Source organism: Mesoplodon densirostris, chromosome 14 (assembly GCF_025265405.1).
Source record: "Mesoplodon densirostris isolate mMesDen1 chromosome 14, mMesDen1 primary haplotype, whole genome shotgun sequence".
Lineage (NCBI taxonomy): Eukaryota > Metazoa > Chordata > Mammalia > Artiodactyla > Ziphiidae > Mesoplodon > Mesoplodon densirostris.
Window position 1 is genome coordinate 73,180,854 of NC_082674.1, and position 67,725 is coordinate 73,248,578.

General features: G+C 44.2%; 3 protein-coding genes and 1 pseudogene across 3 annotated transcripts; 3 read left to right on the top strand and 1 right to left on the bottom strand.

The window, feature by feature from the left end:
- Positions 1-15,573: 15,573 nt before the first annotated feature.
- Positions 15,574-23,671, top strand: LOC132501392 (protein FAM170A-like; annotated as a pseudogene).
- Positions 23,672-25,870: 2,199 nt separating this feature from the next.
- LOC132502194 (zinc finger protein 226-like) lies at positions 25,871-36,815 on the bottom strand. The gene is given in 8 exon segments (XM_060118031.1): positions 25,871-26,135; positions 26,137-27,283; positions 27,285-27,719; positions 27,721-27,895; positions 31,173-31,299; positions 33,181-33,226; positions 35,325-35,375; positions 35,850-36,815. Coding segments are annotated over 8 exon segments (2,199 nt in total). The 5' UTR covers positions 35,885-36,815; the 3' UTR covers positions 25,871-25,952.
- Positions 36,816-48,628: 11,813 nt separating this feature from the next.
- On the top strand, positions 48,629-52,644 carry LOC132501448 (protein FAM170A-like; the record flags this gene model as incomplete). The annotated part of the gene is made up of 3 exons (XM_060117004.1): positions 48,629-48,698; positions 51,038-51,178; positions 51,965-52,644. Coding segments are annotated over exons 1-3 (891 nt in total), but the record flags the coding sequence as incomplete, so codon positions are not given.
- An 8,058-nt stretch (positions 52,645-60,702) lies between these two features.
- LOC132501528 (protein FAM170A-like) lies at positions 60,703-64,711 on the top strand (the record flags this gene model as incomplete). Its single annotated transcript, XM_060117138.1, has 3 exons — positions 60,703-60,772; positions 63,102-63,242; positions 64,029-64,711. Coding segments are annotated over exons 1-3 (894 nt in total), but the record flags the coding sequence as incomplete, so codon positions are not given.
- Positions 64,712-67,725: the final 3,014 nt, after the last annotated feature.

Sequence of the window (67,725 nt, forward strand, 5' to 3'; positions counted from 1 at the left end):
ATGAGAAAACTAAACGCCTTTAGTGAATACTCACCCCTACATCTTCCTTCACTACACAAACTTCATCATGCATTTTCAAGGCAAGCACCTTATCTGAGCTCCCCCTGACTCTCCACAATGAGGGAAGGGGACTGTCCAAAATTTCCCATCAGAATGAAGTTGGATGCAAACAAAGAGCCATCCGAACTTTAAGGCTAGAATAGGTTGTTCTGAATTTCACTCTTTGAGGAAAAGCATTTCTTTAAATGATGGTCCTTTAAAATGTTCATCTATTGCCCATGTGCTTCAGCATCACTTTAGGGAAAATCAAATGACACTGTTTCCTATAGACACTTTACAGTCTACAAGCTGAGTTGATTAACGCTTGATATTCAGTACAACATGGTGGCCCAAAAGCTAATAAGAAACTTATTATGAATGACTTCACAGCCTAAGACAGTAGCCTACAATTCCTTCCCATTACTGGTTCTGTCCTCCAAGTCTAATGAGTATTCCTGCACATAACTTTACACTTGGATTTTTTATCGTTACCAAGCCATCAGACATGGATTAGGAGCAAAGTCAAAGTAATAGGAAGTTATATCCCAATATTATTTTTGAGCAACTAACAGTTCTCACTTGAATGAAATGAATTTTATTTTACACCAAACTCAATGATATAGCTGTCGTCTGGAACTTCAGTGCTATACTCTACTTACTGGAAGTTTAGCTCATTGGATTCCTGGATTTCAGCACAGAAACCCTGAGTTCCACTCTTCAGGCCTGCCATTGAGTTACTATGTAATCATGCCTAAGTCATTTTTTGATTTGTTTGCTTTTTCTCCATTGGTAAAATGGCAATAATCCAAATTCTCCAAGCCAGGGACCTCATTTTAGGATTTATTTTTAAGCTATGTTTCTAGAAGCCCTAAAATTCTGCATAGTTGTTTCAGGTGTTACATACAAATAATTTAGTCCAAATTTTTTATTTTTAATGTCTATTTTAACACTGTGGGAATATTCTAGGAGTCACTGACTCACAAGTGATATACATTAGGTTTTAACACATTTTGGTGAACCCCCTTGCAAGGCATGTCTGGTTAACTCATTCTTGTCTGCAAATCTCAGTGTAAGACTCCTACCAAATTTGTGTATATAAATGACCTTACTTTAAATATGTTATTTATTAGTAAGTGTGTCGATTGGCCCTGGTCATTTTTTTAAAACAGCAGTACCTGGTTTGCTCTCATTTCTAAAGATGTGTAATCAAGTCCTCATGTCTGTGAAAGCCTTTGTCAAAGCCTACATGCTAAACCAGTCCATACTGGGCATGTGCAGTACCTAGTCTTATCATGCAACCTTTGGGCAATGAGGCAAGATGGTGCTAGTGGTATAGTGAGAAACTGCTAGAGCCAGGTTACAAGCGCTGCTTGATTAATGGCAGATTTTGCAATCATGTTGGGGAATCATGCTGGATTTTCAGGGTGACAAACAGTTTTCAGGATCATAAAGGGTTAGATGAGACACCATTCTGGGTTTCATGCAACTGGATAGGACCTCAGAGAATGGAAAATCCATGTTCCTTGAACATCGCACAGACTGGCCTATTGGTACAACTGGCTAAGTACATATCATTTAAGTTTATCACGGTAAACTGTCCCTTCTCTAAGATTTATATAATAAGAGAATTCCGTTTTCCCATATCAGTAACCCACTTCTACAATAACATGCCCCTCCAATTTCCATACCATGTAAAATTCAGACTCATCTACCTGGAACCCAGTCTTATCACATCATAGTCAATTACTCAATAACTAATTTCTAACAGATAATGTTTTAATATTACTTAGTTATAAATCTTTTAGTACTTATTAGAAGTTTTGTGTGCTTCTTCCCTGACTTTGACGCTTATGATAAGAAATACAAGGGCTTCCCTGGTGGCGCAGTGGTTGAGAGTCCACCTGCCGATGCAGGGGATGCGCATTTGTGCCCCGGTCTGGGAAGATCCCACGTGCCGCAGAGCGGCTAGGCCCGTGAGCCGTGGCCACTGAGCCTGCGCGTCCGGAGCCTGTGCTCCGCAAAGGGAGAGGCCACAGCAGTGAGAGGCCCGCGTACCGCAAAATATAAAAATTAAAAAAAAAAAACAAGCAGTAGTTAGGCATTGTTGGTGATGCAATTTTGAAATGGGATTTCTTACTATACCTCCCATGGGTTTCTGGGTAAATAATAACTGCAGAGTGTCCTGAGAGCACACAGCAGTCCATTACCATTTTCAGCGACCTGCCTGTCAGATCAGTATATTCATAATATAGTTTATACTTCGGAGTTCTACAGAAAATTATATTTGTAAAAGGAATCAATCACTGGGGGGAAAAAAGTTTGAAAGCTGCTCTTTTGACGATACAACCGCTGGCATCATTTGTAAATCAACCTGATAGATAAAACCAAAACATCCAATGTGTATTCCATGCTGTATTTTGTCTGAGTTATGAGTAGGCATACCCACTGAGAGGGAGACTGCTTACTTCAGCCCAACTCAAAACACAGATGGAACAGCTCTCCAAAATCAATTATGCAGTTAATGCATGAAAATAGAAAAAGTAAGTTTTGTGGGGAGACAGAAAATTTGGGTTTCATCTGAATCAGAAAGAATACACAGAGGTCTCATGATGATACTATCATGTCACTGATATTTATTATAAATATTGGATGCCTCTGGCCTGGTTGTATATTTATGATAAGGAATTAAACCAGTTGTTAAATGCCGAGCTGTGATTACACACGGGTCCTGGTCAGATTCAATCTTTTCTTTTCTTTTCTTTTTTAACATCTTTATTGGGTTATACTTACTTTAAAATGGTGTGTTAGTTCATGCTTTATTAAAAAGTGAATCAGCTATATATATACATATATCACCGTATCTCCTCCCTCTTGTGTCTCCCTCCCACCCTCCCTATCCCACCCCTCTAGGTGGTAACAAAGCACCGAGCTGATCTCCCTCTGCTATGTGGCCACTTCCCACTAGCTATCTATTTCACATTTGGTAGTGTATATATGTCCATGCCACTCTCTCACTTCGTCCCAGCTTACCCTTCCCACTCCCCGTGTCCTCAAGTCCATTCTCTACATCTGTGTCTTTATTCCTATCCTGCCCCTAGGTTCTTCAGAACCTTTTTTTTTTTTTAGATACCATATATACGTGTTAGCATAGGGCATTTATTTTTCTCTTTCAGACTTACTTCACTCTGTATGACAGACTCTAGCTCCATTCACCTCACTACAAATAACTCAATTTTGTTTCTTTTTATGGCTGAGTAATATTCCATTGTATGTATGTGCCCCATCTTCTTTATCCATTCATCTATCGATGGACACATAGGTTGCTTCCATACCCTGGCTGTTGTAAATACAGCTGCAATGAACATTGTGGCACATGACTCTTTTTGAATGATGGTTTTCTCAGGGTATATGCCCAGTAGTGGGATTGCTGAGTCGTATGGTAGCTCTATTTTTAGTTTTTTAAGGAACCTCCATACTGACCTCCATAGTGGCTGTATCCATTTACATTCCCAACAACAGTGCAAGAGGCTTCCCTTTTCTCCACAGCCTCTGCAGCATTCACGGTTTGTAGATTTTTTGATGATGGCCATTCTGACTGGTGTGAGGTGATACCTCATTGTAGCTTTGATTTGCATTTCTCTAATGATTAGTGATGTTGAGCATTCTTTCATGTGTTTGTTGGCAATCTCTATATCTTCTTTGGAGAAATATCTATTTAGGCCTTCTGCCCGTTTTTGGATTGGGTTCTTTGTTTTTTTGATATCGAGTTGCATGAGATGTTTGTGAATTTTGGAGATTGATCCTTTGTCAGTTGCTTCGTTTGCAAATATTTTCTCCCATTCTGAGGGTGGTCTTTTCATCTTGTTTAGGGTTTCTTTTGATGTGCAAAAGCTTTTACGTTTCATTAGGTCCCATTTGTTTATTTTTATTTCCATTTCTCTAGGAGGTGGGTCAAAAAGGATCTTGCTGTGATTTATGTCATAGACTGTTCTGCCTATGTTTTCCTTGAAAAGTTTTATAGTGTCTGGCTGTATATTTAGGTCATTAATCCATTTTGACTTTATTTCTCGCATGGTGTTAGGGAGTGTTCTAATTTCATTCTTTAACATGTAGCTGTCCAGTTTTCTCAGCACCACTTATAGAAGAGGCTCTCTTTTTTCCATTGTGTATTCTTGCCTCCTTTATCAAAAATAAGGTGACCATATGTGTGTGGCTTTATCTCCGGGCTTTCTGTCCTGTTCCACTGATCTATATTTCTGTTTTTGTGCCAGTACCATACTGTCTTGATTACTGTAGCTTTGTAGTATAGTATGAAGTCTGGGAGCCTGATTCCTCCAGCTCGTTTTTCTTTCTCAACATTGCTTTGGTTATTCAGGGTCTTTTGTGTTTCCGTACAAATTGTGAAAATTTTTGTTCTAGTTCTGTGAAAAATGCCATTGCTAGTTTGATGGGAATTGCACTGAATCTGTAGATTGCTTTGGGTCGTATAGTCATTTTCACAATGTTGATTCTTCCAATCCAAGAACATGGTATTCCTCTCCATCTGTTTGAATCATCTTTAATTTCTTTCACCAGTGTCTTACACTTTTCTGCATACAGGTCTTTTGTCTCCTTAGGTAGGTTTATTCCTAGGTATTTTATTCTTTTTGTTGCAATGGTAAATGGGAGTGTTTCCTTCATTTCTCTTTCAGATTTTTCATCATTAGTGTACAGGAATGCAAGAGGTTTCTGTCCATTTTGTATCCTGCTACTTTACCAAATTCATTGATTAGCTCTAGTAGTTTTCTGGTAGCATCTTTAGGATTCTCTATGTAAAGTAGCATGTCATCTGCAAACAGTGACAGCTTTACTTCTTTTCCAATTTGGATTCCTTTTATTTCTTTTTCTCCTCTGATTGCTGCGGCTAAAACTTCCAAAACTATGTTGAACAACAGTGGTGAGAGTGGACAACCTCGTCTTGTTCCTCATCTTAGAGGAAAGGGTTTCAGTTTCTCACCACTGAGAACGATGTTAGCTATGGGTTTGTCATACATGGCCTTTATTATATTGAGGTAAGTTCCCTCTATGCCTAGTTTCTGGATGCTTTTTTATCATAAATGGGTGTTGAATTTTGTCAAAAGCTTTTTCTGCATCTATTGAGATGATCATATTGTTTTACTCCTTCAATTTGTTAATATGGTTTATCACAATGATTGATTTGCGTATATTGAAGAATCCTTGCATCCTGGGATAAACCCCACTTGATCGTGGTGTATGATCCTTTTAATGTGCTGCTGGATTCTGTTTGCTAGTATTTTGTTGAGGATTTTTTCATCTCTGTTCATCAATGATATTGGCCTGTAGTTTTCTATCAATGTGACATATTTGTCTGGTTTTGGTATCACGGTGATGGTGGCCTTGTAGAATGAGTTTGGAAGTGTTGCTCCTTCTGCTACATTTTGGGAGAGCTTGAGAAGGAGACGTGTTAGCTCTTCTCTAAACGTTTGATAGAATTTGCCTGTGAAGCCATCTGGTCCTGGGCTTTTGTTTCTTGGAAGATTTTTCATCACAGTCTCAATTTCAGCACTTGTGATTGGTCTGTTTATATTTTCTATTCCTTCCTGGTTCGGTCTCGGAAGGTTATGCTTTTCTAATAATTTGTCCATTTCTTCCAGGTTGTCCATTTTATTGGCATAGAGTTGCTTGTAGTCATCTCTCATGATCCTTTGTATTTCTGCAGTGTCAGTTGTTACTTCTCCTTCTTCATTTCTAACTGTTGATTTGCATCTTCTCCCTTTTTTTCCTGATGAGTCTGACTAATGGTTTATCAATTTTGCTTCTCTTCTCAAAGAACCAGCTTTTAGTTTTATTGATCTTTGCTACTATTTCCTTCATTTCTTTTTTGTTTATTTCTGATGTGATCTTAATGATTTCTTTCCTTTTGCTAACTTTGGGTCTTTTTTGTTTTTCTTTCTCTAATTGCTTTAGGTGTAAGGTTAGGTTGTTTATTTGAGATTTTTCCTGTTTCTTGAGGTAGGATTGTATTGCTCTAAACTTCCCTCTTAGAACTGCAGTTGCTGCATCCCATAGGTTTTGGGTCATCATGTTTTCATTTCACATAACTGATGTGTCTTAGATGCTTAACATGAAAACAAATATTCTAAAATCAGCAGTGTCCTTTTGCTTTTTGAATCACTTCTATATTATATCATTATTTAAACAATACTGTAGCCAATTAATGTGCATAGGGAAAAATGAATCGACCATAAAGAAAGCTTACGTTTTTCTATTATTTAATATCTTTTCATAGAAGGCAACTTGACAACTGTTTTCTCTCAAGAAAATGACTTCCTATGGGTTCTCCCAGAATCAAACCCAGTCATAAACATTCCAGTTCAAATAGTTAATATGAGAAATGGAAGAAACTCCAATAGGAAAGTGAGATAGGGAAGAGAAGGCAAGCATTAAATACTGTGTTATAGCCAGGTAACAGTGTGGAAAAGTGGAGGTAATCCACAGAGAAACTCTGGGAAACACAAGCTTCCAACTTGAAGGGCCAGGGAGCTGGGGCATTTAGATACCCACTCCCATCAGTCCTTGGTTGAGGACTGCTGCTGGGAAGCTATTAATTCCCCTCACTTCCTTCCTGCCATCTACACAGGCAGAGCAGACTTCAACAGCTTCAGAAGTTCCTGGGCTGGAAAATGCCAAATAATGGCAATTGAAAGTTTGCCACATGCACAAAATGGTAGGGTCTAAGAAATATAAGAGGGACATTGAACAAATTGCCAATAGCAGGCAACTGGCAAATGCAAATTCAGAGGGCTTCACAAGTCATCTTAGCAATTAGAATAGATAATAAGAAACCTCTCTCAACAAGAGCCTGAGATGCACTATTCTTATCATTTGAATAATGAGTGCTGGTTTCCACTTATTAAACAGTTCTTATGTGCCAGGTACTGTACCAATGGCCCAACGTCCATGATCTCATTTAATGCCCACAACAATCTTATTAGTACATCACCAGTTTATAGATGAGGAAGCTGGACTCAGAGGCATTAAGTAATTTACTGAAGTAACAGACACCAGCCCAGGTCTCTCAGTTGCCAAAATATTTTCTCTTTCTGCCTCCCACTGTTTTCAGTGTCCCTAGATGGACAGATATATTTTCTTTAGCTTGAGTATGTCATTAGCTCTGGAAATTCTATCTAAAAAATGTCAACAGTCCGCCCCTTTCAGAGAAAGACCTGTGTCTTCATATCTTTGAAATTCCAGCCTGTGTACCAAACATGGAGAGACTTCCCACCTGGTGCCCCATCATCTCTGCCGCGTGGACTTTTACGAGAGGCTCTCATTTGGTGCTCTGCACCTGCCCCATGGTGGTTAGCACTTTCAAAGAGCTGCAGGCTCCAGGAATCACAAAACCACCTCTGCTTCTATGTCCTTTCCCACCTGATTTCCATTTGCTCTGCCTGGTCATGATGGGAAGTTTCTTTTTTTGTAGCATCATTCCAGTCTGACTTTTCTTTCACCTCTTCACATTCCACATTCCATCAAGTGGCAATTTTATTCTACGATCACCAGTTAGAACTTTAAAATAGATTTTCAAAGAATATCTGACTGTTAGAACTTCAAATAGCTCAAATATAACCATTTTCTTCAATAAACCTAAATTCTAATCTCTTTTAAATAGTATTTTGAGCAAAATAATAATTCATACTCACTTGTATTAGTCCCTTTTCACTCCTGAGTCTCCAAGTCATTCTTTTTTTTTTTTTTTCTTTTTGCGGTATGCGGGCCTCTCACTGTCGTGGCCTCTCCCGTTGCGGAGCACAGGCTCCGGACGCGCAGGCCCAGCGGCCATGGCTCACGGGCCCAGCCGCTCCGCGGCATATGGGATCCTCCCAGATCGGGGCACGAACCCGTATCCCCTGCATCGGCAGGCGGACTCTCAACCACTGCGCCACCAGGGAGGCCCTCCAAGTCATTCTTAAAACCTTCAAACTTTAAGTCCTCTAATGCTATCACAGCACACTTTTAATTACTGGTATCAAAAGAAAGGGACTATCATAGGGGAAAAGCCTTCTATGTTATTTTACCAGCTTAATTTCTACACAAAAGCTTTCAAGTAATCAACAAAAAGAAGAAATGCGAATCCAAATAAGCCACAAAGTAGGAAGACAGTCCAAGAATGAACAATGAAGGTCAAATCCAAGTACAACAAACCCCATGGAGAATACGGATGTTTTGCTGCAGTGACATTTCATGGTTAATTGGTGGTTTGTTAAAGATTACATTTCCAAGATCAAAAAGAATAATGATAAAACACACTCAGAAATGGAAAGCAAGGGCTCTATAAACAGTAGCTGTTTGGAAATTATAAATGGTACTAAAGGACTAATGAGGAAGATAGAGAGCTTACCAATTCTCAGGGAATTTTGTAACTTTCAAACCACAGACTGTTGTGGGCAGGATTTGATCAAAGGTCTCTAGAGTACACTTTCATCCTCATGAGGTTGGGGTCAGGAAGAGGAGAAGGTAAAGAGGACCAGGAGCTATAAGGCTGTGACTTGGAAAGGCCTTTTGCGGTCATCTACTTCCAGCATCCTGCCCCAGAATTCCTCAAATTCCATGTTTTCCCATAAGCTGTTATTTCCATCCAGGTGTTACATGTACCAGGCCCCTTTTCTACAGCAATGGCCCTTTCAGGTCTTGGGGGAATTTAAAATAATACAAAGAAAAATCTGCCTTGCAGAATCTTAGGAGATTTCACTGATTTCACATTGCTCTTAATGGAACGAAGGCATGGCATCATCTGCCTAGCCTCATATAAAAAAGGAGGAAAAAACCAAAAAACATTCATTGCCCCATTGAATCTGGTGCCCTACATAGTCCCATGTGTGACACTGGTCCCACACAGAAAAATTTGAGCTTACTGTCCACGCTGATGCTCAGTTAAACCCACCCTATACACAGTCACCTAAGTGGCTTTTCTAGGACACAGTCTGATGGAGGCACTCCTCTGCCTTTACCTTCAATGAATCCCCATTGATTACAGAACAAAGTCTAAATGACAGAGCCATGGCTCTCGTTCCAGCCATATCTCCTATCAACCCCCTTTCCCAGAGTTCATGCCCCAGCCATGCTGAAGAACATACAATATTCTCTTTAGCTTAAGGATTTTGTACAGAGTGGTCCCTCTGCCTGAAACTTCCTTCCTTCCTTCCATCTTTGCCTGGGAAGGTCCTGGAAAATTGCTACTCACCCTGCTCATCTCCACTATCACTTTGTTCAAGAAGTCCCTCTGGGTCTCCCATTCCCTACCTCCACAACTGGACTTAGTTAAATTTACCCTCCTGTTTACACCCACAAACACCTACTTCCTCTATCAAATGACTTATTTCCTATGTTGTAATTACCTATTTCTTTATCAGTCTCTCTGACTCAACTATACACTCCTTAAAGACCGAGAAGTTGTTTCCTTCACTATCGTATCACAAAACCTAACAGACTAACTGACACATGATAGTAACTCAGTAAATATGTTGGATGAATGAATGAATGAATGAACGAATGAACAACACACTAACCAGCTGTATGAGCTCAATCTCTAGTCCATCCCTCTGTCTCTTACCTGCAACCTAAAACAATCCCAGTACTTGTGGTTGTCTTCCTTGGTCCTGGAGCATTTGTGAAATTGCAACATCATTCCCATCCCAGACAACTCCACTTCCAATAATTTGTTGTCCTTGTCTATAGTGACACCAGTTACCTAAATTTGGCCCATCTACTCCAACCACATCCCAAATCCTCTGAGCCCGGTGCAGCAGCTTCCTTTCACAATGCTAGGACCCGCCACAAGACAGATGATAATCCCTTTGCACATTTTAAGGAGCAGCACCAAGGGAAGAGTACCTGGGAAAGGCCATTGACAGCTCAGAATATCCAGGGCATTTCTAGAACCTCGACACTGCTCTCGGTCTAGGAATGAAGGTCCAAAAAGCATGTCAGAGAATGTTCATAATTGTAAACAAGCTCCACCTTTGAAACACAATCTAGATAGAACCAAATATACAAGCCTGCACAATGGATGAAGCCAACGTCTCCTCCATGATTGCCCTTCTGACCACCTTATTGTCTCCTCAACCATACAAGGTGAACTTCAAACTCACGACCTTGCCTTGTCACCAGAAACATCCAAGCTTGGATCAGTCTTTCCAAGACCAGATATTTGCTCTCTGAACTATTAGAGACTTGTCACATACACACAGGTAGAACAGGATTATTTCTATCTACCTGGGGACCTGGAGTCTTTCACATTGCTCCTGTTCAAACTCTCACAACAGCAAAACTTTACCTACAAAGGGTTCAAGCTATAACACTCCCAATTTTCACAAACCTCCTCAGCTCTTGTGAGTCACATGCAGCCAATTCCAGGAATTGGAGACATGGTTGTGAGGATGAAACTGACTTTGGGGCTCCCCTTGGATATGGTCTTCCAGACTTACCCAAAGGCCATTAAGAGGAAGGTTTACCCCACCTCAGGGAAACCCGAGGCAGTACTTGCAGTCAAGGGCTGGCCATGGCTTCTGAGCTACATCCAAAGGGCAGTTCATACTGTACCTGGGTCTGCTGGAGCCATTTCTGACTGTCCGAGAGCCAGCATGTACCGCTCCTCAACTGCCTCCATTGTGGCTCATCAGTAGGGCTGTCAGATTTAGTAACTAAAAGTACAGGATACCCAGTTAAACTTGAACTTCACATGAATAGTAAGTCATCACTTTTAGTATAAGTAGATCCTATGTAGTATTTGGGGCATACTTATCTTAAAAATGTACTCGTTGTTTTTCTGACATTCATATTTAACTAAACAGCCTATATTTTACCTGTCAACCCTACTCATCAGAAATGATGGAGGCTTATAGAGATCCAAGAGAAGCCTCAGAGCATCCTCAGCTTTTATTTCTATGTCCTGGAGAGTGAGCCCGAGCTTCCCACTCCCATTAATTGCCTGTAATGGCATATATTCTCCGTTTTAGAGTCTTTTCTACTTCTCACTGTAATTATCTTCCTTATTTTAAAGAGATGTATATTTTTTTCCAAACTTAATAGCTCATCCAAAAGTATTTGGAAGTTCATTCGACAAGGGAAAAACAACATGATTCTGACAAGCGAAGGAAACTGCCTGGTGCTTAGTACAGAAGTATTGGGGAGATTGAAAAAGCCAAACTTAATAAGCAAATCTCTCTAAGGGTATTTTCAGAGCTTGATACCCTCCCACACCCTGAAAATATTATTACATCAAGAATGTAGAACCTGCTAACCAAATGTAAGGCTCCCATATGATTCTATCAAACTGAGGATGCTTCTTTACTAAGCAGTGAGCACACTTGCTGCCCCAGGGACCTTGGCAGTTGCAACGTAGGGCTCTTCCCTTTGGGATGGAAACAGCAAGTTTTCCTGTGGTCTTCACACTGGACCCAAAAATACTACAGTCCCAATACTTGTCAACTTTAAGTATTTTTCTGCATATCTCCATTTTTCTGTTACTATATGGACTACATCCTAGACTTGACATTACATAAATTGCATTCAAGAAGCTATTTTTAAAAGTTGGTAGGAAATCTTATATCTATAGCTTGCAGTCCCTGGCTTACTTTCATCCAGGTGCATAAGGGTTTTCAAAAGTAGTCAGGTTAGTTACCCCGTATCACAGTCCCACGCTTGTGTCACAGATATGAAAATGGAACATGATATTTAAGGTTTTAGTTGCAAAATCATCAAGCTTCCCAGACAGAGGCAATAGAGCAAAATGATTACAGAGGCATGGATTTTGATTTGCTCCAGTGTCTTGGGCAAGTCACTTGGCTTCTGTATTTATTTGTACTTACCTGCACTTATCTGTCACTTGGGGGTCATAATTGTACCTGGTCCATGGGTACGTTGTACAAATGATCTGTAAAGTAGTTACAAGAAACCGACACAGAGTAAGCACTCCACAGACGTTGGCTATTAGCTTTTGGAACTATTCCTCCGTGAAACAGATGACTTTACCAGTGGATGACTCGGTGGGAGACAGTGAATCACAGAATCACAGCATGTTGAAAGTGACCTAGTTCACACTCTTATGTGAAAAAAAGAAAAGTGTGCATGGGTAGAAAATGTCTGAAACTTTACCTAACAAATAGTTCATCATGTTAGCATTGAGGATTAGAATAAATCAGGAAAGGAGGAAAGAAAAACTTGAGTGTACTTCAATTTCTCTATCATTTGTGTTTCTACACTGAGACTCTGAATACACTGGAAGTGCAATCTATTTTAATGTGGCGGGATAAAGGTTTTCAAGTTCTCCTGATACATCCGTATTATTATCTCAGAATTGCTGGCAGTTCTTGCCATCTTTGGATCTACACCCATCTGAGTGAGTGGGCCATTCTGGACGGAGGAGATAATAGAGCAGAAGTGAAGTGAGAGGAAAGGAGAGACAAGATTTTCTCTTTTCTCTTCAAAGAGGAAAGGTCTTTGGAATGGGAACAACTCACAACCAAACTTTGGGGAAAGGATGTGATGGAAAATGAGACAAACATCCTACCCCTGTGATGAGAAGGATTCCCTGGGCTGGATGGAGGGAGGTCACAGGTGGCTGGACAAGGAAACCAACTAGGGAGAAACACACACAAGTGGAGAGCAAACACCCCGAGGCCACTCAGCCTGACTCCATGCAAACATGTGTCCAGCAGACAGCCCTTCACCTGTGGCTCCCCAGAAAGACAGGTACCTCGGGGGTGCCAACTCATTCTGAGTCCATTATGCCTGGCCATTCATAAACCGCTGTCTAACGTGTGAGGAATAAACTCTCAATGTTTAGGAGGAAATTGGGGAAGGAGATTGAAAGGTTACTTAAACGGAAAAAAAAGAAGTTGAGGAAGGCAGGATGGTAGAGAGACAAGAAAAAGACCTTAAAAGATAGAAAGGATTTGCCAAAGAAGAGAAAGAAAAAGAAATGATTCCGAATGGGTTAACCTGCAGCTAGGAAGCTAAGGAAGATTATTGATGGGTGAAGACTATGGAATAAAGTGAATAAAATGTATCAGAAGTTGCTGAGACTATGGTAAGCAGCATGATTATCAAATTATGAATTGGCTGCACTGGCATTCTAGGGGGGCACTAGGAAGGGGAAGCAGATGTTCATGAGATGACAGTAGCAGGTGGAAAGTTGTTTCAGGGGAAGATCAGTCTTGCAGAGGGTGTATCAGAGGAGGGCAAGTGTGAGCAAGCAAGGAAATACTAAGTGTATATGGTTCCTTCACTGAGTGCACCCAGCCCCGTGGTCAGCCTTGAGAACAAGCAGGACTTCAGGTACTGGAGCTACATTTCAGTCGTCAAGACTTGAGAAGACACCCTTAACTCAGGTCTTCTCTTCAAACTCCATCTTTCCTTCTTGACCTTCATTTGGCCTCTACCCTTACCCTCAAGCTGTGGACTGAGGCCACAGAGCAAGATGGGTCACTAGTGTCCTCCATCCCCTGGCGACTGTGGTTCACATCAGTGGAGTACCAAAGGCAATAACCAAGTAACAGACACAAGAGTGTATGAAGAAGAAGAGATTCTGGTAAGGCTTTCTGTGACAGTGTGGGCCAAGTCGGCTCTATATGGCTGGTATCACGTGAATTATGAGCAGCCTTAGGGGAGAAGTTCTCAGAAGGCAGAGCCTGGCTCTCTAGAGGCTCTGCGTGCTCACAGCCCACTCCAAGACCTCAGTTGCAGCTTCGGCCCCCGATCTCTCTCCCTCTGCCTACTCACAGTTTTTGAAGTCTTCTTTCCTCCACATTTCTCTTGAGAGGTGGAGGAGGAAGATGAGGTTCAGGCCAGCCCAGACTCCCCTGGGATCCCAGCAGGATGCCTATCATTAACCTCCCACCTTCTAGGAAGCTCCTAAGATCTCCACACATGGGGGAGTTTTCATTTCATCAGTGCTTCAAATTGCTGGCTGGAGATGGCCTGTTGAAAGGTGGCTAAAAGCAAGTAGGAACCTTCGGGCAGCCTGGCCCTTCTCGACTGTCAGACATCTTCAGGGATATTCTAGGAAACATTGCTTGTTCTACAGAAGGGAGGGAAAGAATCCAATTGTCCAATAATGCTTGAATGGAAAATAAATGATGCTATACGAATGTGATGAAATAATATCAAACAGTCAAAAATAAAAGACCTAGAACTATATAGACTTATGTGAATAAATCTTGAAAACATAATATTGATTGAAAGAAAATAAGATAAAGAATCTTAGATTGTGATAACAGGTATGTAAGTATTTAAATATTTAAATCAATTCAACATATTGCTCCTATATATATAGATGCAAGAAAATAAACTTTATCCAATGAACACATTATTTACATTTAATATGTTCATTTATCTAGGAAACCCAAAAGAACCCACAGATAAACTAGCAGGAACTAATAAGACGGTTCAACAAGGCACACACATACAAGATCAATAAATTTTAAAAGTCAATCACGCTCCTCTATACTGGCGATAGCAAATTAGAAACTGTAAAAGAAAATAAGAAAAAAAGAAGATCTAAAAATTGTCACAAGAGCCATATAAATTATTTAGAACTAAGCATACGTAAAAGTAAATAAAACTGACAAACTGACTACGACCACTGAAACTCCGCCCAAGCCAAGGATTAGAAAACGACTGTTCTTACTTTATGAGAACAGGCCCTCTTCCTAAGTAGCAGATCAGTACGTGAGAGTGAATCAAAGAAACACAGCATTTGAAAAGTCAACTAGGCAAAGCCTCTCGATCGCACAGACAGAAGATGAAGCCCAGACAGGTTGAGTTACTTGGTAAAGGGCCCAATGTCCTGACTCAAAGACTAGTATTTTTCACTCATTCGTAAGACACAATCAAATTCAGTACCTTGGAAAGAGATGGGGAAAAAACGAAGAAATCAATTATATAGTTCCTCATCTTTAAGTACAGAAATAGCCGTGACAAAATTACACGTATTGAGGGAAAATTGAAGTGCAGAGTTTAAAATGTCAATAATCCAAAGGGAAACTGGAGACCATTTAAAATATTCATATTAAATCTCTATATAAAAGATATGAAAAGATCTCCAATCAAAATGTTCATTTTATAGTAGATATGGTATGATACAACTTATAATAGATATGGTATGAACCTTTCCCTTTCACGGGAAAGCTTCGGCTGGGAAACAGGAATTGTTCTTGAAAACGGGGCCTGTGCTATTGCAGAGACTGTGCTGAACTTGGTCCACGGAATGCTGTGATGTCATCATTGAGGTCACAGAATCCTGCTGTGCGCCTGGCAACCTTGTAAACTTAACAGCCCTGGTGAGCACTAGGCAGTACTACTGGTTCACTAAGTGGTACAAGTTTTTCAGCCATTTAGGAGACTTGACTATTTTTGTTTGTATTGAATCATTTCAATGGATTGCCCAAGAGCCAACAAGGGCCAACCTGTAGGGAAGAGGAGGAGTTGGACATCTCTTGAGGCATCTTCTAAGGGAGACTTCTAATTGGTACCATGAAACGGCGACAAAAGAGGAAACATCTGGAAAATGAAGAGTCCCAGGAAACTGCCGAGAACGGAGGAGGTATGTGGGGGGCAACTTGCTGGGGCACATGGGTTTCTGCCAAACTAAACCTTCTCTAGGATGGGGGGGACTGAGAACGTGTCACCTGTGAAGCAGGGAGCGAGAGACCTCCTCTCACTGATGCTGCCGTATCCATCCGGAGGGTCCCTGTGATGTGAGACACAAAACGGCCAGATGCCCCTGGGAGATGGGAGGTCAGCTCCGCTGGTCTGGGGACTCTGTCCTGAGGCTGCCGGGCCTGGAGCTTTGTCGCACTCACAGCAGGCTGCATCCTGCTTGCACAGACCTAGAGGTGCAGCTTTTCTCAGTCCCCGATTTCTCTCTTATGCTCTTGGATCTTTCCCTGGGGTCATGAGGTGGGGGATGTGAAGGATGCAAGGATGCTGAGAGAGACCCATGAGTTGCTTGGCCTCTTTTACCAAAGTGGAAAGAGAAGCCCCATGAGTTGAAGGCCCTGTTGAAAAATATCTTGACAAGTGGAATGCACTTCGAAAGAAGATTTGTTTGTCCAGGGATGGTGTCATATTGAAAGCAAGGAGGTTTTATTCCTTCAACAGGAAGAATTTCCCAAAGGAGATCAAGGGAAGGGAAGGGTTTTCCAGAGACTGAGACCGCGTGGGCAGGGGTGAGAAATGGCCTCAGGGTCCTGCGGGGAGCTCTGAGAGCCACGGGCCACGGGGTGCCTGCGTGCATTAAATGTAGGCGAGTAGCTTGCCCTGGGAGAGGGGTGGTCACCCCAGAGCTCCAGCTAGAGGCCTCTGCCCCAGATTAGAGCCCAGTAGCTCCTACCAGGCCCAGGGCCCTGTAGACTGTAGGATGGGCCCTGGGAATGGAGCTCTAGACAGCAGGCAGATTTTCAGGCAGTGGCTGGGACAGGCTGGGGAAGGCAATGACTGCCCCTGACCATTCAGAATATTTTGCTCTAAGTTCCTGTGTGTGTGTGTGTGTGTGACTGTGTGTGCGTGTGTGTTTGTGGTAGTGCAGAGATGAGCAGGATGAATGGGGGTAGAGTGCTTATCAGATATAAAGTCTGCGTGGTAAAGTTCTTGTCACCCTGCCTGGACCTGGCTGACACTCGGTGTACGTAAGAGTGTATACAGAATTCTTGTTAGGGGTGTTTTATGAGACAGTAACTCATACACCCATGTACACTCTGATACAGCAAAAATATCACACTCCCCACATATAACTTCCTTAGTAAACCACACACAGCACATGGAGGTATATACACGCATCCCTCCTGTACTACGTTCTCATACAACCCACCTGTACCACAATCCTGTCTTCCAACACCAAACACAGGAGATGAAATATGTATATAGACACACACACTATATACATAGGACACACACACACACACACACACACTATATATATATGTATCTCCTCAACTCTCGCACAAACACAGCTAACTTCAGCCATCGCTAAATACCTCTATAAGAACCAGTCACGAGTCATACACACCACACTTATAACACATTCTTGAGTAATGCCAGACCCGCTTTCTACAAACCACAGTAAACCACAGTCTCACTAACCCATGTCAGGGTTGCCAGAGAAAATATGGGCTATCCAGTTCAATTTGAATTCCAGATAAACAACAAGTAATTTTTCAGTATCAGTATGTCCCACATATTGTATGGGCCATACTCACACTAAAACTAAGTCAGGCCAAATACTGCATGGGAATACTTACACTAAAAAATTATTCTGGGTTTATCTGAAACTGAAATTTAACTGGGTGCCCTGTATTTTTCTTCCCTTAGTCTGGCAACCCTTATATACTTACCACCAGCTCAGGTTTTATATATTTATTGTATTTTTGTTTAGTCTGTGTCTTCCACTACTAGAATGTGCAGCATTACCAGAGACTAGAACAATGGAAGAGTGCCAGATACACAGGAGTAGCTGCTTACTCAATCTTGGTGAATGAATGAATGAACACACACCATAAATACAAGCCACACCATGTAATGAGGAAAAGTTACATGTCCCAGAATTCCTGACTTGTGAACAGAAACCATGCACACAAAGGCCACAGACACAGATAAGACACATCTGCACTGTTCTCCCCATGCCAACCCCACACTTACCACAGACTTAACTGATACACATCACTCACTCTTCCCACATACTCACAGTCACCAACGAGGCCTATAGTACCAACAAGACAGTGACAGAGTAAGTACTGATTGGAATTAAATACTGGAGGATCCACTGGGAACCACACTCTCATCTGTGTGTATTCACTGCACCTGACACGTGTCACACACTCAGTAAGTATTTGTGGACAGAGGACTGATGAACCCACCCTGAGCCTTTCATTCCTCCCTCAGGAATCTCGAAGTCACAAGAGGATCCCCCTCGGCTTGGATCCACTGTGGTGGCCCAAGGCTGCAGCCCAGGGGCAGGGGAGGTCTCCTCTGCCCCTAAACACTTCTCCTGTGCTTCTTCTCCGCGCAAGCTCATTCACGCCGGTAAGGGCGCGGGGCTCCTCAGGTGAGGGGGTGCTTGGCTGTGAGGCAGGAGGCACACAGATCCCAGCGAGGCTGAGAGGAAACCCAGGGTCATCAGAGGTGATGAGGGCTCTGTGGAAGAGCCTGGGCAGGATGGCTGAGCTGTTCCGAGGGCGTGGATCCCAGCTGAGTCAGGGGTGGGGGGCGGGTGTGAATCCTGGTACTACCATGGTGGGGAAGTCCAGGAGCAGGGGCCGGAAAGGTCTGGGCTTGAGGTGGAGGGAAGAGGGACCAGATTAAGCATCTTCAGAGGAAAATGTAGGGTTTCTCTTTGCCTTTGCTTCCAGAGAAGGACAGAGTTCTGCATCATATACCTCCAGCCTGAGAGCAGTACCATCCAGCTCAGGTCCACACAGCTCACACACACATGCGCCCTCCAGGCACAGCCCTTCTCAGTGCACACATGAACCCTAAGCACGTGATCCACAGTACTCTCCTCCTGCACCACAGCCCCATTCCACAAGGAATGCACCACTGATATTCCCAAACTCACACTCCTCGTCATACACGCATGCAGCCGCATCCCTCACATACCACAGTCCTCACCACTGTACTCCAGACCCGTGTATACAGACACTGCTCCAGTATCCCCCAACCCGCAGATGAAAAGCGCACAGATGACACCAGATACACCACTGCCTCCTACGGCCAACAGACACCAAGCTCACGACATAGCTACGTTATGCAAACGTCCCTCTCTCGTCTACCACACCTGCTCCCTCAGCTTCCGGCATGGCCCATGCATGTTATTATGTTTTTAATTTCCTTTTTCAGGAATCCGGAGATCACATCGAGACACTGCCCAGCCTACCGCACCCCTAGCCCAGGTTCAGGAAAAAGGGGAGACCGCTCCCCCATTACACTGTGTCTCCTCCTCACCCTCTTCACCCTGTAAGAACGATCTGCACCCAGATAAAGAGGAAAGGGGCATGAAAATATACTACATGCAGGTACAAGTGAATAAGGGTGTAGCTGTCTCCTGGAAGACAAAGAAACCCTTGGAGTTGCCTGAAAAGCAGCTGAGGATAGAAGAAGTGACCCTTCCTGAGGATGCGTGCACAGTAGGCACGTGCCCCTCTGATGTGTCCACCGAAAACCTCCTGTCTGACAGTGAGCCCGCTGGGGAGGAGAAAGAGTATGAGGAAAGGGCAGAGCCAGGCAGCCCATCAGGGTCACCTGCCGTCGAGGAGAGACCCAGGGCCAAGACACCGGACTGGATGGTGACCATGGAGACCGGCTTCAGGTGCATTGCCTGCTGCCGGGTCTTCCCCACCTTGGAGATCCTTCAGCAGCACGTGAAGGGCGGCGTCCTGGAGGGCTTCAGCTGCCGTGTCTTTCATCTCACCATGGCCCAGCTGATGGGCAATGTGGAATCCGAGATCACCCCGAGGAGGACGAGGAGGACGAGGAGGACGAGGAGGAGGAGGAGGACGAGGAGGAGGAGGTAGAAGGTCCCATCCCGAAGAGACCCCGCAGGCAGGCTCTTTTCTCTCCTTTGAGTTGCAAACAGCAACTGAGATTCATGGGACAGAAGATCCTGGAAGACGGTGTGGCCGTCCCTTGGAAGAGGTAAGGCTTGAGGCTGGCAGTCTTCTGAGCCTATGTCACGAGGGCCCAGAGGAGTCTAAGGGAAGGGGCCGCACACATGTGCTGGTTGACCTAATGGCTCTGCAGTGGCATCCGATGGGACACACCCAGCACTACCAAAGGCGTTGACCTCTGTTGACGTCAACAAGAAGGTGGAGCCTTTTCCTAGGAGTTTTCTCAGGGTCTGCACGATGGACCTCAACTCTTAGATGATGTACTGCCAGCAGCTCCTTCTCGGCAGAGAGAGCCAGGAGTGGTCTCAAGAGAGGACAGGGGCCCTTGCAGGACCAGAACTTTGAGGTCTGAGAGCCTTGGGCCTGAGCCGAGATCTCACCCGGACCACTGGACCTAGCCTTCTGTGACAAAGGGGAATATGAAAGAGAGTCACGTGGAAATGAGGTCCCCCGAGATATGGAAATGTTCCAGAACCTCCGTTGCGTGGTCGTTGATCTGGAGCCAAGCTCCCTGTGGTGTGTGTGGCTCTGAGCTTTAAGGCGACGCTGGAGGGTAACCCTGACCAGCAGAGCTTGGAGTGCTGCTTGTCTCTTCCTGTTCCACCTCATTTGCTTTATCCCTTCCAGGGAGAAGAAAGGACCCTCGGGATAGTTGGTAGTAAACCAGGGTATATCCTCCCTCAAGGGGACCCGGCCTGCCCTTCATTCAAGATGCTCTGGAAATGGGAACTGACTCATGTTATCGAATTGGCTGAGGGAGCACAACTCCCATGTTGATTCCGGTCAGACATGTTCATCAGACCTAGAGCTTTTCTCCTGATTCAAATCAAGTAGGCTATTAGTAGACTTCCCATTTATTTCAGCCCTAGAGATAGCACATGAGCAAATATAAAAAATCTCTGTGTATCAAAGCATTCTAATGAGCCCTTTCATTTTGCTGTTCATTGTGAAAAACACGCTCACTTTATCTCTGCCAATGAAGTGTTTCCACTTGACCGATGATGCCCCACGATCCCATTAGCCTCACGGAATTTAGGGAGTCCATTATGATGACATAATTTCCCTCTCATTCCTGGCCTGCAGAGAAGAGCAGCTACAGAGCATTCCAAGACTGCTAACGCTCCCCTCACCAATACGTTTCTTAAACCTCTGGCAAAGGAAGTGTCCTCTGAGCCCTCCCAGGGCACATAGGGGGTTTGGGTGAGCAGATCTTATGTGATAAATCCACTCCAGTGGTCTGGCATTCCTATGCCTTTGTAAACCTTCTACAGTGGTGGTTCTCAGCTGGGGACACTTTTGGTCCCCCCTCCCAGGAAATATGTGGCAGTGTCTTGAGACTTTTTTTTTTTTTTTTTTTTGAGGTACGCGGGCCTCTCACTCTTGTGGCCTCTCCCGTTGTGGAGCACAAGCTCCGGACGCACAGGCTCAGTGGCCGTGGCTCACGGGCCTAGCCGCTCCACGGCATGTGGGATCTTCCCGGGCCCTGGCACGAACCCATGTCCCCTGCATCGGCAGGCGGACTCTCAACCACTGCGCCACCAGGGAAGCCCCTTGAGACTTTTTTCTTTAAGGAGCTGTGTTATGAATGAGCCCCACGTGGCTGGTGCACACGGATGTATCAAGGCACTTTTTTTTTTTTTTTTTGCGGTACGCGGGCCTCTCACTGTTGTGGCCTCTCCCGTTGCTGAGCACAGGCTCCGGACGCGCAGGCTCAGCGGCCATGGCTCACGGGCCCAGCTGCCCCGTGGCATGTGGGATCTTCCCGGACCGGGGCACAAACCCGTGTCCCCTGCATCGGCAGGCGGACTCTCAATCACTGCGCCACCAGGGAAGCCCTCAAGGCACTTTTTATTGTTACAACTAGGGTGGCAGGGAAGAGTATGTGCCACTGACCCATCTTACATTGCACAGGACAGCTCCCAACAACAAAGAGCTATCCAGTTCAAAATGTCAGTCATGCCAACGTCAAGAAATTTTGCTACAACATACTTAGCAAGTCCTGGCATTTTGACTTTAGCATACGCTAACTTTGGGTACAGGTTTCAGTCATTTGAGCAAACTGTTGAAGGCATTCCCAGGTAGCCAAGCTAACACGCTGAGTCTGGAATGGGTGTTGAATGCACTCGTATCAACAAATCCAGCCTAACCCAATATTACATTACTCCCACCTGCTTCAATACCTACAAAATCCACACACATTATTTCTCAGGTTTCTATTGATATAAATTATAAAATTCCTTATTTTAGCAGATAGTGTCTCCTCATGGTCATCCTTTATACCCGGTGGGTACCCACCCCTTCCCTGCTCCCGTCCCCATTTCAAGGACTCTAGTCTGATTACTAGGTCTGGAAAAACGAGAGGTAGTGGAGGCAAGTCTTGAGGATCCACAGACCCCTGCAAGGAAACTATCTCAGAGTAGAGGCAGACTTCCTTCTAATAGCACAGCAGGCTCAACTAAGAGGTCACAGGTCAGAGGTCACAGGCCTCAGCTTTGTTGGAATCTGCCCATATATTTCCACCTCAAATTTCCAGGATTCTACTCCTTCCCACTGATGCCCTATGACATAAGACAATCTACAAGGTTGTGAATCAATGTGTTGTCATTCAGCCACTGACTGGATTTGACTTTGGATCCCCTTAAAAAAATAAATAAATAAAAAGGAAGGAAAGAAAGATAGAAATGCTGATTATAACAAGTCCCCCAAAGTGTTGCTATGTAGCCAAGCTCAAAGCTAAGACAGAAAATCCCCAACGGTAAAAATAGATTTCGAGCTCAAGCTATCAACTGGGAGTTGAAACTGAAGGCCCTACAAAGGCCAATGGAACTGGATACAAAGCTAAAGATTTAGTCTTTAGCATAGATGGGAGTCAAGGTTAGAGGAAGCCATGCACTGGGAGTGAGTTGTGAACTACTCAACACTAAGAATGGAAGAGCAGTTCTTTCATTGAATGTGAAGAAAGAAACAGGTAGTCCCTAGTTGCTACCACTGTCTTTGAACCAAACTAAAGAACGAGGTCAACCAGAAGGGCAGATATGAGAATCAAAAAGGAAACCTCTCTGGAATCCTCACTGAACCAAGTCTAAGTTCTGCTCTACTTGTGGTCTTTCACTTACAGAGACAAACCTTTTGGGCTTACCACAGGGATCAACAGACTTTTTCTCTGAAGGGCCAGAAAGTAAATATTTTAGGTTTTGTGGGCCATCAGTGCTCGTCACAACCACTGAACACTGTCAGTCAGCACAATGGAAAACACTCAAAGATGGTAAATAAATGGATGGGCCAATAAAGAGCTTTTATGTTCCAATAAAGCTTTAAAGGCAATGAGCCAGGTTGGGCTCACAGGAGGTAGTTTTCCAGCCCTTGACTTAACTCACTAAACTACAAATTACCTTGAGAGTTGGTGGTTTGATATCTACCAAACCAAACCAAACAAGAGAGCCCTAGGATTTCTGACATCTAATGCAATGCAATTTGAGGTAGCATGGACTTTACCTACACATGTGAAGGTGTGGTCTAGGAAACCAATCTTGGAAACCTGCCTCTCACATTAAATACATCTTTTGCTGAGTAAAGCCCTTTAACCAAGTAAGTGTTAAACATCAGTGAAATGACTAAGAAGTAGGAAATGGTATGCAAACCTCCTCCTTAACAACTTGTTCCCATCATTCTAGGTTTCTTCCCTATGCACATTTTTCCTTAGGGAATCGTTGATAAATTTTACCTCTAAAACTTACCTATTTCCACTCTCTATCTTCAGGATTTGCCCAATCACTGTTACTTTGTAAACAATTTTAAAAAGTTTTTTGGGGGGTAAATTCCTTTTTTCCCACAGCTAATGGTTCTCTGTGTCATAGTGTCTGGAACGACCCAGCTACTTCTCCAGTCAGACCAAGCACTTGAAAGGACAAGCCGGTACCCCGAGCTATCCATCCATTCACCCAGTAAGGAAGCCTGATGAGGAGAACTAGGATGTGTAAATTTCTACTGTTGGAATTAAAACAGAATATTCTGGGCTGCATGGATTTATCCTAAACTTCAAATGCATTAATTATAAATATACCGTTACACTGACTAATATTCTGTATCTTTGAATAACCATATACATTTTTTCTTTTTATAACTGATTTCTAGAGGTCTATTCCTTAATTTTGACCATATATATGTATACCTCATGATGATAGGATTTCTTACTGTGAGGGATTAATACGTTCTTAGTAATTTTTAATATTATATTTTACATTACTTTACTACCTATGTTACTATAAAAATAACAGTATTTTACTGGAAAATTGATGCTCAATGAAAAATTTTAAATATGGAAGTTAAATGTGGAAAAAATCCCTGAAAATCTTGCCACTGTTTACATAAGGGTGAATATCCCTTTACAGATGATAGGATGCATTAACACACACACGTACATGTTTGATTAAGGTATGTGATGTACCTACCTAAAATACATTAAACTGTTACATGCTTCTGTCATTAAGTTTAAGCCATCATTTTAACAGACCTGTTATTATATAAGTATCTTAAAATATAAAGACATTCCTATTGAATATTTCACTTTTACAAAATTTAGTAACATTGACATGCTACTCACCTTTTCTATTTGAATTTTCTAATTATAAGGTCCTATTCTGTGATTTCTATATCAAAGGGACGCACGTTCTATGCTTTGATATGTACTCAGCAACTTCACTTTGAAAATCAATTTTTCAATCCACCGCTAGGAAAAAGTGTGCAAGTCAGTCATTGAATAAATGTTTGATGAAATTACCAAATTTCAACAAATAATTTTTTTCTTTTTATCTCAGGCCAGAGAGGAGTAAGGAGATAGAGAACTTGACAAAAGTAATCTACTTCAAACAGCCTCTTTTTTCTACTTAAGAAGTCTTGATGAAAGTAATGCTAAAACCCTTGGGAGACAATCACATCAAAACCTAGACGGAAATGTGGTGAAGAAGAAACCAATGATCAGTTCATTTACTAAGAAATGTTTGTCCTCTGTCACTGTCATTAGTAACTCTTTCTGACACTTAAACCTCTGCCTTGACATTCTTGAAAAAAGGGTCAACAGTATGTTTTCTGTATTGCAAGATGAACAATCCATTTTCAGTAAGTCTATACTGTCACAAAAAATAACCAAATTTGTACTGTATAAGATTCACAGAATATTAGATAGACAAAGTCCAAGATAAGATCCAACTTGAAGCGAGGCTGGGGGGAGACAAATGGGGCTCATCATAACAGGACGATGCCACATTAATATTACAAATTGCAATACTGAGTGGTTTTCTAACACTTCAAATTTTTGTCTCCCTGAATTACTTTTAAGGCCAGATTTAAGTTAACTGCTCTGAATACAAATTTTTATGAAATTTTGGAGGGGATTGCAACATAATTTTCAAAAAGTTTTTCCTCATTCATTAACTGAACAAATATCGAGCACCTACAAAGTAGCTGACAATGTTCAGACTGTAGATTCAGAACAAACGTCGCTGCATTCGTGGAATTTACATTGTAATGGGCATAAATTTTGGTATGTTCATCATACTTTTGTACAAGGCCTGCTAAAACTCACACTAAGGCTTCTCCCCTAATATTTAATAGAGGTCAAAGTTCAAATTTACTACACCATTTACCAGAGTTCTCTGCCGTGTGGCCTCCTGACTACTGGGACATGTTGAGCTATGGCTGAAACACCGACTTTAATGAAACAAATGATTTTTTTTTCTTTTGAACTTGATGACTGGAAGAATTCACATGACACCTGAGTTGTTTTTGTTTTTGTTTTAATCATTTTATGGAACTTTTTTCGTGTGTGGGCTCTCTGATGGTCTTACCACTCCTATCACTTTTTTTTTTTTTTTTTTTTTTTTTTTTTGTGGTACGCGGGCCTCTCACTGTTGTGGCCTCTCCCATTGCGGAGCACAGGCTCCGGACGCGCAGGCTCAGCGGCCATGGCTCACGGGCCCAGCCGCTCCGCGGCACGTGGGATCTTCCCGGACCGGGGCAGGAACCCGTGTCCCCTGCATTGGCAGGCGGACTCTCAACCACTGCGCCACCAGGGAAGCCCTCCTATCACTTTTATAGGATTTATCAGCAGCATGGATTCTGTGATGAACTGTTAGATTGGAGCGCCAACTGAAGCTCTTACCACAGGTCTCACACTTGTAAGGCTTCTCCCCTGTGTGCACTCTTTGATGAGACTGTCGCTGTGAAGGCCGACTGAAGACCTTACTGCATCTGTCACATCTGTACGGCTTCTCTCCACTGAAGACTTGAGGCCTGAATGAAGTGCTTCCCATACTCCCCACACTTATATGGTTTCTCTCCTGTGTGGACCCTCTGATGCATGTCGAGGTTCAGGCTCCACTTGAAGCCCCTCCCACACTCCTCACATTTGTATGGCTTTTCTCCAGTGTGGACTTTTTTGATGGGCTTGAAGGTGTGAACTCCGACCAAAGCTCTTCCCACACTCTTCACGTTTGAATGGTTTTTCTCTGCTGTGGACTCTCTCATGGGCCAGAAGATTTGAGGCCTGCCTGAAGACTTTCCCACACTCCTCACAATTATACGGTTTCTCTCCGGTGTGGATTCTGCAATGAATTTTAAGATCTGCTCTACGACTGAATCCCTTCCCACACTCTTCACATTTGTATGGTTTCTCACCGGTATGGATCAGCTGGTGGATCTGAAGTCGTGAACTCTGACTGAAGCCCTGCCCACACTCCTCACACTTGTAAGGTTTCTCTACACTGTGGGCCTTCTGATGGATTTGAAGATATGAACTCTGACTGAAGCCCTTCCCACATACCTCACATTTATAGGGCTTCTCCCCTGTGTGGACAACCAGATGAACTTGATAATGGGAGTTCCTCCTGAAGCTCTTCCCACACTCATTACATTTGTATGGTTTCTCTCCTGTATGGACTCTTTGATGTGCCTGAAGGTTTGAACTCAGAGTAAAGCCTTTACCACACACATTACCTATGTATGATTTCTCTCCAGTGTGGACTCCCTGATGGGCCTGAAGACTTGAAGGCCGACTAAAGCCTTTCCCACATTCCTCACATTTGTAGGGTTTTTCTCCTGTGTGGACCCTCTGATGAATGTATAGATTTGAGCTACAAATGAAGCCCTTCCCACACTCCTCACAGTTGTACGGTTTCTCTCCCGTATGGACTCTCTGATGGGACTGAAGGTGTGAATTCCGACTGAAGCTCTTATCACATGTGTCACATTTGAATGGTTTCTCCCCAGTGTGGACTCTCTGATGGTCCTGAAGGTGAGAGGCCTGACTGAAGGCCCTCCCACACTCCTCACAATTATAAGGTTTCTCTCCCGTGTGGACTTTACAATGAATAGTAAGTGCTGACCTACGACTGAAGCCTTTCCCACATTCCCCACATCTGAATGGTTTCTCTACAGTGTGGACTTTCTGAGGAGTCTGCAGCTGTGAGCTCTGACTGAACTCCTTGCCACACTCATCACACTCACTGTGTTTTCCTCCCACGTGAACTCTCTGATGAATATGAAGAACCGAGCTGTAACGGAAGCCTTTTCCACACTCACTACACATGAGACTTCTCTTTTGAGTGTAATTGCTGGTGAAGATCAAAGGTGGAGAGATCGGTGAAGGTTTCTTTACATTCATTACACTGGTAAGGTTTTTGTCCTGTGTGAATCATGGTATTCTGATCCAGTGTTGAAACCCTCGTGCTATCTTTTCTATAATCACAGTAGCTGTAAGATTTTTGACCCTTGTGTACTCCATGAGCATCAAGGTGATGTGAAATCCAACTGATGGTGTCAACATCCTCTTTACACTGACACAGTTTATTTTTCATGGAAATTTGCTGGTGTCTATTCTGATAATTCTGTGACTCAGCCAAGGAAGTTTTCCTCCAAGAATCCTGGGCTCTCAAAGCTGCAAACCTTGGATTTCCAGTACTACTGGGATCACCTGCTTTATCATTTAATATATGGTTCTCATCTTCAGAAATTTGAACAGAGTCCTGCCCCAATCTGGCAGGGGGAATCACCTTGTTTGCGGAACTGACAACTATTTATCATGGAGTCTTGGCATCTGGTTAAGTCATTTGCAATTTGTTGCCAGATTTGCCAGAAGGAAAGCTCTTCACGTGATCCTCTGTCTTGAACGGCCCTCAACTCACTTTGATTGTTTTCTTCTATCGGACAGAGAATTCAGAGATGTGGACACGTGAAAGCTTTGTTCAAAGATTCAAGATTTTACACTTAAGACACAGTATGAGACTTTAATGAACCTCAGGATGGTTCAGCTTATCTTTCGCACGACAAATGAAGTTCTCTGGTTTATATACTAACAGAAACCAAGAGATGGTCTGTTAAACTCCCAAATACTTAGCATGAATGAAACCCATTTAAAACCAAATGACTACTCTGACATACTATTTAAATCATCTTTCAAAAATTACATGTCATTCCTACCATAACACAGTATCAATAAAGACAAGCATTTTGCTGTGCTCACAGCTTTAACAGTGCCTAGCAGTTAGTCAGGGCTCAAGAAATGCATGCACAGGTGAACTCAGTTTGATTTCTAGGATTCTCCACAATTCTGAATCCCAGGTTAAGTTTGAACCAAGTCAGAGAAGCGAAACAGCTTTTACAAGTCAGGTATCAGATACAGGAAAAGGACTGGAAAGTACAGTTTTGCTTAAGTTGAAAGGCTGCACCCGAGGCGGCAGCACACCAAGGGGGTTAGTGCTGAGGAGGATATGAAAGGGGCTAAAAACCGGGACTTCCCCGGTGGCACAGTGGTTAATGATCTGCCTGCCAGTGCAGGGGACACAGGTTCGAGCCCTGGTCCGGAAAGATCCCACATGCCGCAGAGCAACTAAGCCCGTGAGCCACAACTACTGAGCCCACGTGCCACAACTACTGAAGCCCGCGTTCCTAGAGACCGTGCTCTGAAACAAGAGAAGCCACTGCAATGAGAAGCCTGCGCACCACAACGAAGAGCTGCTCCCGCTCACCACAACTAGAGAAAAGCCCATATGCAGCAACGAAGACCCAATGCAACCAAAAATTAATTAATTTTAAAAAAGGGTCTAAGCATCAGTGGGGTTAAAAAAAAAGCATGAAGACCTATGCACTGGATCCTTCTGAGGCATTTGTGCTGCCTAATATGTTCCTCCACTCCCCCTGCCAAGCAGGAGTCAAAATTTAGAGGCTAGGGAAGAATGCTGTCTCTTTAAAAACAGCATGGAAAATTCTTGGACACAGATACATTGGTCTTTAACAAGAATGAGTTCCAAAGTGAAGAATGGGGTTTATGAGTGAGCTGGGAATAAATTCCATAGCCTGTGATAAGTATTGAGAAGAAACAGACTAGAAACTATTAAAGAATGATCAAAGCACTCAAGGTGACATTATCTAAAATGCCTTCTACAAGATACATACAAATGCACACACACACACACACACAAAATGTTTGTAGAGCTAACAAAGATCGATTTCTTATTAGTGAGGTGGGCTTTGGAGGAGGCAAATGGGACGCAGCGGGGCAAATCTTTTAAGGGAGAGGCTAACTCACCAGCTGGCTGTTTTCTGAGACCTGTTCTCCCCTGGTATAAGGGATAAGGAAATAGAAATTTCTTTCCTTCTATGGGAGGGTTACCTAAGAAGTAGACATAAGAATCCTCATTCAAAACAGTATTTCCTCCCCAAATGAATTTGCTCTGCTACTAAGAGCTCAAGGAAAGTCACAGGGAAAGCATTTTACTCAGTTTGGTTATAATTACAGGTTCTATACATATATTTTTTGTGCAAGTTGATGAGGGCCAACTTGTACAGAAAGGCAAACACACACATACACACATCATGGGCACCTGAGAAGTTAGAATTAGGCTAGGAATTCATTTGAAGACAAAAAAACATTTAGCAATATCCCTTATTCACTCGGATTTGTTCACCGCCTACTAGCTATTTTCATGGAAGGCTAATTTCTCTATCCATTAACTCATTCGTTTGTTCAAGAAATATTTAAGAGTTCCTGTCATGTACCAAGACTATGCTAAGCACTGAGGCTAGTGAGCAATAAACATATAACAGACCGAATTCCTCCTGCACTCCTGGATTACCCTCCAGTGGAAGAAAGAGAGGTGAGAAACAGGTGAACAAAATGTACATGAGTGAAACGCTTAGAGACAAAACAAGGCAGGGCAGAGAGAGTAAGAAAGAGAGGACTGTATTTTCCATAGGGTGGTCAGAGGACAGCCACCTCCTCATCTTTAAGGTGACTGACTGAAAGAAGTAGAGGCCTAAAAGATTACAGGTGAAAGAGTATTCCAGGCAGAGAGAAGGACAAGGAAAAGGCTCTGTGGCAGAAGCATCCTTTGCAGGTCTGGAAAAGATAGGGTAAGAGGGAGGAGAGGTGGTGCATTCAGGGAGGTGGTGGAGAACGAACAGCAGCCCACAGAAGGCTCTAGAAGCCACTTTAAGTGGTTTTTATTCTAAGTAAAAGAAGCCACAAGAGAATTTTGAAACAAGAACATAACCTGACTTAAAGTTACAAAAGATCACTTTGCCACCTAAAGAACAAACTGTGGGAGGAGAAGGGTGGCAACAGGTGACCAGTACAAAGACTATGCAATAATCCTGGAAAGAGATTTCCAACTGGGACCAGGTGATGGACAGCACAGGGCTGGTGAGAAGCAAAACAGATAGAGAGCTAACCATAGGAACTCACGACTGCTTGGTTCTCACCTAAATTTCTATCTGGGTTGCTGAATTCATCAACCAAAGCCTCTCTTCTCTTTCTATATGTTTTGTATCTCGTTTGAAGAATGAGAACATGCAAAGTCACAAGTTAACATGAACGGGCTAGAGCGAAAGTTTACTAGAAATTTGAGTTCCAACTGCATATTCAAGGTATTGAAAGCTGTGTTTTTCAAACTTTGTATCACGACCCACTGAAGAAACAGCATTTATTTCACAACCTAGATACACAGGTAGAAAAGTATACATTACTAAAACGAAGCTTGAATGACCTATATCTAACCAATGTCTCTTTTCATGAAATCTGTTCCCACTGGCTCTCACACCACTCATGCCATCGCCCAGAGTTTCTGCTGCAATGTGCTGTACTCTTCCTAAGAAACTCTGATATTTTCTATACTATTTTATTTCATTAAAAAATCACACGTAGGGCTCAATAAATTGGCTTTATGATCCACTAATGGCAGGGAGGGAAATCTGAAAAAGAATACACAAGGTACAGCAAGATACTGTCGATTTACAGTTCTTTTACAAAATAATTGAAAAGGACCTGAAACACACTGTTTAGAAAGACCAGAGACATCCTCTCGTGTCCCACAGGAATTGCAAAAGTCTGGTCCCCAAACTCAGGGAACCACCTCAAGAGGCCCAAAGCCTTGAAACACCAAGGTCACAAAGACACTCGCAGAGAAAGGCTGTCCTCACCCACTGAGACCAGGTTCCGGAAGTTTTCCACCATCACATCCTGGTACAGCTTCCTCTGGGCCGAGTCCAGCAGCCCCAGCTCCTCCTCTGTGAAGGCCACGGCCACGTCCTTGAAGGTCACCGCCTCCTACGACAAACAACACCACCTCAATCTTATACCCAGTGGCCAGTGGAAGAGGGGCAGCCCCGAGGAGACGAGGAGGATGGGAAGTTGCTCCGGCTCCTGTGAGGTGTGCAGACTTCCCAGCACCCCCTCCTTCCATCCTGCCAATGCCACACACTGACTTTCCTCAGCCTCACCGGACGTGCAGCTATGAAAGAGAAAGCTTTGTGTATTTACCTGGGGCTCTCAGACAACTCATAAGTAAACTCCCTTGAATTCTAACCACTGGATCCTGAACTAAAAGGCTTTCACTGTTTAATTATTATTGCCAAGTGCCCCAGAAACAGTTACCAATTTAGTCCTGGCAGTATTTGATGGCACCTGCTTTCTCATTGAGGTGGGAACCAGCTGAGAAGGAGTGTTATATGTGGAAACTAACCAAAAGGCCATGCCAGGTCTCTGAATGAAAACTCTCTCTTTCCCCGTTTCTGTCTTTCGCTTGAATGCAATACTCTGACTCCACACCCTTGGTTTTCTGGGTGAGTCTGAGTTGGTTCCTCCTTTTTTCACAACCCCGATTCTTTATATTTAAAACAAAGATGAAACCAAGCACCTCTTTATACAATTGTTCTGAGCTGTCTATGCAGTGACAAGTGCTTTAAGTACCACTGGACTTTTTAAACTAAGGTCATGTATTACTCTGATTAGAAAAAAATATAAGATGGAAAAAGAAACAAACCAGTAAATAAAATACACAAAGGGCCTGACTCAAGCATGGGGAAGACTGAATCTAACTCTGGTCGTGAGAAAACTTCTAACGATACATTATTTTTTCTGCGTGAAGCAGCAGTTTGATCCTGCTGTGCTCTGCCGTATTTGGATATTCTACCAAAAAACATCCAAGGCACCACATGTAAAACATACCTCTTAAATTCTGAATACCTAAACCTACTATGTTAAGGGCAAAAAGGGGCAATATTCTTCAGAACAGATATTTTGAGAAAAAGGTTAAATCAGGAACAGTGTCACTGTAGTGCTCCTAAAACAGGAGAAGTCTTTAAACTAAATGTATGTGAGTAAAGAATGGTATAAAAAATAGGTGCAGGGCTCCCCTGGTGGCGCAGTGGTTGAGAGTCCGCCTGCCGATGCAGGGGACACGGGTTCGTGCCCCGGTCCGGGAAGATCCCACATGCCGCGGAGCAGCTGGGCCCGTGAGCCATGGCCGCTGAGCCTGCGCGTCCGGAGCCTGTGCCCCGCAACGGGAGAGGCCACAACAGTGAGAGGCCCGCATACCAGAAAAAAAAAAAAAATAGGTGCATAAGTTTGCAGGAACATGATAAAGCAATTAAAAGTGAATGTTAGCTAGTATTAAATGAAAAAAACAACTTAAAACTGTATCTATGTTATATATACAAATACACATCCATGAATACATATGATGAAGAGATTACAGAAATAGAAATGCAGCTAATTTGTAAGCAGGTAAGCAGTAGACTGGAAGATGTCCTTCATTTCCCTTAATTTTTCTTTTACTTGTAAAATTAAAAAATGATGAAATAAAACAAAAATTAAAACCGAAACCAATTAAATTTAACAGGAATTTTAAAAAAAGCACACATGGCACACTCAGGTCCTCATATGCTTAGACTCTCCTTGAAAGAGAAAACCCATATGGAACTATACCCAATATTTCGTAATAACCTATAAGGGAAAAGAATCTGAAAATATATGTATATATATGTATAACTGAATCACTTTGCTGTACACCTGAAATTAATACATTGTAAATCAACTATACTCCAATCAAAAAAAAAAAAAAGAAAAAGAAAAAAAAGAGGAAAACCTGTGTCCAACCTGAGTACAAAAATGGCGTTTTTAACAGCAAGAAAGGCAAGCTCTACTCACCTGGAATGTGCTCATTTTCTCTCTCCTTCTGGGGCAGTGCAGAGTCCTAACAAGACAGACAGGGAAAGAAGAAGTCAAACTGGAAACTGGTTTAAAGAAAAAGAAGTCACTAACCCACGTGGTGCTCATTGTGAATTACCAAGGCTCCCAGTCCTCGGGGTGGCTACAGCTGATTATGCTTGATGAGCAGAGCCCCACGCAGATACCAGATGCCCCCGTGAACCCCCTCAGTGGCTGTGTGAGGAATGACCTGCCCATCCATACACAGTGGCCCCCTCACAGTGTGCCTGCAGCTTCCACAGGGGTCATTCGTATTCTGGGTATGGTGTAAACAGAGACCATGTAAGTCAGAGTGGGTTTTGGAGTCAATATGCATGGGCTCTGATCAGGCTACGCCATTCACTAGCAGTGTCACCCTGGGCAAATTATTCACATCTCTTCGCCTCAGTTCTGTCCTCTGCCAGTAGGGGAGAACACGGGCATCCACCTCGTGACATCGTCATAAGGTAGGAAGCTCTGAGAACACCACTGTCAGGGTTTCTTATTTCTTAGCAACTGCGGTAAAGCAGATGATATTTTAGTTAGAAATTATCCTTAGAGATGTGATTTCTACCAACAGAAGGCTGTCAGACATGTGGAGGTCATCCATTGTTGCCCTGTTATGTGAGAGTCTTTATAGACTTCTGAAAATCTCTGCTTGTCTTCCTAAAGATTTTGTGACTGCAACAATAACATTTAAATTGACATGGACAACTTTTTACAAAAGGTATAAAAATACGTTAAGTTTCTTTTTAAACAGGAAGTACCCTTTTGACAATTATGCACAGAGGTAAAGAGAACTAATAAAAGCCAGGATTCTGCAACAACAATAAAAAATAGTTTGACAGTCCATACCTAATTCAAACGAAAAAAGACAGGAATCTGAATTGTAATTATATCATTATAAATATAGGAAAGTTTAAGAAATAAATGGGAGACTTCCCTGGTGGTGCAGTGGATAAGACTCCACATTCCCAATGCAGGGGGCCCGGGTTCGATCTAGTACAAAAGATGGCAATGATTCCACTCCCCAAAGCTTGGGAGAGAGATATCTTCACAACTTCTAACGACCTCCATTTTGACTCTACACTTGCTAGCTGTCTTCTGCTCAATTCAGATTTCTGAAAGGGGCCCTGACAGTTGACAATAATTAGTGGGGGAATAAAATCATTGGACTAAGTAGGGCTTTGGTGAATCCAGCTCAGTTTTATCTGTGACATCCAGCAGGGTCAATTTCCTCGGCCTCAGTTTCCAGAAAAGACCCTCTCTTGAGCTTCTCGAATTTTCACGTGCATGTGAATTACTGCGGGATCTTGTTGGAATGCAGCCTCCTGGACCCCCTACGCAGAAATTATAAATCAGAAGGTCTCGAATGGGGCTCAAGGCTGGGCATTTCTATCCAAGTGATGCCAATGCCGCTGGTTTGTGGACCACAATTTGAGTAGCACTGCAGTGTAACATCAGTCCCACAAAAAACAGCCTCCACTACACAGAAACATACACAAAGAGTAACCAGACAAAAAGGCACTAAAACATTAACAACTGTTATCTTTACATCCTAAAGTTACAGATAATTAAAATTTTTCTTTATGTATATATCTGCATTTTTCCATAATGATTATGCTACTTCTATGATATACATATTATTTGAAATAAAATAAATGACCCAGTTGAGAAAACTATCTTAAAAACTCATAAAATAGCCTAAACCTTGCTCTCAAGGTCCCCACAATTAAGTCCCAACCTCCTTTCATGATATGATTCTAGCCAGTACCCTATGCTCAAAGAGAATATACCAAAGGGATTAGCAAACTCAGCTGCTGGACTCAAACTGCCTGGGTCCCAACCCCAGCTCTGCCTCCTACCATCTGGGTGAGGATGGGCCAACAGGGTTGTGTTCCCTGCCCCCAGCTCCTCAGCCTTAAAGTAGAGAAAACAGCAGTACCAATTCACAGAGCCACTGCCTGATGGAAATGTGTTCATTGGCATAAAGCTTTTAGAATGGAAATTAGTGACCAAGGCTCAGTTATCATCGTTACCCATGTCCCATACGTTCTACAATTTATAGGAATATCTTAAGTAGAAGAATGCCAAGTCCTACTCACGTGGGGCTCTGTTGCCTCTTCCTCCGTGCAGTGCTTTTGGAGAAGCCAGGGCTGGGGAAGGAAAGGAGACTGTGAAATACCAGGGCTGTGTTTCCATCCCCACTAATTCATACCGCACCCCCTTCCGCCCCCGTACCAGCTAGAAGTCCTCTCCTTCCAAAACAGGCCAGGAGTCCAGGACAATTCAGCTTCCTGGGCTCACAGAATCCCGCTGCGAAATGGGTGCCTCCCGAATTAGCGTAGTATTAATACCAACAATGTATCAGGCAGTTGTAGACCTTTTACTTGTGCTATCTCGTTTCTTCTCACAACACTGTATTAACAAGGCATTCCTTTTTCCCCCCTTTTACCGAACAGCAACGGAGGCACAGAGGAGTTAAGCAACTCACCCAGTGTGACGCCGTATGAAGCGGTAGGGCTAGCTCATAGGTGGGGGACGGGGTCAGGTTAGGGGTGAAGAAAACCGGGGAGACCCTCAAACCCCAGGAGGCACGACCTGAGCCCACCCCATCCCGGGTACCTTACCAAACGCAAAGAAGCTCCGCCCGCGGGACGTACATCACCACTCCAGGCCCTCAAACCTCCGCTTTTAGCCGCACCTCCTCTTTCTCCCCAAATGAAAGGTCTGCAAAGGGGAAGCTTGAAGGGGTCGTGAAGAGCGGACCTGAAACACCGTCATCAGGCAAAACATGGCTGCTACGTGTCCTCCTGGGGCGGAAGTGCCTGCGACTAACCCGGAACTCCTGGACCACATTTCCCAGAATTCCGCGGGTAAACCTTTACAGCGAGGCGTTACTGTAGCTGCAGTATATGGGACTACACGAGTTTACGAGCTCTGGACTACATGTCCCAGAATGCAAGGGTGGGTGCGGGGGTGTCTACCGGCACGAGCTCTGGCCTACATGTTTTCACTCTGGTTTGCACTTTCCGGAATCCCTGAGAAGGTCTCAGGCAGTCTTGACGTCCTACTGTGTAGGCCTCAGAAGAGTGTAGATTCTGTTCATTGAAAGGCGTACAAACTCAGTAGAATTTTGGACGTCTTCAAGAGGCTAAGCGACATAAAAGCATTAACAGCCACGAAGGCTTCCTGGTAAACCCCAAAGAGTTTCACCATTGGAATAAGGGGAGAAGGAAACTGGGCTTTCTTTGGCAGGGACTGAAGCCAAACGCCCAAACACCTCATTCCCTGAAATTGTGTAAAGGTGAACGTGTTTTGTTAGCATCTTACAACCCGTGCAGAAGCAAGGGAAAATCCTTTCTAGAGACAGACATCAACATCCTAGGTCTCAAGTTATTTCTGTAATTATAAAATCTGTGACATTGCTATTTGACCAAGTGAACTTTAAGGGGAAGGAAAAAGCATTACTTGACATACGGAGGGACACTTCACAGTCATAAAAGTTTCAAATTATCAGAAACTAATAACTTCAGCTGATACTTTATAAAGCAAAAATTGACAGAACCATGAAGAGAAACATTCAAATTCATAATTGGATCTGGAGATTTGAACACATACATAGAGGGAAATGTTGAGCCTTAAAAGCATATATTAAAGTAGAAAGGGGGGCTTCCCTGGTGGCGCAGTGGTTGAGAGTCCGCCTGCCGATGCAGGGGACACGGGCTCGTGCCCTGGTCCGGGAAGATCCCACATACCACGGAGCGGCTGGGCCCATGAGCCATGGCCGCTGAGCCTGGGCGTCCGGAGCCCGTGCTCCGCAACGGGAGAGGCCACAACAGTGAGAGGCCCGCGTACAGCAAGGAAAACAAAAACAAAACAAAACAAAACAAATAAAGTAGAAAGGAAGTTGAAAATTGATTCAGAAAACATCCATTTCAGGAAATTAATAAATGAATAATAAAACTGAAGAAGGCAGATGGAAAAATATAAGATCAGATGAATGAAATACAAAATAAAGTAGATCCCACACACACCCACAAAACAGAAATTAAAGAAAAAAACAAAACAAACAAGAAAAGATCATAGTATAAACAAAGATTTTTTCAAAAATTTGTTCCAAATTCTTTCAGGAAAATATCCTCCAAGAACTATTCCTGACTTAAGCCAACATAGCACACAGGATTTCTTTCCACTACAAGTAAAGTGAAATCTTGGGTATAGCATGATGAAATACGGTAACATGATTAAGTTTTATGTATTCACCTCCTGTTCCCTATGGCACCCTCCACTCCCTTCTCTACCCCGTAAGCTACCATTCTAATTTGTTTGATGTGTTTTCTTTTGGGTGTGTTCTTGTGCAAAATGTGCACTTGTGTATATTTTCAATTCATATAAATAATATTGTGTCATAAAATTCATTCTGGTGTTTATTTCCTTCATTCAGGAGTATATTTTTAAGATTCACCCATCCAGGCTTCCCTGGTGGCACAGTGGTTGAGAGTCTGCCTGCCGATGCAGGGGACGCGGGTTCATGCCCCAGTCTGGGAAAATCCCACATGCCGTGGAGCGGCTGGGCCCGTAGGCCATGGCTGCTGAGCCTGCACGTCCGGAGCCTGTGCTCCGCAGCGGGAGAGGCCACAACAGTGAGAGGCCCACGTACCGCAGAAAAACAAACAAACAAACAAAAATTCACCCATCTATCTAATTTGTTTCATAGAGTTCCATTTTCTGCACCCACATTTTACCTGTACTCTTCCAACTGCCATGCCAATGATAATAAAATAAACATCTTCTTACATTTGTTTATAGACGTATCTGAGAATTTCTTTGGAATACATACCCGAGTGAAATTATTTCATAGCAAATATGTATACTTTAATAATATAGCCAGATTGACTTCCTGAACGGCTACACCAGTCCAGATTACCAAAGAGTTGCACGTCAGGTTTTTGTGCAACCACTTACCTTCATTTGGACGACTCATCACCGTTTTGCTAGTGTATTAAATGTATAGTAGTATCTTGTTATAGTTAAATTTCTCTGATTTCTAATAAGTTTGATCTTTTTTTCAAATGCTTGGTAGCTTCATCTATAAATGTCTACTTAAAACTTTTGCCCCATTTTCTAATGTGGATGCTATCTTTTTCTTCCTCATTTCTATTACATATTCTGATTATTAATACCTTTTCAGTTTTACCAATTACAAGTATCCTTTCCTAATTGGGCACGTGTTTCTAAAATTTTTCTATTGTGTTCTTCATGGAATAGAAATCTTTAATTATAAGATAATAAACCAATAATTTCTTAATATCTGTGCTTCTGAAACTCCTCAGGTGAAAAAATAGATTTCTACCTTTTAAAAGTTAACTTTCTAGACTTATCTTTCACATGTAGGTCCTTTAAATATTTTGGAGTCTATTTATGTACATTTTATTACATGGGATCCACTTTTCTTTTTCTCCAAGAGAAATTCTTAAAAATAGTGATATTCATGGCTTGAAGATTCAATATTACAAAGATATCAGTAATCCTCAAAATGATCTATAGGCTCAATCAAACCCCAATAAAAACATCAGCATTTTTTCCCTTGGAAATTGATGAGATGTTTACAAATATTATGTGGGAAAGCAAAGAGCTACAAGAAGAGCTGGGGGCTTCCCTGGTGGTGCAGTGGTTGAGAATCTGCCTGCTAATGCAGGGGACACGGGTTTGAGCCCTGGTCTGGGAAGATCCCACATGCCACGGAGCAACTAGGCCCGGGAGCCACGTACTGAGCCTGCGCGTCTGGAGCCTGTGCTCCCCAACAAGAGGCCGTGATAGTGAGGCCCACGCACCACGATGAAGAGTGGCCCCCGCTTGCCAAAACTAAAGAAAGCCCTCGCACAGAAACGAAGACCCAACACAGCAAAAATAAGTAAATAAACTCCTACCCCCAACATCTAAAAAAACATAAAAATAAAAAATAAAAGAAGAGCTGGGACAATCTGAAAGAAGAATGAAAAGAAAGGTATTAGTCACATTAAATCTTACTATAAATCTACAATATAAGATAGTCTGGTGTTTGCTCAAGGATAGACAAGATAATAGACATCAAAATCCATGTTGAAACAGACATTATAACAACGTGTAAAAAGAAAACACTGCAGGGAGTTCCCTGGTGGTCTAGTGGTAAGGATTTGGCGCTTTCACTGTGGTGACCCTGGTTCAATCCCTGGTCAGGGAACTGAGATCCTGCAAGCCACGCAGCACGGCCAAAAGAAAAAAGAAAGAAAAGAAAACACTGCAGCAGAGAGGGGAAAGAACTCTTGTTAATACAGTTGATCCTTGAACTAGGGTTCAAGGGGGTTAGGGGTGCCAACCCTCTGCTAAGTTGAAAATCCAAGTATAACTTATAGCCAGTCCTCTGTACGTACATGGTTTCTCCATAATCGGCAATTCTGCATCTGAGGATTGAACCAACCTTGGATCGTGTAGTAGTGCAGTATTTACTATTAAAAAAAAAATCCTCGTATGAGTGCACTTGTGTAGTTTAAACCCATGTTGTCCAAGGGTCAACTCTTGGTTCTCAGTCAGCTGGATATCCATATGGGAAAAATATTAATCATTACTGCATAGGATATAAAAATATAAATTCCAGAAGATCTGCAGACTTAAATTTGAAAAGTAAACAATGATGCTTTAGGAAAGAAACGTAAGATAACAGCCTTTTTGCCTTGGAGTAGGAAGAATTTCTTAAGACCAAAAAAATCACCAACTGTGAAAGAAAAAATTGAAAAATTGGACTATTTTAAAGTTAAGAAACACCGTAAACCCAAACGCAGCACTCTTGGGCCAAAAGTGAGAGATATTTTAAAAACATCTATGGACTAAAAGACTCAGATGCCTCCCTCAGGCCCATGCATTCTTCAAGGGTCAACTGTATCTACCAAAGTTGAACATATACCCTATAACCCTTTGGTTCCACCCATAGAAATATCCCTCAAACAAGTGCACAAGGCACATTCTAGATTGCTCACATCACCACTACCTGTGATAGCCAAGAATGGGGAAGTACCCAATACCCACCAATAATGGGATTAATAAATAGATTTTGATATGTTTACACACTGCAATAATATCCACCAATGAAAATGAATCAACGGTATCCACTCCCAACAATATGGATAAATGTCATGGATATACTGTGGAGCAAATGAAGCCAACACAAAATAGCACCTATTACATGACTCCATTTATATAAAGTACAAAATAGGCTAAGTGAATCTACACCATTACAAATTAGTGGCTACCATATGGAAAGGAAGGTTACTAGAAAGAGCCAAAAAGGGATGCTTCTAGGGTTTGGGGTTTGTCCTGGTCCTCCAAGAACTAGACGGCAAAGTGCTGAGAAAGACTTTAATGAACAAATATTTCATTAGGGAAAACATCGGAGAGAAAATGGCAGGGAGCTCTGGAAGGCTGGCAGAACTATCAGCTCATAGTGCAAGTCTGACCCTGAGTGAAGATTTGGAAGAAAGATTTGGTAAATCATCCCAGACTGCCTTGTAATCTACGTAAAATCCTTCAAGGCTGTCAGAGTCCTTGAAAAAAGGTCACTGGACAGAGGAATCCTGGTCTCCAAGAAATGGCCTGCCTTAGGATCCCTGCTGTGCTGACTAGGAGCAATCAGGGGCAAGGCCGGCCTCCAGGCAAACGTGGTGATGGATTTAAGAGCAGCAGCTGGGACCTTTGGCCAGTTATGCTCCCTGTGGTCATAACTGTGAAACAGGAGACTCTCAACGTGGATGCTTCCTTGTGATAAGATCTGGTTGTTTATTTCTGTCAGAAATAATACTGAAGCAACGTTGCGTCCTTCTCAGCATATCATACCCCAGAGATCTAAAACGTTCGTTTGTTCTGTTATTGATAATGTTCACCTCTTGGCTAAGGTAGTGTTCACCAAATTTATACCTACTGTATTTCTTGTTGTGATTAATACTTTGTGGAGAGATATTTTGGGTTTTGTAGCATCCTGCTCCTTGTAAACTTTCAACCAGTAGTTTTATAATTCATTGATTACTCTTGCCAGAACCTATCATTACTATGATGGTTGTAAATAATGATTTTTACATTACATCATTCCTTCTATATATTTATGGTTTGGCATTCTGAGAGCCCTTCCTTCCCTCCCTTCCTCTTTTTTTATTCATATTCTGTATGATAATTATTTATTTTATGGTCAAATTGCTCAGATTTACCCAGTGTGAGTCTCTTCAAGCTGGATCTTTTTACACGTCCCACCACTCTTTCCTACTTTCTGGCACAGTAAATTTTCTCCAGGATCATTCTACACTTTCCTTGCTCCAGCCCTGAAATAGAAACGTGGATATACATGCTTGTATACATCACATACACGTGTGTGTTTGTATATCCTCGCACTTCCATATCTACTTCTGTAAATACCTAGCACATGCACTCACTCCCTCTCTCTCTCTCCAGATGGGTGGACGGATGGATGGATGGATAGACAGATCTGTATAAATAACTTATGGTCAGACTTCCATATCCGTGGTTCCTCTGTATCTGCAATTCTGCAACCATGGGTTCCACCAACCACAGATCATGTAGTACTGTAGTAATTACTATTTAAAAAAACCCTGCATATAAGTGGACCTGCCCAGTTCAAACCCATATTGTTCAAGGGTCAACTGTAACTTGCTAAATAAAGCCCTTTAACCAACTATATTAAAAATACCACCATTGGTCTGCGTATGGAATGCCATCCAAACCTGCTTTGTCCTTACTGGTTCCACATCCAGAGGGTCCTCTGCTATTATGCTTAGTTCTCTCCTCATGTGCATCTTTTCAACAAGAGAAACTTTTTTTTTTTAAACCTCCACCATGTAGGTATATCCACTTTTGTTTCTAGCTCCAGGATTTTCCCTCTCCCTATTATGGATCTGTAGTTAAAGCACAGCATAAATAATAAAGCTTCAACTGTTGAAACTCATGAATTTTTCTGTGTATGCAAAATAATCTGAGAACTGTTTTGTTTTTGAAATTGGCTTCCAGAGTTCATACCATATTTTGATCTTATATGCCTTATGACAATATAGAACAATCATATGAGGTCTTAACTGCAAGGGATAATTATTTAATACTTTTTCAAATTCTATTAAAATAATTTCCTGCTTTGGCAATACCCACTATTCAATGAAAAAAAATATAACATGAAGTTATAAAATGGAAAAATATCACAAAATGCTCCTTGCCTAGGAAAACCACTCTGGAAGAGTATCCCTTTACACATGATCTTATGCATGTACACATACATGTGTGCACATGCACACATACACAAACACTAACAAAGATTTATGGTTGATTATACTATGAAGGCTACAATCTGTGACCTCTCAAAGCCCATATTGTGTATCTCCTGCGATTATGATATGTCATAAATTTTTAAAATAAATTTTTTATTTAATTTATTTATTTTTGGCTGCATTGGGTCTTCGTTGCTGCGTGCGGGCTTTCTCTAGTTGCAGTGAGTGTGGGCTACTCTTCGTTGCGGTGCGCGGGCTTCTCATTGCAGTGGCTTCTCTTGTTGCGGAGCACGGGCTCTAAGCACGTAGGCTTCAGTAGTTGTGGCACATGGGCTTAGTTGCTCCACAGCATGTGGGATCTTCCTGGACCAGGGCTCAAACCCGTGTCCCCTGCATTGGCAGGCGAATTCTTAGCCACTGTACCACCAGGGAAGTCCCTGTCATCATTTTACCGGCTTCAGATTAATATAGGAATCTATCAAAACTCAAATTCTTACAGCTGTACACTAATTTCCATTAAAAAATTTAGTGACATCATTGATGTGGTGTTCATCTTTTTGGTATTTTAATCTCATAATCAATAACTTCCAATTATATGATTTCTAAATCAAAGAGATCTAATATATTCTGATATATATACTCCTTTCCTGAAACCATGCTTTACTGCAACCAATAGGGAAAAGCACATAAATGTCAGTCTTGTCTCAATAATACACTGGATAATTTTATCAAATTCCTACAAGTTTTCTGGGTATTTGCCTCATGGATGTGGGGGAAGAATATGGCATAGCCCCTACCTGAGAAGTTTAGAAGAAATGCTACAATAATTAGAAGGCAAACATTTCAAAGTCTGGATGAAAATGCAGAGAATTAGAAATCAGTAAGTTCAAGGTCAACTAAAAATTTTTTTTTCTAGGGACAAACAATTTTTGTGACACTTTCAAAGTGTTACAGTAAACCCTGCCTTAATATTGACAGACAAAAAATCAATTGTATACTATGCAGTTACTGTTGTTGCAAAGTTAATCATGTTTTTTCACTCTGTACCATCAGAAAAAAAAATCACAAGATAGTTCAATTTCTACTGAACACAGTCCTTGGAAAACTAGACGGGGTCTCAAATAACCACCCAACTTGAGAACAGAGGCTGCGGGAGGCAAGGAGCCAGTTGCGATAGGCTAATAGCATATTAATATTGAAGATTGGGGGGCTTCCCTTCCCTGGTGGCGTAGTGGTCAAGAATCTGCCTGCCAATGCAGGGGACACGGGTTTGAGCCCTGGTCCAGGAAGATCCCACATGCTGCACAGCAGCTCAGCCGCGTGCCACAACTACTGAAGCCTGCACACCTAGAGCCCGTGCTCCACAAAGAGAAGCCACTGCAATGAGAAGCCCACACACTGCAATGAAAAGTAGCCCCCACTCACTGCAACTAGAGAAAGCCTGCGTGCAGCAATAAAGACCCAAGGCAGCCAAAAATAAATTTAAAAAATATATATTGCAGATTGGTTTTCTGCAGTGGTTTTCAGTATTTCAACAAAAGTTCATGTCCTGAATTAATTTTATTTTGCAGGTTTCCCCATCTGGATACAACTTTCATATATTATACATTTCCCCCTTTTGGTTTATTTAAAACACAAGTACTGAGCACACCTAAAAGCACTAGTCAATGATAAGGTTGTGTAGATTCAGCAGCCAAGTCCCTGCCCTCATGGAGCGCACATTCTCATGGACATCAATTTTGACGAGCTCATCCTTACACTTTTGTTAAAGCCCAGACCAAACTCTTTTCCTTTCTAAGTGCTATCTCCTAAGTGACATCTGATAAATGTCAAAGTTCGGAATGCAGCCCTTACTGCACCACTCAGAAGGGATCTCTGCTGTGTGCTCTGCTGAACACTAGAATCTGTTTAGCTACTGCTTCAACACCAACTAATTTAAAATACTTTCTCTCCGATGAGACCTGACGCTTGCAAGAATTCACGCTGCACGTGAGTTTTTTGAAAACATCATTTTGTAGAACTTCTATCCTCTGACAGTTCCTTGATGTTCTTACCACTCTCGCTGCTTTCATAAAATGTATCCCCAGTATGCATTTTGTGATGACTTATAAGATTGGAGCGCCAACTGAAGCTTTTACCACACGTCTCACACTGGTAAGGTTTCTCCCCTGTATGAACTCGCCTGTGATACTGCAGCTGTGAAGACCGACTAAAGACTTTACCACACACATCACATCTGTATGGCTTCTCTCCAGTGTGGATGCTCTGATGAAGCTGAAGACTTGAGGCCTGACTGAAGTGCTTCCTACACTCCCCACACTTATATGGTTTCTCTCCTGTGGGGACCTTCCGATGCATGTCGAGTTTCAGGCTCCACATGAAGCCCTTCCCAGTGTCTTGGGCAAGACACTTGGCCACTGTATTTATTTGTACTTATCTACACTTATCTGTCACTTGGGGGTTATAATTGTACCTGGTCCATGGGTACGTTGTACAAAAGATCTGTAAAGTAGTTACAAGAAACCGACACAGAGTAAGCACTCCACAGACATTGGCTATTAGCTATTGGAAATATTTCTCCGTGAAACAGATGACTTTATCAGTGGATGACTCGGTGGGAGACAGTGAATCACAGAATCACAGTATGTTGAAAGTGACCTAGTTCACACTATTATGTGAAAAAAAGAAAAGTGTGCATGGGTAGAAAATGTCTGAAAGTTTACCTAACAAATAGTTCATCATGTTAACTTGGAGGATTAGAATAAATCAGGAAAGGAGGAAAGAAAAACTTGAGTGTAATTCATTTGTGTTTCTATCATTTGTGTTTCTACACTGAGACTCTGAATACACTGGAAGTGCAATCTATTTTAATGTGGCGGGATAAAGGTTTTCAAGTTTTCCTGATCCATCCGTATTATTATCTCAGAATTGCTGGCATTTCTTGCCATCTTCGGTTCTACACCCATTTGAGTCAGTGGGCCATTCTGGACGGAGGAGATAATAGAGCAGAAGTGAAGTGAGAGGAAAGGAGAGACAAGATTTTCTCTTTTGTCTTCAAAGAGGAAAGGTCTTTGGAATGGGAACAACTCACAACCAAACTTTGGGGAAAGGATGTGATGGAAAAAGAGATAAACATCCTACCCCTGTGATGAGAAGGATTCCCTGGGCTGGATGGAGGGAGGTCACAGGTGGCTGGCGAGGAAACCAACTAGCGAGAAACACACACAAGTGCAGAGCAAACACCCTGAGGCCACTCAGCCTGACTCCATGCAAACATATGTCCAGCAGCCAGCCCTTCACCTGTGGCTCCCCAGCAAGACAGGTACCTCGGGGGTGCCAACTCATTCTGAGTCCATTATGCCTGGCCATTCATAAACCACTGTCTAACGTGTGAGGAATAAACTCTCAATGTTTATGAGGAAATTGGGGAAGGAGATTGAAAGGTTACTTAAACGGAAAACAAAGAAGTTCGGGAAGGCAGGATGGTAGAGAGACAAGAAAAAGACCTTAAAAGATAGAAAGGATTTGCCAAAGAAGAGAAAGAAAAAGAAATGATTCCGAATGGGTTAACCTGCAGCTAGGAAGTTAAGGAAGATTATTGATGGGTGAAGACTATGGAATAAAGTGAATAAAATGTATCAGAAGTTGCCGAGACTATGGTAAGCAGCATGATTATCAAATTATGAATTGGCTGCACTGGCATTCTAGGGGGGCACTAGGAAGGGGAAGCAGATGTTCATGAGATGACAGTAGCAGGTGGAAAGTTGTTTCAGGGGAAGATCAGTCTTGCAGAGGGTGTATCAGAGGAGGGCAAGTGTGAGCAAGCAAGGAAATACTAAGTGTATATGGTTCCTTCACTGAGTGCACCCAGCCCCATGGTCAGCCTTGAGAACAAGCAGGACTTCAGGTACTGGAGCTACATTTCAGTCGTCAAGACTTGAGAAGACACCCTTAACTCAGGTCTTCTCTTCAAACTCCATCTTTCCTTCTTGACCTTCATTTGGCCTCTTCCCTTACCCTCAAGCTGTGGACGGAGGCCACAGAGCAAGATGGGTCACTAGTGTCCTCCATCCCCTGGCGACTGTGGTTCACATCAGTGGAGTACCAAAGGCAATAACCAAGTAACAGACACAAGAGTGTATGAAGAAGAAGAGATTCTGGTAAGGCTTTCTGTGACAGTGTGGGCCAAGTCGGCTCTATATGGCTGGTATCACGTGAATTATGAGCAGCCTTAGGGGAGAAGTTCTCAGAAGGCAGAGCCTGGCTCTCTAGAGGCTCTGCGTGCTCACAGCCCACTCCAAGACCTCAGTTACAGCTTCGGCCCCCAATCTCTCTCCCTCTGCCTGCTCACAGTTTTTGAAGTCTTCTTTCCTCCACATTTCTCTTGAGAGATGGAGGAGGAAGATGAGCTTCAGGCCAGCTCAGACTCCCCTGGGATCCCAGCAGGATGCCTATCATTAACCTCCCACCTTCTAGGAAGCTCCTAAGATCTTCACATTTGGGGCAGTTTTCATTTCAGCTGTGCTTCAAATTGCTGGCTGGAGACGGCCTGTTGGAAGGTGGCTAAAAGCAAGTAGCAATCCTTCGGGCAGCCTGGCCCTTCTCGACTGTCAGACATCTTCAGGGATATTCTAGGAAATGTTGTTTGTTCTAGAGAAAGGAGGGAAACAATCCAATTGTCCAATAATGCTTGAATGGAAAATAAATGATGCTATATGCATGTGACGAAATAATATCAAGCAGTCAAAAATCAGAGACCTAGATCTATATGGATTCACGTGGATAAGTCTTGAAAACATAATATTGATTGAAAGAAAATAAGATAAAGAATGTTAGATTGTGATAACAGGTATGTAAGTATTTAAATATTTAAATCAATTCAACATATTGCTTCTATATATATAGATGCAAGAAAATAAACTTTATCCAAAGAACACATTATTTACATTTAATATGCTCATTTATCTAGGAGACCCAAAAGAACCCACAGATAAACTAGCAGGAACTAATAAGACGGTTCAACAAGGCACACACATACAAGATCAATACATTTTAAAAATCAGTCAGGCTCCTCTACACTGGCGATAACAAATTAGAAACTGTAAAAGAAAATAAGAAAAAAAGAAGATCTAAACATAGTCACAAGAGCCATATAAATTATTTAGAGCTAAGCATACGTAGAAGGCAATATAACTAACAAACTGAGTACGAACAGTTAAACTCCGCCCAACCCAAGGTTAGGAAAAGACTGTTGTTACTTTATGAGAACAGACCCTCTTCTTAAGGAGCAGATCAGTAAGTGAGAGTGAATCAAAGAAACACAGCATTTGAAAAGTCAGCTAGTCCAAGCCTCTTGATCGCACATACAGAAGCTGAAGCCCAGATAGGTTGAGTTACTTGGTAAAGGGCCCAATGTCCTGACTCAAGGACTAGCATTTTTCACTCATTCACAAGACACAATCAAATGCAGTACCTTGGCAAGAGATGGGGAAAAAATGAAGAAATCAATTATATAATTCCTCATCTTTGAGTACAGAAATAGCCGTGACAAAATTACACGTATTGAGGGAAAATTGAAGTGCAGAGTTTAAAATGTCAATAATCCACAGGGAAACTGGAGACCATTTAAAATATTCATATTAAATCTCTCTAGAAAAGACATTCAAAGATCTCCAATCAAAATGTGAATGTTATAACAGACATGGTATGATACAATTTATAATAGATATGGTATGAACCTTTCCCTTTCACGGGAAAGCTTCGGCTGGGAAAAAGGAATTGTTCTTGAAAATGGGGCCTGTGCTATTGCAGACACTGTGCTCAACCCAGGTCCACCGAATGCTCTGATGTCAGCACTGAGGTCACAGAATTCCGCTGTGCGCCTGGCAACCTTGCAAACATAACAGCCCTGGTGAGCAGTAGGCAGTACTGCTGGTTCACTAAGTGGCACAAGTTTTTCAGCCATTTAGGAGACTTGACTATTTTTGTTTGTATTGAATCATTTCAACGGATTGCCCAAGAGCCAACAAGGGCCAACCTGTAGGGAAGAGGAGGAGTTGGACATCTCTTGAGGCATCTTCTAAGGGAGACTTCTAGTTGGTACCATGAAACGGCGACAAAAGAGGAAACATCTGGAAAATGAAGAGTCCCAGGAAACTGCCGAGAACGGAGGAGGTATGTGGGGGGCAACTTGTCTGGGGCACATGGGTTTCTGCCAAACTGAACCTTCTCTAGGAAGCGGGGGACTGAGAACGTGTCACCTGTGAAGCAGGGAGCGAGAGACCTTGTCTCACTGATGCTGCCGTATCCATCCGGAGGGTCCCTGTGGTGTGAGAAGGCATAGAACGGCCAGATGCCCCCTGGAAGATGGGAGGTCAGCTCCACTGGTTTGAGGACTCTCTCCTGGGGCAGCCGGGCCTGGAGCTTTGTCGCACTCACAGCAGGCTGCATCCTGCTTGCACAGACCTAGAGGTGCAGCTTTTCTCAGTCCCCGATTTCTCTCTTATGCTCTTGGATCTTTCCCTGGGGTCATGAGGTGGGGGATGTGAAGGATGCAAGGATGCTGAGAGAGACCCATGAGTTGCTTGGCCTCTTTTACCAAAGTGGAAAGAGAAGCCCCATGAGTTGAAGGCCCTGTTGAAAAATATCTTGACAAGTGGAATGCACTTTGAAAGAAGATTGTTTGTCTAGGGATGGTGTCATATTGAAAGCAAGGAGGTTTTATTCCTTCAACAGGAAGAATTTCCCAAAGGAGATCAAGGGAAGGGAAGGGTTTTCCAGAGACTGAGACCACGTGGGCGGGGGTGTGAAATGGCCTCAAGGTCCTGGGGGGAGATCTGAGAGCCACGGGCCACGTGGTGTCTGCGTGCATTAAATGTAGGCGAGTAGCTTGCCCTGGGAGAGGGGTGGTCACCCCAGAGCTCCAGCTAGAGGCCTCTGCCCCAGATTAGAGCCCAGTAGCTCCTACCAGGCCCAGGGCCCTGGAGACTGTAGGATGGGCCCTGGGAATGGAGCTCTAGACAGCAGGCAGATTTCCAGGCAGTGGCTGGGACAGGCTGGGGAAGGCAATGACTGCCCCTGACCATTCAGAATATTTTGCTCTATGTTCCTGTGTGTGTGTGGGTGTGTGAGTGTGTGTGTGTGTGTGTGTGTGTGTGTGTGTGGTAGTGCAGAGAAGTGCGGGATGAATGGGGGTAGAGTGCTTACCAGATATAAAGTCTGCGTGGTAAAGTTCTTGTCACCCTGCCTGGACCTGGCTGACACTCGTTGTACGTAAGAGTGTATACAGATTTCTTGTTAGGGGTGTTTTATGAGACAGTAACTCATACACCCATGTACACTCTGATACAGCAAAAATATCACACACCCCACATATAACTTCCTTAGTAAACCACACACAGCACATGGAGGTATATACACGGATCCCTCCTGTACTACGTTCTCATACAACCCACCTGTATCACAATCCTCTCCTCCAACACCGAACACTGGAGATGAGATATGTATATAGACACACACACACTATATATAGGACACACACACACACACACACTATATATATATATGTATCTCCTCAACTCTGGCACAAACACAGCTAACTTCAGCCATCGCTAAATACCTCTGTAAGAACCAGTCACGTGTCATACACACCACACTTGTAACACATTCTTGAGTAATGCCAGACCCGCTTTGTACAAACCACAGTAAACCACTAACCCATGTCAGGGTTGCCAGAGAAAATATGGGCTATCCAGTTCAATTTGAATTCCAGATAAACAACAAGTAATTTTTCAGTATCAGTATGTCCCACATATTGTATGGGCCATACTCACACTAAAACTAAGTCAGGCCAAATACTGCATGGGAATACTTACACTAAAAAATTATTCTGGGTTTATCTGATACTGAAATTTAACTGGGTGCCTTGTATTCTTGTTCGCTAAGTCTGGCAACCCTTATATACTTACCACCAGCTGATGTATTATATATTTATTGTAGTTTTGTTTAGTGTGTGTCTTCCCCTACTAGAATGTGCAGCGTTACCAAAGACTACAACAATGGAAGAGTGCCGGATACACAGGAGTAGCTGCTTACTGAATCTTGGTGAATGAATGAATGAACACGCACCATAAATACAAGCCACACCATGTAATGAGGAATAGTTACATGTCCCAGAATTCCTGACTTGTGAACAGAAACCATGCACACAAAGGCCACAGACACAGATAGACACATCTGCACTGTGCTCCCCATGCCAACCCCACACTTACCACAGACTTAACTGATACACATCACTCACTCTTCCCACACACTCACAGTCACCACCGAGGCCTACATTACCAACTAGACAGTGAGAGAATAAGTATTGATTGGAATTAAATCCTGGAGGATCCACTGGGAACCACACTCTCAACTGTGTGTATTCACTGCACCTGACACGTGTCACACACTCAGTAAATATTTGTGGACAGAGGACTGATGAACCCACCCTGAGCCTTTCATTCCTCCCTCAGGAATCTCGAAGTCACAAGAGGATCCCCCTCGGCTTGGATCCACTGTGGTGGCCCAAGGCTGCAGCCCAGGGTCAGGGGAGGTCTCCTCTGCCTCTAAATACTTCTTCTGTACTTCTACTCCGCTCAAGCTCAGCTACGCTGGTAAGGGCGCGGGGCTCCTCAGGTGAGGGGGTGCTTGGCTGTGAGGCAGGAGGCACACAGATCCCAGCGAGGCTGAGAGGAAATCCAGGGTCATCAGAGGTGATGAGGGCTCTGTGGAAGAGCCTGGGCAGGATGGCTGAGCTGTTCCGAGGGAGTGGATGCCAGCTGAGTCTGGGGGGGCGGTGTGAATACTGGTAGTACCATGGTGGGGAAGTCAAGGAGCAGGGGCCGGAAAGGTCTGGGCTTGAGGTGGAGGGAAGAGGGACCAGATGAAGCATCTTCAGAGGAAAATGTAGGCATTGTCTTTGCCTTTGCCTTTGCTTCCAGAGAAGGACAGAGTTCTGCATCATACACCTCCAGCCTGAGAGCAGGACCATCCAGCTCAGGTCCACACAGCTCACACATACATCCGCCCTCCAGGCACAGCCCTTCTGAGAGCACACAGAAGCCCCAAGCACCACAGCCCCATTCCACAAGGAATGCACCACCGATATTCCCAAACTCACACTCCTTGTCATACACGCATCCAGCCGTATCCCTCACATACCACAGCCCTCACCACCATACTCCACACCCCTGTATAGAGACACCGCTCCAGTATCCCCCCCACGCACATGAAAAGCCCACAGATGACACCAGATACACCGCTCCATCCTACGGCCAACAGACACCAAGCTCACGACATAGCTACGTCATGCAAATGTCCCTCTCTCGTCTACCACACCTGCTCCCTCAGCTTCCGGCACGGCCCATGCATGTTATTATGGTTTTAATTTCCTTTTTCAGCAATGCGGAGATTTCGAGACACTGCCTGGCTTACAGCACCCCTAGCCCAGGTTCAGGAAGAAGGGGAGACCGCTCCCCCATCACACTGTGTCTCCTCCTCGCCCTCTTCACCCTGTAAGAACGATCTGCACCCAGACAAAGAGGAAAGGGGCATGAAAATATACTACATGCAGGTACAAGTGAACAAGGGTGTCGCTGTCTCCTGGAAGACAAAGAAACCCTTGGAGTTGCCTGAAAAGCAGCTGACGATAGAAGAAGTGACCCTTCCTGAGGATGCGTGCACAGTAGGCACGTGCCCCTCTGATGTGTTCACCGAAAGCCTCCTGTCTGACAGTGAGCCCACTGGGGAGGAGAAAGAGTATGAGGAAAGGGCAGAGCCAGGCAGCCCATCAGGGTCACCTGCCGTCGAGGAGAGACCCAGGGCCAAGACACCGGACTGGATGGTGACCATGGAGACCGGCTTCAGGTGCATGGCCTGCTGCCGGGTCTTCCCCACCTTGGAGATCCTCCAGCAGCACGTGAAGGGCGGCGTCCTGGAGGGCTTCAGCTGCCGTGTCTTTCATCTCGCCATGGCCCAGCTGATGGGCAATGTGGAATCCGGGAGCACCTCTGAGGAGGAGGAGGAGGAAGAGGAGGAAGAGAAGCAAGAAGAAAAGGAGAATGAGGGAGAGCAGCCCACGGGGGAAGGCCCCAGCCCAAAGAGACCCCGCAGGCAGGCTCTTTTCTCTCCTTTGAGTTGCAAACAGCAACTGAGATTCATGGGACAGAAGATCCTGGAAGACGGTGTGGCCGTCCCTTGGAAGAGGTAAGGCTTGAGGCTGGCAGTCTTCTGAGCCTATGTCACGAGGGCCCAGAGGAGTCTAAGGGAAGGGGCCGCACACATGTGCTGGTTGACCTAATGGCTCTGCAGTGGCATCCGATGGGACACACCCAGCACTACCAAAGGCGTTGATCTCTGTTGACGTCAACAAGAAGGTGGAGCCTTTTCCTAGGCGTTTTCTCAGGGTCTGCACGATGGACCTCAACTCTTAGAGGACGTACTGCCAGCAGCTCCTTCTCGGCAGAGAGAGCCAGGAGTGGTCTCAAGAGAGGACAGGGGCCCTTGCAGGACCAGAACTTTGAGGTCTGAGAGCCTTGGGCCTGAGCCGAGATCTCACCCGGACCACTGGACCTAGCCTTCTGTGACAAAGGGGAATATGAAAGAGAGTCACGTGGAAATGAGGTCCCCCGAGATATGGAAATGTTCCAGAACCTCTGTTGCGTGGTCGTTGATCTGGAGCCAAGCTCCCTGTGGTGTGTGTGGCTCTGAGCTTTAAGGCAATGCTGGAGGGTAACCCTGACCAGCAGAGCTTGGAGTGCTGCTTGTCTCTTCCTGTTCTACCTCATTTGCTTTATCCCTTCCAGGGAGAAGAAAGGACCCTCGGGAGAGTAGCAGACAGAATGCCGTGGTCTGAAGGAGGATGAAGGGACCGGCCCTCAGTCTAACATCATATGACAATAGAAGCGTCCTATGCAATAAAGGGCATTTTCCAAACCTTTCCTGGAGCTTTTATTTAATTACATTTTTCTATCTATGCATCTACCTGTCATCTACATCTGTATCTTTCAAGGTTTGTGAACAAGCTTTCACATAAACACTAGAGACGTCCGCCAGCATTTTCCAGAAGAGGCCTGCAAATTGCTGGGGACTCCTCACAAATAGGGAATGGCCACAACCCCTGCCACACAGACTATGCGCGTGGCCCTACTGACGTACTCCCACTCTCTCTCTGAATTTCCCAACGTCTGAGATGAGGGGGCTGGCTGGAGGCAATGATCACGTGCAGGCTGAATCTTCTGCAGATTCTGATTCTCTTCTTGGGCATATCGTCCTCAAGCACAGTCTCCATGTCCCTGGCCACACTGATCTCTCTCCTTCAGTCCTTCCCTCCCTCCCTCTCCTGCCTCCCAGTGCAGAGAATACTTTTTTGCATTTGAGACGACATTTAGTTTTTGTTCACAGAATTCTCACCTGTTCTACTGTGGCCTCCGTTGTGAACATTCCAAAGCTGAGAATTTTCTTTTTTTCTCCCTCATTTCTGCTGAGTCTTTACCTTCCTAATGCAGTGAACTCACAGTGCCTAGCTGACTGGATGGGGAAAAAGATCCAGGGAGCAAAGAGAAATAATAAAAGAATATATCAGTTAATGTTTCATAGTGTTATCCAACTACATGTTTTTTAAATTTTGGAATAATATTAGGAATCTTCTCTTTATAAAAAACTGAACTATTGGGCTTCCCTGGTGGAGCAGTGGTTAAGAATATGCCTGCGAATGCAGGGGACATGGGTTCGAGCCCTGGTCTGGGAAGATCCCACGTGCCACGGAGTAACTCAGCCCGCGCGCCACAACTACTGAGCCTGCGCTCTAGAGCCCGTGTGCCACATCTACCGAGCCCACGTGCCACAACTACGGAAGCCTGCGTGCCTAGAGCCCATGCTCCGCAACAAGAGAAGCCACTGCAATGAGAAGCCCGTGCACCACAGCCAAGAGTAGCCCCCGCTCACTGCAGCTAGAGAACGCCCGCTAGCAGCAACAAAGACCCAATGCAGCCCAAAATAAATTAATTAATTTTAAAAAATTGAATTAGTTTCAAGGGTACAATGTATAAAAGTACAATAAAAGCCCCCCTTCATAACCCCCCATCCCCACTCTCAAGATGGAATAGATATGCTGTGATACAATTTAGAGTCGTAGTACTACTCCTCCTCCCACCACATCCGAAATCCTCTGAGCCCGGTGCAGCAGCTTCCTTTCACAATGCTAGGACCCGCCACAAGACAGATGATAATCCCTCTGGACATTTCAAGGAGCGGCACCAAGGCAACAGTACCTGGGAAATGCCACTGACAGCTCAGAATATCCAGGGCATTTCTAGAGCCTCGGCACTGCTCTCGCTCTGGGAATGAAGGTCCAAAAAGCACATCGGAGAATGTTCATAGTTGTAAACAAGCTCCACCTTTGAAACACAATCTACATAGAACCACATATACAAGCCTGCACAATGGATGAAGCCAAGGTCTCCTCCATGATTTCCCTTCTGACCACCTTATTGTCTCCTCAGCCATAAAAGGTGAACTTGAAACTCAGGACCTTGCCTTGTCACCAGAAACATCCAAGCTTGGATCAGTCTTTCTAAGACCAGATACTTGCTCTCTGAACTATTAGAGACTTGTCACATACACACAGGTAGAACAGGATTATTTCTATCTACCTGGGGACCTGGAGTCTTTCACATTGCTCCTGTTCAAACTCTCACAACAGCAAAACTTTACCTACAGAGGGTTCAAGCTATGACACTCCCAATTTCCACAAACCTCCTCAGCTCTTGTGAGTCACATGCAGCCAATTCCAGGAATTGGAAACATGGTTGTGAGGATGAAACTGACTTTGGGGCTCCCCTTGGATATGGTCTTCCAGACTTACCCAAAGGCCATTAAGAGGAAGGTTTACCCCACCTCAGGGAAACCCGAGGCAGTACTTGCAGTCAAGGGCTGGCCATGGCTTCTGAGCTACATCCAAAGAGCAGTTCATACTGTACCTGGGTCTGCTGGAGCCATTTCTGACTGTCCGAGAGCCAGCACGTACCGCTCCTCAACTGCCTCCATTGTGGCTCATCAGTAGGGCTGTCAGATTTAGTAACTAAAAGTACAGGATACCCAGTTAAACTTGAACTCCACATGAATAATAAGTCATCACTTTTAGTATAAGTAGATCCTATGAACTATTTGGGGCATACTTATCTTCCAAATATACTTGTTGTTTTTCTGACATTCATATTTAACTAAACAGCCTATATTTTATCTGTCAACCCTACCCTTCAGAAATGATGGAGGCTCATAGAGATCCAGGAGATGCCTCAGCGCCTCCTCAGCTTTTATTTCTACGTCCTGGACAGCGAGCACGAACCTTCCACTCCCAGTCATTGGCTAGAATGGAGGATATTCTCTGTTTTAGAGCTTTTTCTACTTGTCATTGTTATTATCTTCCTTATTTTAAAGAGATGTTTATTTTTTCCCAAACTTAATAGCTCATCCAAAAGTATTTCAAAGTTCATTCGACAAGGGAAAAACAACATGGTTCTGAAAAGTGAAGGAAACCGCCTGGTGTTTAGTAAAGAAGTAGTAGGGAGATTGAAAAAGCCAAACTTAATAAGCAAATCTCTCCAAGGGTATTTTCAGAGCTTCATACCCTCCCACACCCTGAAAATATTATTACATCAAGAATGTAGAACTGCTAACCAAATGTAAGGCTCCCATATGATTCTATCAAACTGAGGATGCTTCTTTACTAAGCAGTGAGCACACTTGCTGCCCCAGGGACCTTGGCAGTTGCAACGTAGGGCTCTTCCCTTTGGGATGGAAACAGCAAGTTTTCCTGTGGTCTACACGCTGGCCCCCAAAATACTACACTCCCAATACTTGTCAACTTTAAGTATTTTTCTACATATCTCCATTTTTCTGTTACTATTTGGACTACATCCTAGACTTGACATTACATAAATTGCATTCAAGAAGCTATTTTTCAAAGTTGGTAGGAAACCTTAAATCTATAGCTTGCAGTCCCTGGCTTACTTTCATCCAGGTGCATAAGGGTTTTCAAAAGTAGTCAGGTTAGTTACCCCATATCACAGCCCCACGCTTGTGTCACAGATATAAAAATGGAACATGATATTTAAGGTTTTAGTTGCCAAATCATCAAGCCTCCCAGACAGAGGCAATAGAGCAAAATGATTACAGAGGCATGGATTTTGATTTGCTCCAGTGTCTTGGGCAAGTCACTTGGCCTCTGTATTTATTTGTACTTACCTGCACTTATCTGTCACTTGGGGGTCATAATTGTACCTGGTCCATGGGTACGTTGTACAAATGATCTGTAAAGTAGTTACAAGAAACCGACACAGAGTAAGCACTCCACAGACGTTGGCTATTAGCTATTGGAACTATTCCTCCGTGAAACAGATGACTTTACCAGTGGATGACTCGGTGGGAGACAGTGAATCACAGAATCACAGCGTGTTGAAAGTGACCTAGTTCACACTCTTATGTGAAAAAAAGAAAAGTGTGCATGGGTAGAAAATGTCTGAAACTTTACCTAACAAATAGTTCATCATGTTAGCATTGAGGATTAGAATAAATCAGGAAAGGAGGAAAGAAAAACTTGAGTGTATTTCAATTTCTCTATCATTTGTGTTTCTACACTGAGACTCTGAATACACTGGAAGTGCAATCTATTTTAATGTGGCGGGATAAAGGTTTTCAAGTTTTCCTGATCCATCCGTATTATTATCTCAGAATTGCTGGCAGTTCTTGCCATCTTTGGATCTACACCCATCTGAGTGAGTGGGCCATTCTGGACGGAGGAGATAATAGAGCAGAAGTGAAGTGAGAGGAAAGGAGAGACAAGATTTTCTCTTTTCTCTTCAAAGAGGAAAGGTCTTTGGAATGGGAACAACTCACAACCAAACTTTGGGGAAAGGATGTGATGGAAAAAGAGATAAACATCCTACCCCTGTGATGAGAAGGATTCCCTGGGCTGGATGGAGGGAGGTCACAGGTGGCTGGACAAGGAAACCAACTAGGGAGAAACACACACAAGTGCAGAGCAAACACCCTGAGGCCACTCAGCCTGACTCCATGCAAACATGTGTCCAGCAGCCAGCCCTTCACCTGTGGCTCCCCAGCAAGACAGGTACCTCGGGGGTGCCAACTCATTCTGAGTCCATTATGCCTGGCCATTCATAAACCGCTGTCTAACGTGTGAGGAATAAACTCTCAATGTGTATGAGGAAATTGGGGAAGGAGGTTGAAAGGTTACTTAAACGGAAAACAAAGAAGTTCGGGAAGGCAGGATGGTAGAGAGACAAGAAAAAGACCTTAAAAGATAGAAAGGATTTGCCAAAGAAGAGAAAGAAAAAGAAATGATTCCGAATGGGTTAACCTGCAGCTAGGAAGTTAAGGAAGATTATTGATGGGTGAAGACTATGGAATAAAGTGAATAAAATGTATCAGAAGTTGCTGAGACTATGGTAAGCAGCATGATTATCAAATTATGAATTGGCTGCACTGGCATTCTAGGGGGGCACTAGGAAGGGGAAGCAGATGTTCATGAGATGACAGTAGCAGGTGGAAAGTTGTTTCAGGGGAAGATCAGTCTTGCAGAGGGTGTATCAGAGGAGGGCAAGTGTGAGCAAGCAAGGAAATACTAAGTGTATACGGTTCCTTCACTGAGTGCACCCAGCCCCGTGGTCAGCCTTGAGAACAAGCAGGACTTCAGGTACTGGAGCTACATTTCAGTCGTCAAGACTTGAGAAGACACCCTTAACTCAGGTCTTCTCTTCAAACTCCATCTTTCCTTCTTGACCTTCATTTGGCCTCTTCCCTTACCCTCAAGCTGTGGACTGAGGCCACAGAGCAAGATGGGTCACTAGTGTCCTCCATCCCCTGGCGACTGTGGTTCACATCAGTGGAGTACCAAAGGCAATAACCAAGTAACAGACACAAGAGTGTATGAAGAAGAAGAGATTCTGGTAAGGCTTTCTGTGACAGTGTGGGCCAAGTCGGCTCTATATGGCTAGTATCACGTGAATTATGAGCAGCCTTAGGGGAGAAGTTCTCAGAAGGCAGAGCCTGGCTCTCTAGAGGCTCTGCGTGCTCACAGCCCACTCCAAGACCTCAGTTACAGCTTCGGCCCCCAATCTCTCTCCCTCTGCCTGCTCACAGTTTTTTTTTTTTTTTTTTTTTCTTTTTGCGGTATGCGGGCCTCTCACTGCTGTGGCCTCTCCCGTTGCGGAGCACAGGCTCCGGATGCGCAGGCCCAGCGGCCATGGTTCACGGGCCCAGCCGCTCCGCGGCATATGGGATCCTCCCAGACCGGGGCACGAACCCGTATCCCCTGCATCGGCAGGCGGACTCTCAACCATTGCGCCACCACGGAGGCCCTACTCACAGTTTTTGAAGTCTTCTTTCCTCCACATTTCTCTTGAGAGGTGGAGGAGGAAGATGAGCTTCAGGCCAGCTCAGACTCCCCTGGGATCCCAGCAGGATGCCTATCATTAACCTCCCACCTTCTAGGAAGCTCCTAAGATCTTCACATTTGGGGCAGTTTTCATTTCAGCTGTGCTTCAAATTGCTGGCTGGAGACGGCCTGTTGGAAGGTGGCTAAAAGCAAGTAGCAATCCTTCGGGCAGCCTGGCCCTTCTCGACTGTCAGACATCTTCAGGGATATTCTAGGAAATGTTGTTTGTTCTAGAGAAGGGAGGGAAACAATCCAATTGTCCAATAATGCTTGAATGGAAAATAAATGATGCTATATGCATGTGATGAAATAATATCAAGCAGTCAAAAATCAAAGACCTAGATCTATATGGATTCACGTGGATAAGTCTTGAAAACATAATATTGATTGAAAGAAAATAAGATAAAGAACGTTAGATTGTGATAACAGGTATGTAAGTATTTAAATATTTAAATCAATTCAACATATTGCTTCTATATATAGAGATCCAAGAAAATAAACTTTATCCAAAGAACACATTATTTACATTTAATATGCTCATTTATCTAGGAGACCCAAAAGAACCCACAGATAAACTAGCAGGAACGAATAAGACGGTTCAACAAGGCACACACATACAAGATCAATACATTTTAAAAATCAGTCAGGCTCCTCTACACTGGCGTAACAAATTAGAAACTGTAAAAGAAAATAAGAAAAAAAGAAGATCTAAACATAGTCACAAGAGCCATATAAATTATTTAGAGCTAAGCATACGTAGAAGGCAATATAACTAACAGACTGAGTACGAACAGTTAAACTCCGCCCAACCCAAGGTTAGGAAAAGACTGTTGTTACTTTATGAGAACAGACCCTCTCCTTAAGGAGCAGATCAGTAAGTGAGAGTGAATCAAAGAAACACAGCATTTGAAAAGTCAGCTAGTCCAAGCCTCTTGATCGCACATACAGAAGCTGAAGCTCAGATAGGTTGAGTTACTTGGTAAAGGGCCCAATGTCCTGACTCAAGGACTAGCATTTTTCACTCATTCGCAAGACACAATCAAATGCAGTACCTTGGCAAGAGATGGGGAAAAAATGAAGAAATCAATTATATAGTTCCTCATCTTTAAGTACAGAAATAGCCGTGACAAAATTACACGTATTGAGGGAAAATTGAAGTGCAGAGTTTAAAATGTCAATAATCCACAGGGAAACTGGAGACCATTTAAAATATTCATATTAAATCTCTCTAGAAAAGACATTCAAAGATGTCCAATCAAAATGTGAATTTTATAATAGACATGGTATGATACAATTTATAATAGATATGGTATGAACCTTTCCCTTTCACGGGAAAGGTTCAGCTGGGAAAAAGGAATTGTTCTTGAAAATGGGGCCTGTGCTATTGCAGACACTGTGCTCAACCTAGGTCCACCGAATGCTCTGAGGTCAGCACTGAGGTCACAGAATTCCGCTGTGCGCCTGGCAACCTTGCAAACATAACAGCCCTGGTGAGCACTAGGCAGTACTACTGGTTCACTAAGTGGCACAAGTTTTTCAGCCATTTAGGAGACTTGACTATTTTTGTTTGTATTGAATCATTTCAACGGATTGCCCAAGAGCCAACAAGGGCCAGCCTGTAGGGAAGAGGAGGAGTTGGACATCTCTTGAGGCATCTTCTAAGGGAGACTTCTAGTCGGTACGATGGAACGGCGACGAAAGAGGAAACATCTGGAAAATGAAGAGTCCCAGGAAACTGCCGAGCACGGAGGAGGTATGTGGGGGGCAACTTGTCTGGGGCACATGGGTTTCTGCCAAACTGAACCTTCTCTAGGAAGCGGGGGACTGAGAACGTGTCACCTGTGAAGCAGGGAGCGAGAGACCTTGTCTCACTGATGCTGCCGTATCCATCCGGAGGGTCCCTGTGGTGTGAGACGGCACAGAACGGCCAGATGCCCCCTGGGAGATGGGATGTCAGCTCCGCTGGTCTGAGGACTCTCTCCTGGGGCAGCCGGGCCTGGAGCTTTGTCGCACTCACAGCAGGCTGCATCCTGCTTGCACAGACCTAGAGGTGCAGCTTTTCTCAGTCCCCGATTTCTCTCTTATGCTCTTGGATCTTTCCCTGGGGTCATGAGGTGGGGGATGTGAAGGATGCAAGGATGCTGAGAGAGACCCATGAGTTGCTTGGCCTCTTTTACCAAAGTGGAAAGAGAAGCCCCATGAGTTGAAGGCCCTGTTGAAAAATATCTTGACAAGTGGAATGCACTTTGAAAGAAGATTGTTTGTCTAGGGATGGTGTCATATTGAAAGCAAGGAGGTTTTATTCCTTCAACAGGAAGAATTTCCCAAAGGAGATCAAGGGAAGGGAAGGGTTTTCCAGAGACTGAGACCGCGTGGGCGGGGGTGAGAAATGGCCTCAGGGTCCTGGGGGGAGCTCTGAGAGCCACGGGCCACGTGGTGTCTGCGTGCATTAAATGTAGGCGAGTAGCTTGCCCTGGGAGAGGGGTGGTCACCCCAGAGCTCCAGCTAGAGGCCTCTGCCCCAGATTAGAGCCCAGTAGCTCCTACTGGAGGGCCCTGGAGACTGTAGGATGGGCCCTGGGAATGGAGGTCTACACAGCAGGCAGATTTCCAGGCAGTGGCTGGGACAGGCTGGGGAAGGCAATGACTGCCCCTGACCATTCAGAATATTTTGCTCTATGTTCCTGTGTGTGTGTGTGTGTGTGTGTGTGTGTGTGTGTGTGTGTGGTAGTGCAGAGAAGTGCGGGATGAATGGGGGTAGAGTGCTTACCAGATATAAAGTCTGCGTGGTAAAGTTCTTGTCACCCTGCCTGGACCTGGCTGACACTCGGTGTACGTAAGAGTGTATACAGATTTCTTGTTAGGGGTGTTTTATGAGACAGTAACTCATACACCCATGTACACTCTGATACAGCAAAAATATCACACACCCCACATATAACTTCCTTAGTAAACCACACACAGCACATGGAGGTATATACACGGATCCCTCCTGTACTACGTTCTCATACAACCCACCTGTATCACAATCCTCTCCTCCAACACCAAACACTGGAGATGAGATATGTATATAGACACACACACACTATATATAGGACACACGCACACACACACTATATATATATATGTATCTCCTCAACTCTCGCACAAACACAGCTAACTTCAGCAATCGCTAAATACCTCTGTAAGAACCAGTCACGTGTCATACACACCACACTTGTAACACATTCTTGAGTAATGCCAGACCCGCTTTGTACAAACCACAGTAAACCACAGTCTCACTAACCCATGTCAGGGTTGCCAGAGAAAATATGGGCTATCCAGTTCAATTTGAATTCCAGATAAACAACAAGTAATTTTTCAGTATCAGTATGTCCCACATATTGTATGGGCCATACTCACACTAAAACTAAGTCAGGCCAAATACTGCATGGGAATACTTACACTAAAAAATTATTCTGGGTTTATCTGAAACTGAAATTTAACTGGGTGCCTTGTATTCTTGTTCGCTAAGTCTGGCAACCCTTATATACTTACCACCAGCTGATGTATTACATATTTATTGTAGTTTTGTTTAGTGTGTGTCTTCCCCTACTAGAATGTGCAGCGTTACCAAAGACTACAACAATGGAAGAGTGCCGGATACACAGGAGTAGCTGCTTACTGAATCTTGGTGAATGAATGAATGAACACGCACCATAAATACAAGCCACACCATGTAATGAGGAAAAGTTACATGTCCCAGAATTCCTGACTTGTGAACAGAAACCATGCACACAAAGGCCACAGACACACATAGACACATCTGCACTGTGCTCCCCATGCCAACCCCACACTTACCACAGACTTAACTGATACACATCACTCACTCTTCCCACACACTCACAGTCACCACCGAGGCCTACATTACCAACTAGACAGTGAGAGAATAAGTATTGATTGGAATTAAATCCTGGAGGATCCACTGGGAACCACACTCTCAACTGTGTGTATTCACTGCACCTGACACGTGTCACACACTCAGTAAATATTTGTGGACAGAGGACTGATGAACCCACCCTGAGCCTTTCATTCCTCCCTCAGGAATCTCGAAGTCACAAGAGGATCCCCCTCGGCTTGGATCCACTGTGGTGGCCCAAGGCTGCAGCCCAGGGTCAGGGGAGGTCTCCTCTGCCTCTAAATACTTCTTCTGTACTTCTACTCCGCTCAAGCTCAGCTACGCTGGTAAGGGCGCGGGGCTCCTCAGGTGAGGGGGTGCTTGGCTGTGAGGCAGGAGGCACACAGATCCCAGGGAGGCTGAGAGGAAATCCAGGGTCATCAGAGGTGATGAGGGCTCTGTGGAAGAGCCTGGGCAGGATGGCTGAGCTGTTCCGAGGGAGTGGATGCCAGCTGAGTCTGGGGGGGCGGTGTGAATCCTGGTAGTACCATGGTGGGGAAGTCAAGGAGCAGGGGCCGGAAAGGTCTGGGCTTGAGGTGGAGGGAAGAGGGACCAGATGAAGCATCTTCAGAGGAAAATGTAGGCATTGTCTTTGCCTTTGCCTTTGCTTCCAGAGAAGGACAGAGTTCTGCATCATACACCTCCAGCCTGAGAGCAGGACCATCCAGCTCAGGTCCACACAGCTCACACATACATCCGCCCTCCAGTCACAGCCCTTCTGAGAGCACACAGAAGCCCCAAGCACCACAGCCCCATTCCACAAGGAATGCACCACCGATATTCCCAAACTCACACTCCTTGTCATACACGCATCCAGCCGCATCCCTCACATACCACAGCCCTCACCACCATACTCCACACCCCTGTATACAGACACCGCTCCAGTATCCCCCCCACGCACATGAAAAGCCCACAGATGACACCAGATACACCGCTCCATCCTACGGCCAAAAGACACCAAGCTCACGACATAGCTACGTCATGCAAATGTCCCTCTCTCGTCTACCACACCTGCTCCCTCAGCTTCCGGCACGGCCCATGCATGTTATTATGGTTTTAATTTCCTTTTTCAGCAATGCGGAGATTTCGAGACACTGCCTGGCTTACAGCACCCCTAGCCCAGGTTCAGGAAGAAGGGGAGACCGCTCCCCCATCACACTGTGTCTCCTCCTCGCCCTCTTCACCCTGTAAGAACGATCTGCACCCAGACAAAGAGGAAAGGGGCATGAAAATATACTACATGCAGGTACAAGTGAACAAGGGTGTCGCTGTCTCCTGGAAGACAAAGAAACCCTTGGAGTTGCCTGAAAAGCAGCTGACGATAGAAGAAGTGACCCTTCCTGAGGATGCGTGCACAGTAGGCACGTGCCCCTCTGATGTGTTCACCGAAAGCCTCCTGTCTGACAGTGAGCCCACTGGGGAGGAGAAAGAGTATGAGGAAAGGGCAGAGCCAGGCAGCCCATCAGGGTCACCTGCCGTCGAGGAGAGACCCAGGGCCAAGACACCGGACTGGATGGTGACCATGGAGACCGGCTTCAGGTGCATGGCCTGCTGCCGGGTCTTCCCCACCTTGGAGATCCTCCAGCAGCACGTGAAGGGCGGCGTCCAGGAGGGCTTCAGCTGCCGTGTCTTTCATCTCACCATGGCCCAGCTGATGGGCAATGTGGAATCCGGGAGCACCCCTAAGGAGGAGGAGGAGGAGGAGGAGGAGGAAGAGAAGCAAGAAGAAAAGGAGAATGAGGGAGAGCAGCCCACGGGGGAAGGCCCCAGCCCAAAGAGACCCCGCAGGCAGGCTCTTTTCTCTCCTTTGAGTTGCAAACAGCAACTGAGATTCATGGGACAGAAGATCCTGGAAGACGCTGTGGCCGTCCCTTGGAAGAGGTAAGGCTTGAGGCTGGCAGTCTTCTGAGCCTATGTCACGAGGGCCCTGAGGAGTCTAAGGGAAGGGGCCGCACACATGTGCTGGTTGACCTAATGGCTCTGCAGTTGCATCCGATGGGGCACACCCAGCACTAACAAAGGCGTTGACCTCTGTTGATGTCAACAAGAAGGTGGAGCCTTTTCCTAGGCGCTTTCTCAGGGTCTGCACGATGGACCTCAACTCTTAGAGGACGTACTGCCAGCAGCTCCTTCTCGGCAGAGAGAGCCAGGAGTGGTCTCAAGAGAGGACAGGGGCCCTTGCAGGACCAGAACTTTGAGGTCTGAGAGCCTTGGGCCTGAGCCGAGATCTCACCCGGACCACTGGACCTAGCCTTCTGTGACAAAGGGGAATATGAAAGAGAGTCACGTGGAAATGAGGTCCCCCGAGATATGGAAATGTTCCAGAACCTCCGTTGCGTGGTAGTTGATCTGGAGCCAAGCTCCCTGTGGTGTGTGTGGCTCTGAGCTTTAAGGCAATGCTGGAGGGTAACCCTGACCAGCAGAGCTTGGAGTGCTGCTTGTCTCTTCCTGTTCTACCTCATTTGCTTTATCCCTTCCAGGGAGAAGAAAGGACCCTCGGGAGAGTAGCAGACAGAATGCCGTGGTCTGAAGGAGGATGAAGGGACCGGCCCTCAGTCTAACATCATATGACAATAGAAGCGTCCTATGCAATAAAGGGCATTTTCCAAACCTTTCCTGGAGCTTTTATTTAATTACATTTTTCTATCTATGCATCTACCTGTCATCTACATCTGTATCTTTCAAGGTTTGTGAACAAGCTTTCACATAAGCACTAGAGACGTCCGCCAGCATTTTCCAGAAGAGGCCTGCAAATTGCTGGGGACTCCTCACAAATAGGGAATGGCCACAACCCCTGCCACACAGACTATGCGCGTGGCCCTCCTGACGTACTCCCACTCTCTCTCTGAATTTCCCAACGTCTGAGATGAGGGTGCTGGCTGGAGGCAATGATCACGTGCAGGCTGAATCTTCTCCAGATTCTGATTCTCTTCCTGGGCATATCGTCCTCAAGCACAGTCTCCATGTCCCTGGCCACACTGATCTCTCTCCTTCAGTCCTTCCCTCCCTCCCTCTCCTGCCTCCCAGTGCAGAGAATACTTTTTTGCATTTGAGACGACATTTATTTTTTGTTCAGAGAATTCTCACCTGTTCTTCTGTGGCCTCCGTTGTGAACATTCCAAAGCTGAGAATTTTCTTGTTTTCTCCCTCATTTCTGCTGAGTCTTTACCTTCCTAATGCAGTGAACTCACAGTGCCTAGCTGACTGGATGGGGAAAAAGATCCAGGGAGCAAAGAGAAATAATAAAAGAATATATCAGTTAATGTTTCATAGTGTTATCCAACTACATGTTTTTAAAATTTTGGAATAATATTAGGAATCTTCTCTTTATAAAAAACTGAATTATTGGGCTTCCCTGGCGGAGCAGTGGTTAAGAATATGCCTGCGAATGCAGGGGACATGGGTTCGAGCCCTGGCTGGGAAGATCCCACGTGCCACGGTGTAACTCAGCCCGCGCGCCACAACTACTGAGCCTGCGCTCTAGAGCCCGTGTGCCACATCTACCGAGCCCACGTGCCACAAGTACGGAAGCCTGCGTGCCTAGAGCCCATGCTCCGCAACAAGAGAAGCCACTGCAATGAGAAGCCCGTGCACCACAGCCAAGAGTAGCCCCCGCTCACTGCAACTAGAGAACGCCCGCTAGCAGCAACAAAGACCCAATGCAGCCCAAAATAAATTAATTAATTTTAAAAAATTAAATTACTTTCAAAGGTACAATGTATAAAAGTACAATAAAAGCCCCCCTTCATAACCCCCCAACCCCACTCTCAAGATGGAATAGATATGCTGTGATACAATTTAGAGTCGTAGTACTGCTCCTCCTCCCACCACATCCGAAATCCTCTGAGCCCGGTGCAGCAGCTTCCTTTCACAATGCTAGGACCCGCCACAAGACAGATGATAATCCCTCTGGACATTTCAAGGAGCGGCACCAAGGCAAAAGTACCTGGGAAATGCCACTGACAGCTCAGAATATCCAGGGCATTTCTAGAGCCTCGGCACTGCTCTCGCTCTGGGAATGAAGGTCCAAAAAGCACATCGGAGAATGTTCATAGTTGTAAACAAGCTCCACCTTTGAAACACAATCTACATAGAACCACATATACAAGCCTGCACAATGGATGAAGCCAAGGTCTCCTCCATGATTTCCCTTCTGACCACCTTATTGTCTCCTCAGCCATAAAAGGTGAACTTGAAACTCAGGACCTTGCCTTGTCACCAGAAACATCCAAGCTTGGATCAGTCTTTCTAAGACCAGATACTTGCTCTCTGAACTATTAGAGACTTGTCACATACACACAGGTAGAACAGGATTATTTCTATCTACCTGGGGACCTGGAGTCTTTCACATTGCTCCTGTTAAAACTCTCACAACAGCAAAACTTTACCTACAAAGGGTTCAAGCTATGACACCCCCAATTTCCACAAACCTCCTCAGCTCTTGTGAGTCACATACAGCCAATTCCAGGAATTGGAAACATGGTTGTGAGGATGAAACTGACGTTGGGGCTCCCCTTGGATATGGTCTTCCAGACTTACCCAAAGGCCATTAAGAGGACGGTTTACCCCACCTCAGGGAAACCCGAGGCAGTACTTGCAGTCAAGGGCTGGCCATGGCTTCTGAGCTACATCCAAAGAGCAGTTCATACTGTACCTGGGTCTGCTGGAGCCATTTCTGACTGTCCGAGAGCCAGCACGTACCGCTCCTCAACTGCCTCCATTGTGGCTCATCAGTAGGGCTGTCAGATTTAGTAACTAAAAGTACAGGAT